General features: G+C 47.0%; 1 protein-coding gene and 1 non-coding gene across 2 annotated transcripts; both read right to left on the bottom strand.

The window, feature by feature from the left end:
* Positions 1-7,205: 7,205 nt before the first annotated feature.
* Trnat-agu (transfer RNA threonine (anticodon AGU)) lies at positions 7,206-7,278 on the bottom strand. The gene has a single exon. It is a non-coding gene; the product is annotated as a tRNA-Thr (tRNA).
* Positions 7,279-15,892: 8,614 nt separating this feature from the next.
* LOC144149360 (uncharacterized) lies at positions 15,893-48,624 on the bottom strand. The gene is made up of 3 exons (XM_077680929.1): positions 48,111-48,624; positions 17,919-18,181; positions 15,893-16,894 (listed from the first exon to the last, which is right to left on the bottom strand). Exons 1-3 carry the CDS (start codon positions 48,307-48,309, stop codon positions 16,544-16,546), a joined length of 813 nt encoding a protein of 270 aa, XP_077537055.1. The 5' UTR covers positions 48,310-48,624; the 3' UTR covers positions 15,893-16,543.
* Positions 48,625-72,089: the final 23,465 nt, after the last annotated feature.

The following is a 72,089-nucleotide window of genomic DNA, read 5'->3' as shown; positions in this document are numbered from 1 at the left end:
AAAGGTCCATCCAGAAGTAATTCAAAATTTTAGCAGTCCCAGCTGCGAGAGCAAAAGTGAAAAAGCGAAAAGAAACAAGAAAGCGAAACTAAGATAAAATGGCGAAAAAAACAAAAAGTTTCACCGCTCCGTTCGAAAGCAATCAGCAGTTCCAGTCCTATGGCAAGAGTTCAAAGGAAGAAAAACAGAGCACTAAAACTTCCGAAAAAAAGCGATTACTGTCCAACGTTAATATAACGTGTTGCGCCAGTTTGAAGCAACAGATCAAAAATCTGAACGTGTCAAAAAACAGGAACACTCAAAACAACTGCAGCAAACGCCGCGAGTCAGCACAACAAAAAACCTATTTGTTAGCACAGCAGCAAGACAAGGTCAGTGCGGCCCCTCAAGTATGCACAAGAGCACCAACGGGTCAAAAACGTCAACTGAAGCTTCCAACTTCCGAAACAAAAGTCGCGGACCACCCATAACGCAGAAAAATGCAACTAAGAAAGGGATGTAATAGCCCCCCAAATCAGTGATCGCGGAACAGAAAAGCCGATGTGAACGTTGCGCTACTGCAAAAAAAGTCCATCGGCTGCTCCGAAATCACAAAAAATAAAACATATACATACAAGGTCCCACCAAAAAGTGAACTTGTTATGCATTTGACCAGGATTAGCATGAAGGCAATAGCAGCATTGGTTAAAAAAGAAACCTCCAGCGCGCGAGCCCGAAGCTCACGAACAAATAAAGAACGGCTGTGGAAGCAGCGTCATCAGACGGGCGGCAAGCAACAGAAAAAGGCTAACAGGTTTCGTAAGTACAACATAGAGGCCTAACACAGTTTAACCAACAAAAAACACAAGAAAGAACAGGATAAGGGCGCGAAACTAACACGGAAAACTGAAACGAGCGCGCAAAAAGAACAAAGTTTCATTCGGGTCTGAACCCCATAAGCTGCGCGTCAAAGCGGTGCAAAAAACATCAAAAATGGCCTCACAACTGACTGTAGTTAAGAACGAAGCAGCGTAATAAGCTTAAAACAATATGCAATCAACAAAAATTTAGAATACCTTCAAAGAAAACAAACAACACTTCAAAAAAAGAGCGTCAAGGTGCTCGGGGCAACAGAAGGAGATTAGTGGTCTAGAAGCACGAACAGCGCATGGAACAAAACCAAGAAGGTACAATGGGCTTTAACTGGAAAAATTGCGCGAGCTTAAACGGTATCTATCAACAATTAAAAATAGCCACAACAAGCTTCAAATATAAAACAATTCCATGGAAATAAAGGAGAAGTGTTCAACTGTTCTACAAAAACACAAAGCAACGGTAAAACTGATATGAACAGAACTAGCGCGACGGGTAAAAGATGTATGGCTGACCAGTAAAAAACCAAAAAACCGCTAAAACTGGTTTGAAACAACAATGTCCTGCTGCTGCAAACAGGGTTCAAGTATTCTAACATAACACAAAGTAACGACAAAACAGGCTAGAACAAATGTAGCTAGTATCGTTGCGAAAAACATTGGGGTGGGTCGCGAAAGCCACAGCAGTTTTATAATAACTCAACAAAATATCATGGCAGAAAGCACTGTACAACTATTTTACAACACAAATTAACGGTGAAATGAATTCCAACAACAACAAAAACAACAAACCACGGCTATAAAAAATGGTGAAAAATTGGGTCAGGTCTCGAAAAACCGTTCCTAACACGACAAATGCGAAATAAGTCAACAGGATCTAGTGGCAGCAAAACGAACAGTGTTCCGCTATTTTACAGTAACACAAAGTAACGGCAAAACTGGTACTAAGGAAAAAAGCAGGACTATCGCGAAGGGTAAAAATATTTGGTGCAGGTCACGAAAAACACAACTTCCACAACAGGTTTGAAATACGCCAAGAGAATTCCGTGGCAAAAACCAATGTTCAACGATTCTACAACACATCAGGTCAACGATAAGATTTGGCTAAAAAAAAGAACCGTGTGCTAGTTAACAATTTAGGGTTACATCGTAAAAAAAACGCAACTGTCAGAACCAGTGACACGCAACGAATGAGGCAATATCAAGCTCACGCGCGCGCGCACACACACACAAAAACAGCCCCAACCGGATTGAAATAATGTTGTGGCAGAAAAACTTCAAATATTCCACAACACAAGTCAATGGTAAAAGTGTTCGAACAAAAAGGACTCACACCTCAGATATTTTGGGGAGCGGCTCACCAAAAATACAACTGCCAGAACCAGTAAAACAATGAATGAGGCAACAGCAAGCTGCTCCCACACACCCAAGACAAGAGGAACGTTTGAAAGAAGCCGCGATAACGCATGCTAACATGCATTCAACAAAATAAAAAAGAAAACTCCAGTGGTCGTGAGCTATTTGAAGCGTTAAGATTTAAAACTGGTTCAATGGTTCCGGGAAAAAAAAACATAAAAAAAAGAGTATCTCACGGAGTTTGCGAGCCGCCGGTGAGGTGCGAGCTGCTCTGGTCGACTTTTCTAAAAGCAGCCCGTCAAGATTTCCATCTCTGCCACCGTCCATGCCGCAGAATCTTCTTAGCAGGTCATCCCGGTGCCTTCTGCGATCGCTGCTCCAAGGCACTTGAGGCTGAGGAGGCTTCAGATGCGCTGTTTTGAGCCGACCCGGACATAGGGCGCGTGCTAAGCCTTTCTGGAGCTTTCCGAAGGAATCTTCCTTGGGACGGGCCCAGTTGTACGTCGCTCTGCGCTGCCATTGAAGTGAGGTCCTCTTCCGGTTGAACGCAAGGCAGCTTAACGGCAGAGTTGGGTGAGCACGCAGTGAAGCCATCCTTGGGCGATATGGCCTTTGTCTTCCAGGACCTCGGAGCCCGCGGGCAGGGAACGCGCATCTTAGATCCAGCCAGCTCGTGCTCAGAACGGCGCGAGCCTAGCTCGCAGTGGCAAAAGATGACGTGTGAAACGGAGCTGATGATGATGACGATAAAAAGGTTGAAAATGCGATCCATGAGCAATTATTACCCACACATAGATCAACGAAGGAGACTTCTTGATAATCCCTTGTGACGCCTGTGACTGCCACTAACTCTTCCTGTGCCACTAACCCTTATGGAGGCACAGAGCTGGGCCACTGCCCTAATGATGTACGCCACTTGTTTATTTTCGAGACGGTTCACATGCCGTGTTGGTGGGTTGGTTGGTTGATTGCCTCACAGCATGAACATACCCATGCGGAGGATTAGCCAAGGCGTTGTTTACCTAATCAGGATGCGAGATGTTCAGTTTAAGATGCCAGGATTAGAAAAGTAAACAGAGAACAGAAAATTTTCAGAATGTAAAAGTAGAGTCAGGAAGAAAGAAAAAATTGGGCCCATCTCGCCGCGAGAGGGACTCGAGTAAATGCGTCGCATAGGGGGTGGGTGTATTGCGTTAACGTTTAGTGTTTGGGGAGTTGGTGGTAGTGAATGCGTTGTATCAGCAGCTTCTTGACGTAGTTTGAATGAGTCAAGGATATAAGGCGCGTTCGTAGCCTCCCATTCTGTGTCGGTTTTGTGGCGCAGTGGGTAGAGCACCATGTACATTGCGTTCTGCCCGCAGGGTCGAGGGATCGAAACCAGGCGCCGGATAGTATTTTTTTATATAGTGTAGGGGGAGGGGTGCGGACTACGACTACGGACGTCAACGCGGGTGACATCGTGAGTTACTGAAATGCTCTGCATTTAAAAAAAAGCAAAATCTTGTAACCCGCCATCTTACGACGACGTGGTCGAAAGCGAAGCTTTCTCGGGATGGATTTTTTGGTTGCCTACTCCCACAGTGCGAGTATGGGCTGCTCTGGAAGTACGCAAACACTTTTCCACAACACCCACAGCAACACGTAGGCACTCCGTGGGCCTAACGTTCGGGTTCGGGGCGTACGGCGCGAATCGGTACCTCCTGCTTGGCATTCGCCAATCCTTTCGCACTCCTCTTTCATAAAGTTCTAGATCACCTCTGCACTAAATTTAAACCTCTTAGCACAATCAATTTTACAGTTAGAAACGTTTCCTTTTTTCGGTGCGGGGAACGCTCTCGCGCGTTGAGTCACGCACAAGCAAAACACTCATGACTATATGCCTCCCGCGAAAAGGTGACACATTAAAGGCCATACTCGCGTTATCGCATGCAGTTCCGATTGTTTGACAAGTTAAATCAGCTCGCTCGGCTTATTTTCGGTAAAGTTATAGCCCAAAGCCGAAATGTAAACAAACTGCCACCGTATATCTATAGCTTTGAGAAGCTTCCATTCCTGGAGGACGCGCTTGAACGGAGATGTGCGAATTTTCACATTTTCGTCAGGATCTGACATGTAAGCTTTAATACCTTCGCTTTCCTCTATCATATAGTTGTAGAGCACCTCTGTACCAAATTTAAAGATCCTAGCGCCAATAGTTTACAGATATAAACGTTTTCTTTTTTTTTTCGGCGTGGGGGTGAACGCGTTGCGACACACCATGGTGTCACGGTAGGTAAAACAAACCTAACTGACTTCTGAGACAGAGTGGCCTTTTAAGGCCGTACTCGCGTTATGGCGGTACTGTTTCGGTAGTTTGACAAGTTAAATCAGCTCGCTAGGCGCACTTTTAGGAAAGTTACCGCCAAAATACCAAGTGTAAAGAAAACTAACCGTAGCCCTATATTTCTCGAAGCAGCCTGTGCAAAATCACATAATAACCAAGTAATCCACCTGGCGTTGCTTTTAAACAGTTGAAATAGGTTAAAAAACCCTCCCACTGCATAAGACAGGCACTTAGAAACTACGAACGGCCGAAATAACAACAGCGCTCGTCGATACGCTGTGTATACAAACCGTAGTAGCCGCAAGCCTAATTTATTTATTTATTTATTTATTTATTTGTGTTACCCTCAGGGCCCAAGGGCGTTACAGAGGGGAGTGGGAAATACACAATAATACAGACAAAAGCAGCAACAACAATAAACATTACAAATAACAGCTTGTTATGAAAACAGGTTGGTGATGGCTGAGCGAAAAGCAATCTCATTGCCGATTTCAGCTACGGACCGAGGAAGGCGATTCCAACTTGCACAAGTGCTGGGGACAAAGGAATCCTGAAACAGGTTTGTGCGACCCGATGGAACGTGAACTTTGTGCTGGTGGTCGATCCGGGACGACATGTAAGATGGACTGGACAATAGCCTGCTTCTGAGGATGGGATTACAATTATAAAACTTATGGAACAAGCATAAACGAAACACTTTTCTGCGTTTTTCAAGAAGAGGCAAAGAAAGGCTTGCTTTCATAGATGTAACACTGGATGTGCGGTGACAATTTGAAAGTATGAAACGCGAAGCTCGATTTTGAACTCTTTCTAACTCAGAACAGAGGGACGCCGTGTTCGGATCCCAAACAGTGGCCGCATACTCCAGTTTTGGACGAACTAATGTTTTATAGAGAAGCAATTTCAAAGAAGAAGTAGCATTAAAGTTTCTCCGGAGATACCCTAAGGTAAATTTGGCATTGTTAACAACGAAATTGATGTGAGTTTTCCAGGACAGGGTAGATGATATGTGCACGCCTAGGTATTTATAGGACAGGACATAAGTTGGGCCAGCCGCGGGATTGAATTCGGAAATAAGGACACTATTTGTTAGGTGGGGTCAAAAGATTGTTCGGAAAGCTACAGAAGACCTCCCGCAACACCGGACACTCAGCTACGAAGGGGAAAAACACCAAATAGGTTCAGCGCTATGTCGAAAACGCCGTGAGCATACCCAGGAGGCGGGGCGACGCAGGGAAAATCGCTAAAATTTGAATAACTCGACAACCCGTGGGTGCACAAATAATTACAATACATGCTGTGACCGCCCGAGCAAGGGCTAGCGAGATATGTAATCGGATTGTATGAATAAAATTACGGAAATAGAGTTTTTGAACCCCCATTGCGGTCCCAAGGCTTCCAGTCTTATGAGAGCACAGGGTTGCCTAATCTTCGCGCAGCCCTGCGAAAAGGCCACCGTTGTTCCGACATACAGTTTTTCGGGCTAGAATAGTGTTAAAATGGCGAGGAAGAACGCTAATATACCTTAAGCGGCTCTTTTGGTCAGCTGAGCTACAAACTAGCCATTCATCGTAGCTATACACTTGAGCACCGCACCAGCTCGCTTTTCCAACGGTTAGACGTCAGTGGATCTCATCAGTAAGGTAGCGCCCCAGCTTATTCCTTCAGAGCCGCGCGTAAAAAAAGCAAAACAGGACACGCTGGCCCGATATCACTGCCGGCTTGCGCGGTAACGTCGTCCACGGGAAGCTTTTCTCACTTTCTCTCCCTTCTTCGTCTAGCTCTGCGCCGTACCCATGCAGATGTGAAGTGCTGCCTGCTCCTGAAGTAACCATCGTCCCGGATACCTAAGAACGCTACAGGTTCAGCCATGCTAGGAAGGCTCTTAGGGTCACAAACAGCACTACCTCACGAGAGAAGAACCTGATCACATGTGGTGTAGCAAATGGCCGCCACCTCCTATGACCGACCGACTCAACTCTCGGCCCTCAGTCCCCAGTAGCTGTAGAGAACCTGCCCACGCCGGCGGCCAGAACAGCCATACAGCAGAGGGTGCTAACAATCCCTGGGTTCGGACAGGCCGCCTTTGTAAATTGACCCTGGGAACGTTCAAAGCACACACTCTGTCTAGCGAGGAAAGCTTGGCTTTACTACTAGAGGATCTCTCATACATCAAGTGGGATATCATAGGGTTAAGCGAAGTTAGAAGGACAGAAGAAGGCTTCATGGAGCTCACTAGCGGGCATCCATCTATCTATCTATATATATATATATATATATATATAGTCCGGATCCCACCTGGCTGGCATTTTTTCCTTCTTTCAAAATTCTTTATGTTTCAATGACCTACCACATCCTCCCCTTTGCTTTCCTAGGTTTTCTTGACTGCCAACTCTTATTTCTGTCTTATTTCAACGAGCCCCTCATTCCCCATTCTTATTCGCTGTCGCTGTACACACACACACACACACACACACACACACACACACACACACACACACACATATATATATATATATAGCGAATCAGAAATGTTAAATGAGGGGCTCCGTGAAATAAGGCAGAAAATAAAGGGTGGTAGTCAAGAAAACCTCGGAAAGCAAAAGGGAGGTTGTGGTGGGTCATAGAAACAGATGAAGAAATTTTTGAGTCAGAAAGAAAGTGGTGAAAAAATGCCCGCCGGGTGGGATCCGAACCCACGACCTTCAGAATACTGGTCTGGTGCGATAACCACTACGCTACCGGCGGGGTTGTTTCCCCACAACTTTATTTATGTTAAGGTTTTTTTTTTTTATTCATGCACTTGGGGTGGTAGCCAGCGCCACTCGGGCTACTCGGGGTGAATGGGAGTATGGGACCTTCTTTTTAACCGCCGGGCCGGGACTCGAGTGTCTACGACATGTCGAGAGTGGTCGACCAGCGTTGAATTCTCTTAAGCTACCCTTGGCACTAAGACTGCCAAAAGGTTTGCTGTCGGGGTTTGCTTTGGGGGTTTGCTTTCCGAGGTTTTCTTGACTGCCAACCCTTATTTTCTGTCTACCACCCTGGCTACCACCTGGCTACCACCCCCAAGCGCAGGAAACAAAAATGCCTAACATAAATACCCAGAAAGTGGAGGGGAAATATAGCCCCGCCGGTAGCGTAGTGGTTATCACACCAGACCGGTATTCTGGAGGTCGTGGGTTCGGATCCCACCTGGCGGGCATTTTTTCTCCACTTTCTTTTTTTCTTTCCAGATTCTTTATCTGTTTCAATTACCTACCACATCCTCCCCTTTGCTTTCCGAGGTTTTCTTGACTGCCAACCCTTATTTCTGTCTTACTTTCAACGAGCCCCTCATTTCCTATTCTGATTCGCTATATATGCTACAGAGGACCCCAAGAGAAGAAAGAACACAGAATGGGATTTTTAATCCACACAGGAATAGCAGGAAACGTGGAAGAGTTTTTCAGCATTAGCGAGAGTCGCGGCTGTCGTGATCAAGCTAAACAAGCGACACAGGTTAAAGATAGGGCAGACCTATGCGTCAACAACCAGCTGTGATGATTAAGCCGTTAGATAGCTTCTACTAGGATGTGGAATCAGCAATGATGAAGCCCACAACACAGTTCGCGATCGTGATGGGATACTAACGCAACGGTCGGTAGGAAGCTAATGGGAAAAAGGTCATTGGAAAACTTCGGTATAGACAATCGCAATAGTCGAGGAGATACATTTGTTGGATTTTCAGAAAGAAACAAACTGATGTTTCTGAACCCATTCTTCTACAAACGAAAGAATAGGAAATGGACTTGGAAAAGTCCCGATGGTACACCGAAAAACGAAATTGACTTCACTCTATAGGTGACAGGACGTAGAGGTGCTAAGTAAGATTCGGAGTAGCAATCACAGGATGGTTGGATGCAGGATAAGGCCGAATTTTAGAAGAGAAAGAACAAAACTCGTCAAAACTGAGACTGAGAAACCCCGCATGGAATCAGTCATAGAGAGATCGCAGGAGTTTAAAATAACTCTTCAAAACAAATTCTCGCTTTTGAACGAGCAGGAGGAAGTCAGTGAGACAGGCTAAATGACAACCTAACATCGGCGCTCAGGGAATCAGCAGCGGTCTGTGGGAGGAGCAACATGTAGAGAGCAAACTGGAAAACTAACTAAAAAAACGAAGGAACTGATCGCTGAAAGTAAAAACATAAAAAAAAAACATTGAATCGTCAAGTACGGCAGGTTGGATTGAATTGCTGATTGTTGTCGAAACCACAGAGAAAGGTCGAAACTGATCGGCTTGGAATCGTAGCAATCACTGGCCGAGGCGCAGTGGATGAACGCCCTCCGCGTCACCGCAGACGCTCAAATGCCATGCGCTTTTCCCCCATATTTGGAGCTTGCCTCACTCATGCATGTATAGTAAAAAGCGTGTTCGCACCAGGCCAAGAGTCTGTTGATTCTGGTCTGTGCCCACTGAACGCAAGCAGTCGGTACTTATGGCAACAGCACGCCAACGAGAACTCGCTAGCGCGTCAGTGTCAGTCTGCACGTGTTCTGCGAACTCGCTCGTGGAGCAGTGAACGTTGCGGCCCAAAAATGGTGAACTCAGTATAGAAAACAACGGCCGAAAACGAAAAAAATCAGCTTACAAAAAAAAAAAAAGAATGTATCATCGGAGACTTGAACTTGCAACTTCCGAAATAATTTGTCTGGCGCTGCAAACCACTCTGCCACGTGCTAGCGCTGCCGGCGATGGAAATATGAGGTATATAATGTATAACAAGTTTACACTTTCATTTAGTTTTGACATTTCAAGCAGCTTAGGTGACTATTCGTTGTACAGCGCTCGTGCAGTAAGCGCCCCCCAAATTTCCACTATATCTCTCGTCTAGCATTTGCTTTTCTTAGACGGAAACGCGTTCGCAGATGCGCAGTCGTGCTGCTGACCGCTGTGCTTGTTTAGCAAAGAAGTGCTTCCTGCTCTCTAGTTCTACGCTGTACGGTAAAAGTTTCAGTTGATTTTATTTTCTTAGTACCTATATTGACTTCTCTGACTCTTCTCCCGCCTTCAAGTCGCCTTAGATTTTCCTACTAGCGTACCAGTCAGCGAAGCGTCGCATGTGCGCTTGTGCAGCGACCTGGACTTGGAGCTTGGTACACTGTACAAACTAACAAACTAAAGAAAGGCACATTCATCCATTCACAAACGTGCCGGGGCTTATTTTCAAGTGAGCAAACGAACTGCGACGACCCGTCGGCGGCCGGCGGACTAAACGCTGGACCGACTGACTCTGTCGGAAGGTCGGCGAGCCGTGCAGTAGCGCAGTCAAGCGAAGTCATCTCCTTCTGACGTCACACGAAAACGCCACATAAAGGGCGATGATTCAGAGAGGAGGACAGCATTTCCGAATTGATTTTTCTACTAAATAAATTCGCATAAACCCACTCAGAGTGGTCGAAACATGGCCAATGGACTCCGGACGATTTGCGCTATTAATCCCGCAACGTTTACAAATCACTTCAGTGTCCCTTTAAAACATGGCTCAATAGTAAAGGTGTATATGTGTCCTGGTCTGTTAACTGTCGCTTGTGTAACCAGCCTGAGACAATTGATCACTGCTTTGTTTTATGTCGGGATGCTGTGTTTTTTGGAATGTTCTGCAGCGGACTCTTAAAAAGGGCATAGACATGACCCCTTACAGCATACGATTCCTGCCAGTGATGAAGAACTGTTCCGTGCCATATGACCTTCTCGTGCTGATCGGTTTGTTTAGCCTATGGAAGTGTCGCATGATTGACCATAATGCGGAGGAACCTCGTGTAACTAAGGCAATTTTTCGCAAACGATGTGCGCTCCTGTACAGTGCCTATGCGGTGCAATCGCAGCCGGGGGACTGGTTGCATCTTCTTGAGGCGTCTGTGTGCCTACCGGACTTTTAAAATATATGCCAGTGAACGCACTATTAATGTTGTTAGAGTGTTTGTTTGTTTGAAAGTTTATTGCGACAACATGTACAGGAATGACTTGTCGAGGGGGACGGTCAAAAAGGCTACAGGAAAAAAAAAAAAAGCGTGACAAGGTGACGTCTTCCTCCCCCCGTCTCGTTTTGGCACGACTCTGCGGGAAATGGCGCGTCCTTTGTGACAATAAAAATAACAGAAGAATGCACACAATTAACACATAGATAGTCAGCTTTCAGTTTTCAGAAAGACACAATAATTACAATAAAAATTCCACTAGAAAAAAAAAATACATACACATTATCTCTCAGATTTCAGGAAACAATAAGTAGAATTGAAGAATTCGCAGCAAGAAGAAAAAAACAGCCCTCAGTTTTCATAAACAAACAATAATTACAGTACAAGATTTCATATAGCGAAAAAAAAATTACCTCTAAGTTTTCTGAAAGAAACAAAAAGTGGCTTTAAAGATAGTCTTCTATGCAATAAGGAAAAAAAAGACGAGGTGGCCGAGTGGTTAAGGCGATGGACTGCTAATCCATTGGACTCTGCCGGCGTGAATTCGAATCCCACCGTAGTGGTATTTTTGTACGTTTTGAATTTTATAGAAAAAAATTCCCACCTCCCCTCGCGGGAACCCGTCTAGATGCGACGCATAGGGGGTTCAGGAACGGCGCTGGAACGATGGAGCGGAGCGGCGCAGGCACCGCGTTTTATAGCGCGCATAACGGTGAGGGGACGCGCCGGCGCCAGTGCGCCTGCCGCGGCTATGACGCAACACAATCCACTTTAATCCAATCCAATCCAAATCCAATCAGAGCCAAGCCAAGCCAATCCAATCGAATCCAATCCAATGCCATTCGCGAGAGTAGAGTGTACTAGAAGAACTCCTTCTAGTACACTCTAGCGAGAGTGTTCGCTATCGGAGAGGAGAGGGGGTCAGCGGCGGAGAGGAGAATGGGGGAGGGGCGGACGCCAACGACGACGACGCCGACGCCGGATGCTGGGACAAGGCGGGTGATTGAGATGCCTTCGCATCTAATATGAAGTACGTATACCTGTGAATGCCATACCACGCAGACAAATTTCGGCATTTGCCGATACCTAAGAGGCGGAAAATCACTACTGTAGTTGGTGTTAGCCAAGGGTGGCATATTCCCCAGGCTCGAGCCCAACTCACGTTTTTAATGGCCAGCAGCCTAGTGCCGCTACTTACCTTCTTACTGCCACTGAACACGGGTTCATGATGGGCCCTTTGAAAACGGCAGAGCAGAAAGGGGGCACTAGCGCTGTGCTGAAACGACATGGGGCGCATCCTTCGTGCTTAAGGTCAAAAAGGAAAGAGAAGGACAGAGAGACAGAGGCCACGTACAAACGTCTTTAGTTTTTATTGATCCCTCTCATACTCTTCATCGTTTTGCGAGTAGACATTTCTTAGTTGCAACTGAAATTGCGAGACGACAAAAAAAGCACAGAAGAACCAATCGCAACAGTAGTGGTAGTGCAAAGAAGCTCTTCTCAAACATGGGCACTCTCATTTCTCAAGTGAAACCCCGAAGTTTTGAAAGAGTACGATGTAAATAGAAACTGCGTTCTTTTTTCGTTCTTTCTGTTCCACTTTCCTCTGCAGTCCACTTTTGATTCAATAATAACTTACAAGGGAAAAACAGAACAGTCAATCCTTGGTCACATCGTAAGAGAATTTCTCCAGTAAAATATAGGCGCGCACAGTAAAGATGCGCACATGAGCGCGCGTGACGCCTTCACGCGTGGCCATCCTACGAAAAGGCCGTTGCGTATGTTTGAAGAAGAAACTCGTACCATAGTCGCGTTATTTTTGTTCTTTTTTATCGTTTTTGTACAAGAGTCGTCAGGCAGCCGTCGAAGCAGCCTTTTTTTTTTTTTGCAAACTTTCTCGGATGCAGCAATGGTAAGCGTGCATGTTGACGCGCGAAAAAACGAGGCCTCAGTGGGACTCTCGCTCAAGCCGCGAAGATTGTAGGGATGTTTACATATTATGTACAGGGCCAAGGCAGACTGTCGGTCTCCTGGACGCAGCGCTCTGATATATCGCTTGGTAACGTGCCTATACACTGAAACGCATACCCTGACTTCTCGTATACGGCGTTCTGCTTTTAGGGAGACCGATTTCAAAGCCCACCGATGCAGGAAAAAATGACCTAGGTGTACGCGCAAAATTTCGCGTTGTCAGAGTGTATCTGCTGAAGAACTATACGCCTGCAGCATCGGAGTCGAAATACACGGAAATCCTTCATTCGATTTAAAATAACGGCGCTGTATACCAAGTATGTATAAACGACGTAGTATATTTGAGGCCCGGCTATACCTCTGTCGCATTTATAGCAGTAGCTTCACACATTTCTGCTCACCTTTTGGTCATGTGTTCGAGAAACACTGCATAATTGATAAAGGGGGAAGCGATATAGCTCACTAAACAAGATAAACTGAAATAATATATCTCTCCCTGCCCCACTAAGTATAATAGGCTCAACATAATCTGAAAATAAACTAATAAAACATCATATACTCTTGTTCTACCAACTGAAATCAGGCGCATATACAATAAGACTAGACGGGCTCACAAAAACGCCAAACGTGAAAACGCGTGCGCGCTGACTTAGAATTGCTGAATTAAAAAAAGCAGTTTTACGCACGGCATTGATTTTGTTTAGCGTAATTAAAAGCAGGTAACTTCAAAATTAGTACCTTCTGTAAGTACCAAAACGCATCTGCATTTTTATTGTGCCCATTCAACACGCGCTGCAGCTTCCTTTTTTCTGAACAATGCTCCAACTCAAGTTACCTTTTACGCGGCAAGAACACGCTAACATAGATCGCTTGCATTGAACATAATTCTTGCAATAAAAGGTAACCTAAATACACATTGAGTTTATATTGCACACAAGCGAAATTTTTTGGACAGTCAACCGGCACGTCAGCATGGCTTTTTGAAAAACATGTATTGACTTAACGTTACACACTATGTTGCAAAAGATATGTAAAAAAAAATGACGTGGAACTAAAAAAAATGGCTTTACAGAGGAAGTCGCGTACATTTGAATTTTCTATGCGTCTATCGGACATGGTTCCTGGCAAAGCATAACAGTTATGGTGTTGGGAAAAATTGCACGTAACTTGATTGATTGATTGATTGTGGGGTTTAACACGCCGACGCAACGCAGGCGATGAGGCGCGCCGTAGTGGAGGGCTCCGGATTAATTTTGACCACCTGGGGATCTTTAACGTGCGCCGAAATCTCGTACACACGGGCGTTTTTGCTTTTCGCCTCCATGCACGTAACTTGAATTCACGGCGTAAGTGACTTATCGGCGTGCGATGCTGATGGTTTTTTTTTCACAACGATAATACCAAGCTAGTTGTGTTTAAGAAAACACTTTTTTCCTCAACCAAGGTTAGTCGGATAAAACTAGGTTGAAGTCGTTTTAACTTCGAACAACCTAGCGCCCTTCCCGCTATATCTCAAGTCAAGGTCGTAGCGTCGTGCAAGAACGCAGATAATTTTACGCCACAAAATTTTCGTGGCACTTGAAAGGGTGCTGCGGCGACACATGACAAATGCCTTAATAAAAGCTCCCCGTATTCTCACATTTCATTCCTAACTTTTTGATTGATTAGTGGTGTTATTCAAGAGTTCAAAGTACCAGTTCTACACATAACCTTCACTAGACTCTTGGTTTTCTGTATGGGCACATCGCCATTGTGCAAGGGGGGAAAAGTATCCTGGTCCAGTTGTTGACGCCGATTGTAATAAGACAGAACTCTTCACTGCGTAGGTAGTGCACGGCCCCATTGTAAGAACAGTGCCGTGATTACGCGCTTTTAGTCACCTTGACTGATTGAGCCCCACGGTGTTGAGATAAGTTAATGAGCAACCTCTCTCACAGATTGTCGGTTAGACCCAAAAACAGTGGTTGAAGACGTCAACAGCTACCCTTGGGTCTCTGTATGAAACCCTCCGTAGTGCAAAGTGGGATGTCACTTATCTTTGCGAAAGTCAGTTCGAGCAAACAGGCCAGCTATCAGTCGGAAACGAGATCTGGTCAGGGGTATTCGAATAAACACATTTGATCATCAATCCCGCATTGCAACGGCTAATTTAAAACGCGGTGTCGCGATCTAAACGACCTTTTTCGATACACGTGTCGCATAGGTCTTCACCGTCGTTTGCTGGGAAAGCGTTCGACCACAAAGAAAAGTGTCCACAATGAAAGTGTTTAACACTGCAAGGTGTTCTACAACGAAAAGCTCCGCGTTTTGTGCGCTTTGACCAACGCTAATGGCACGCATTTGGAAATGGGCGGAACAAAATTTTCTGTTTAGCGTGCTTGAGAAGCGACAAACTGCGAGATGTGGTGGGGCGGGAAAGACAGAACACAGCCACTCATCTAAAACGAAAAATTAACAGAACGCCCACGCAAGCACGGTCCACAAATGTCGCAATGGTTGCGCGTTTGTATACCTCTTAATTAAGATAGAGGAAGCAATACATTAAGATCCCGATGGCCTTTCCACGTTAACATCATATAAGTGAAACGCAGGATGCATCATATCTCGGAAGTTATCTTGCACAGCGGCTGATATTAGATTAAACCGAAATAATCGCTATTTCCCATGTTGTTTTTTATATATTGTAGTTCCTTGGTCAACCTTATTGGTTTCCTCTTGCCTGCAGTAGTGGCTTCGAGAGCGCCTGCTGCAACAAAGTTACGATTTGTCCACGGCGCCCCCAAACAGTTTGCAGACCCTCGGCGCCCACTTGGAAGCGTTCTATGTTCATTAGACCTGACATAGGCACTGCACGACCTCTGGATGCACACGGGGCAGCTATGCCGATAATACGATTGTCCCTCACTCAGAAAATGTCTGGTTGGATCCCCGCTGCTCGTTTACGTCATGTTAAACCTACTGCCAGCTGTGTACCGTCGCACAGCCATGTCACTCCCTCCGCGTTTCAAAACTAACTCAGGCGAAGTGCCCCTAACCCCTAACAAACCAGAACAAAAACGCTCCATGTCCTTGAGATGTCCTCGGTATGTCCATGAGATGTCCATAAGACGTGAATGGTGCTGCGTCATGTCGCGGGTGCCGCGTGCGAGCAGCGTGGCAGCGGCGAAGAGGCAGAGCGAGCTTGTGGGTGACGGCAGCTGCAGGTGACCGGCAGGTGAAGGCGGCGGAGGCGGCACGGCTTCTTCTTCGTCGTGGTCTCGGCGGTGCGGGCGTCGCCCGCGAGGCGTCGTCCCTGGGACGGCGGTCGTCGTCACGTGTGTCGTCGTCCACCACGAGAACGGCGGCGGCTCTGCGCTTGCGCTCGGACCCTGGGTCCGCACTGCCCGCGCGACTCGACCGAGGTTCTGCCTTGTCTCTGAGGCTGAGGGCAGGTGTACCCAAGCGTAGGGCGGGCTTCTGACTTCACAATCCCATCAAGCTTGGAGCATGCTTTTAATCTCACAAGCTCACCATGATCACAGTGATAGTAGGTGGTGCAATGGATTCGTGAAGGCAACAAGTTCATCTCTTTCGTTACCGGTGTTAGGTAACCCTAAAGAAGCCATTGCGAGCATGTGCACTCGACAACTACTCTGTATACCGTGAGAAAACGACCAGCTACCTCGTTGTCTTGAACTGGTAGCTCTCCCCACCGTCCGTTAAATTTCCGATCTATTCTCTACGGTTCAGCAGTTGCGAACCGTCCAGGTCTCACACCCCTGGTACTTTCATGGGGTCAATGAAGACGAGATTACGCTGAGATAGCTTTTACCTAGTGCTGTGCAACCCGATTTTTCTTTCTAAGCCGCCATTAGTTGCGCTTAGCCCTGCCAAAAAGCTCCAAACAAAGAGAACAGTTTCTCCTCAAGCTTTCCCAAACGCATACGTGTGTGCCCTCCTCCATGGCGGCCCTCGGTCGAGGCGCGCGGCCATTGACTGACCAACTTTCATCGTAGTAACAACAAGATCCCGCGAATCGGTCCGAGTCGCGGATGCGGGCGAGGCGTTGTTCTCAAGCGCAAGCGCAGGGCGGCGGGGCCTAGCTGTGGTAGACGGGGTGCTGGGAGACAGTGGCGGCGCCGGGCGGCGCCCTGAGGGCCGAGAACCCGCGCTGGTACCAGTCCTCCTCGGGCGAGGTGGCGGCCGCCGCCGCGGTCGGCTGGTGTCCGAAGGGCTGCGCGGCGGCGCCGTAGGCCGGGTACCGCGCCGCCGGGTGCGGGTGTGCTGCCGCGGCGGCGTAGGCCGCGTACGAGCTCGTGCGCGGGGGGCCGTACACGCCGCGCATCATGCCGTTGCAGGCCGCGGGCGGCAGCGCCGCCGGCGCGGCCAGGGCCTTCTGCAGCTGCTTCTCCTGCTTGCGGTACTTGGCGCGCCGGTTCTGGAACCACACCTGCGCGGAAGAAGAGCTGTGTTCACACTTGCAGCACGACGCTGCAGACCTGCCGCACGACTTAGCGGCAAAACCAAACACGCACTCCCGGATGTTCTCCGCGGATGAAATAAAACTGGTTGAACTCTTGATTATGACCAAATGAGTTGCGTACACGACGACATGCCTGCCAAGATGACGGGGTGAGAACCACACCTGCTCAGAGTGACCTGGACGATTGGAAGAGAGCTGTGTTCACACTTGCGGTCAAGGCCGTTCTTCGCGATGAAAATTGACCAAACTGTAGATTATCTTCCCGTGACTTATGAATGGAACGACATTTATTGCAATATAACCTGGTGAGCACACCACTCCTAGAAGGCCCTTCGCGTTTCTGTAGATAGTATATCGTGAACTTTTCCTCGCACTTGCTTTGGATGCTCTTTCCGTAACGCGCTATTTCGTAATTCCGTTCAAATGCCTCCGGGGCATACAAATATTCAACGATACAGCACGACACACCGCACGAAGGGAAGACGACACAGGCGCTGACTAACAACTGTTTATTTGATTACAAAGAACGGAATATATAGGCAAAATATTTTCGAAGAGTAGCCGTGCGCATGATCAGTGAACAAAGTTAAGTTATTTACAAACAGAGGGAATGTTGCTATCAACGGACAACCATAGCTCGACAAGTACAAAATTTCTTTTTCGCGGAGTGCTAATGACGAGGTGCTTACACGCGATATTCCCATTTCGTGTATCACAAACGCTTCACAGATTTGGCGCGCGCGTTGGCTCTTGTATCTTCGTAAGATACTGCATTTCTCGAACTGCTTAAGATTCTGCATTTCTCGAAAATATTTTGCCTATATATTCCGTTCTTTGTAATCAAATATACAGTTGTTAGTCAGCGCCCGTGTCGTCTTTTCTTCCCTTCGTCCCGTGTGCAGCGCTGTTCCGTTAACTGACGTACCAACTTGCCCAACTACAAACCCTGCTGCATTCAAACATGTTACAGGCGGACTGTTTCAGCGTGTACCTGAATGCGCGCTTCATTGAGCTTGGTGATGCGTGCCAGCTCCTCGCGGCAGTAGATGTCGGGGTAGTGGCTCTTGGCGAAGGCCGCCTCGAGCTCCTGCAGCTGCTCCTGGGTGAAGGTGGTCCGGTGGCGCCGCCTCGCGGGCGTCGTGGGACTGCACGCGGTGGCCAGGGCGCTGCCCGCGCCACCGCCGCCGCATGACGACAGGCCCAGCTCCGACACGCCGGGCTCGAGCTTGAGCTTCTTGAACGCCCCGACGTCGCCTGGGGGGGTGCGCAGTCGCCAGCGCGCGGGCAATTTATGAGTAACACGCATGACGTCAACATCACATTGCATGGAGAACTGACATGCAAACGCGGAAATACAAACCTAACAAAGCGCAATTTTAAGTGCGAATGCACTTCTTAAGCGAGCCTGAATCGTCCGCCGCCGTTGTCCGCATAGCAACAGCTGCGGGTGCGCGCGCTCCTCGTCTTCCTCCTCGTCTTCCCTAGCAACGGGGGGAGATGGGCGCGCGCTACTCTCCTCCTCCTCTCTCCGCTCAGTGACTGCGGGTGTTGGGCGCCTCCTCTCCACTTCGGGCGGGAGAGCTCTCGCTCGCGTAGCGGGCGCTCCGCATTCCGACGCGTGAGGGCGCTCGTGTAGCCCTCGCCGTAACGGCGGGCGCTACTCTCCTCCTCCTCTCTCCGCTCAGTGACTGCGGGTGTTGGGCGCCTCCTCTGCACTCCAAGATCACGATATCCACCGTAATCGCGCAATCAACAACCGTGTATTCGCACTTACACACTCTCCCCCTCGGGGAAGTGCGAGGGAATTTTTTTTTCTACGGCGAAGATGTTACTGGCTAACTCTCCCGTTTCTTTGCGTACGTAGACCATGAAAAGGCGCTGCGCTCCTTTTTACATCGACACAACCTCTCTTTCAAGCTAATGTTTGCCTTCGGCTCTTCATAATTTGTTATAAGATGGCGTATATTTCCCCCTGAGAAAGACCTTCTCAGCAATGCATTTGCGTTTAAAAGTGAAGCAGACTAAAGGAATATCGGTGTAAGCTTGGTCTTTGCAAGGTGGCTTCCCCGCAGGGAATCCTACTCACTCTTTCTCATTTTGACACCCCCTCTCCCTTCGGCCACTTGCTTGCCTTGGGCGCTTATTTTCATATAAGGTGGCGTGTGCTACCCTTAGAACAATGTTTTCCTTGTAATGCAAACGGTGTAAGCTTGGTTTCATAAGTTGGCTTTCCCGCATTCGGTGTTGCGCAGTGTAGCCTACTCCCAATCCCTCTGAGCGTTTCCCAGGCCAACCCGCAATGCACAAACACCACCACTAGTCATTCACCTTCATGGAGTGGAATGACACTGAATTTCTTTTCTCAAGTAGAAGTATCGCTTGATGAAGTTCCCTCAATGCAATGCGCGAATAGTCATTTACAGTAATCCATTCTCGATATTCACGGCACGAATAGCAATACTTCCTAAATATATCCTAGCCATTATGTTTTGGGTGATTAACTTGCTTTGCCATGACGGTGTATCCCTGGCCAAGCAAGCAAAAAAATTAAGGGCCCCTAATCTTACCATGCGGCAGAGATATAAAGCTGATAGCTGATCGTGGCGAAACATATTCCGCTCGCAGATATGTATTGGTACAAGTTCGGCCCTTCATGTATTCACCTCGAGCCATCAACTAGTTCGCTTTGGGCACACCCGCCATTCTCTCGATCAAATGCTAAAGGAACTCGTGGTTCGGTATGCCATCCATATGATCGGGTTAGTCTTATCACATTTCAGTACAAGAGCTATTGAACTTTTGTCTCCCGTGATGTCATATGGGCTTGTGAATACTTCGGAAGGGGGCCTGGCTTAACACGCATTTTCAAGGGCGGTCCCATGGATCACATTTGCCCACACTCACTTCTGATCTCCCTGCACGCGATGTGCCACCTGTTCAGCTCTGTGAACATTGTATCGTCGTTGTGCGCCTTGGTGGAAGTGTTAGCAGTACATTTAGACCTGAACCGGGTTTTCTCTTATGGGACGAGAACTTGTGCGGTCGTGTGCGGTTAGCGCTGGAGGCTTCACTTTCTACGCTTCCCGTTTGGAGTTATTCAAGCATGAAGTTAGTGTGAATATACAAATTCTTTCTACATGCATTAACAGGGAAATCCGTTGCTTGAAAGCCCACACAATCCACACAAGTTTGCGCAACGCTTGACACGTGTGATGGTGGAATCGCCATTGTAAAGTATCAGCTTGAAATATTCGATGTGGGGCGTTACAGACGCGCCTGTGTACGGTCCCGTAACAGAATGTCTGTGCACGGGGGAATGCCGATACGCTAGTCTTATTACTCATTAAGCGCCGCCACGCTACCATTAAAGAAGTACTGACACCAAATTTTGACGCCTAAAAAATGATGCCTCACAGAAATTTTTGCAGTGATCCGAGGCCGCAATCACATCTAAAATCAAGTTTGATTGTCCCGGCCGCGAGCTTCCACAAATCGGCAGCACTAGCGAAATCGCTTTCGGCGTGACGAAACATCGGCCGACGTGTCTGGCCGGTTCAGGGTGACGTCATATAGTCGTTTTCGGAACTGGAAGAGATATCCTGCGCTGCTGTTGTCGGTGGTATTCGTGGTATTCGTTTGGGCAGGAGACGTGGGTGTAGCTGTGTGAGCAATGCTTGTAAACTTTGCGCACTTTGCGTGTTCGACGTCTTTGCTCTTCAGTTCGTGGCCGGCGCATGGTGTTGCCTTGCACTGGTGCCGAAAACTGCGCGGTGCCGGCACCGCGCGGTGCGCGATGTCGACGCGCACCGCGGCGCGTCGCCGAGCTCGCCCAAGTTGTGCTATGGCAAGCTCGCGGAATTCGAAGTACTGCTCGTGGAAGCCTCTCCGAGCAAATCGACGACGACGCCAAGATGCATTATTTTCCACGCGACGACATGCAGCGCTAAACGTGGACTGAGTTCGTGCGCGGCGGCGGCCGCAAGAACTGTCGCCCCAGCCAGCGGGCTCGGAGTTGCTCTGTTCAGCTTGGGTGTTGAGAACTTTAGGGCTTTAGGCTTGGTATCGTGGCGAATATTTGATCGCCGGTATCTGTAAACTGCGAATGGTCATCCCTTACACAACTTTTCAATCCACTATCATCCCCTTTTTCGCATATAGAGCTTTATTTTGGCGATAATTCCCGTTTCAGCGATCGGTGATCAAGACATCTGCCGTGGCCTATTTTGATTTTAGCGCGCAGGTGGCGCCATCTTTCGGCCGCTTGCCGCACCGCGGTGCCGGCAGTGCTGGGTCAGAGCGCCGAACCTCCGCTGCCGGTCAGCGTAGGCTTACCATCGCGGCATATATCTGAACGCCGCTTTTAAATTCAGCGCTGATAACAACCCCTAGCAGAATTTCTCACCACACTAACAGCTACTTTCTCGCATGTGGAACTTCTTTTTCGCGATCAGATTGATTATAAGAGTGGCGACAAGCTGTTGCTATCACGGTCTGCGCCGGTTCGAGCCGCAGTGATATTAAAAAACGGACGACGGCGAAGACATAGCCGGCCTAATCGCCTGGCCAAATAAAGTTCAGTCTGTCGGGTGGCAGCGACTCATCCGAGTCTGACGATTCAGACGACATGTCGACTCCGCGGGCGAGTGCGGACCATGTGCAATCGTAGCAGACGATGCGGAGAACGTCACTGACGTCACGGGTGAGACCGTGACGTAAGGCTGGCCCGCTTGCAGACTGGCCTTCGAACGGCCATTTTCCCGCGCGGCGACCGAATTTGAAACTGGTTGCAATAAACGTGCTATAATTAATTCTATGCTGGCGGCTGACGGCTTTCGGTTTGATTTTCGTAATTACTGGGCCAATAGGTATTCTTTACAGCATAAAACCTGAAAGCGAGAAATTTCGTGTCAGTACTCCTTTAAGATCATCCCCAATGTAAATTCAAATGCGACCAAAAGCGACCAGAAGCGTAGCTGTTATATCACCATTTGGGAACTATTATTTAGCATTACCCAACGGTGGCTGTGATTCCATTGAAAGCGACCTTTTTTGGAGCGTTTTTTGTCCCTTGACAGACTCTTACTGTCCCCCTGTAAGTGGCCCTATTACTTTAGCTGAGACAGGGCCCGAGGTCGACCAGCTCTGACTGAGTGGCTAAGGTGTTGTGCTGCTGAGCACGAGGTCGCGGGTTCGATACCCGGCCGCGGCGGCCGCTTTTCTGATGGAGGCGAAAAGCAAAAACGCCCGTGTGTACGAGATTTCGGCGTACGTTAAAGATCCCCAGGTGGTCTAAATTAATCCGGAGCCCTCCACAATGGTGCGCCTCATCGCCTGCGTTGCGTCGGTGCGTTAAACCCCACAATCAATCAATCAATCAATCAATCAATCAATCAATCAATCAATCAATCAATCAATCAATCAATCAATCAATCAATCAATCAATAGCATCTGATGGGCTGTAAGGAGAATTTCACATCATCTCCACGTCCCTTTTGTGCCCAACACGGCTTGAGGAGCCTGCTTGTTGTCTGAATAATAAATCCCACATTTCAATAATTCACAAATTGCCACATAGTACGTGTCCTCAAAAGCAGAAAGAACAAAAAATAACGACCTATTGATTGCTAAGGACTCATCAGTTTAACGAATGTTGACTACAAAATATTCGCGGAGATACTAACTAACCGTCTGCAGTTTTCCATGTCCTTGAATATTGGTCAGGATCAAGCGTGTGCACTTGGTGGCCAGTTAAAACACGAATTTGCACATCGCTCGCACAGCCTTTCGGTTCTCTTAAAATTTTTATGAGCAGCTCGAGTTAGTGAACGTTGACCTTTCGAAGGCGTTCTAATGTGTTTGCCGCAGCTTTCCCAATTGTTTTTCATCTTTACACTTTATTGTGTTAGATAAATATTTTATGCATTTGTGTCGTCCACGCTGCCACTTCGAGCGCCCTGGCCTCTTCAAGCTGCGCCTAACAGCGTTTCGTCCACGGTGGGGTTCAACATTGTCATTTTGAAAATAAAGTCGACTTTGACTTTTCGTTGTTGTTGGAGCGTGCTACCATTGGTTCAGAAGTTTTGCAGAGAGTACGTCTCTCTCTCCATTGTGGCTATTCGAGCAGGCTAATAATCAATGGCCAGCTTTCGAAGCCTGTGTCCAAGAATTCGTCTGCAACGAAGGTAAGCTTCCCGCAATAGGTTTTAATTTTTACACTCTGCTTAGAGCTTTTATATCGCAATATTCTTCAGCGCAGCAGCTACGCCATTTTTAGGTGATAGGTGCAAAGTAAAAACACTTGCGTATGTTGACGACTTGGCCTGTTTCTGTCAAGACAAACCGAGTATCGAGGAAGTTATTTCATTCAAAAGGGAATTCGGGTTAGTTTCTGGCGCAAGCTTCATCCTTTTGCAGAGTTCCGGTCCTTATTTCGTCTCATGGGCATTCCCACCAACTAAGTATTCAGGCATCCAACGGCCTCGTTAAGCCCCAAATATTGCTAAATATTGCGGCTTTTAAAGGCGTAGCTGTAGCTGGCACTGAGCCGCACTTCAAGTTTGCGAGGGCCAGTCAGAGAGATGAGATGCTGAGGCATTTTTGAACAAATATCAAGAGATATTTCATTGATGTTTATTTTCCCACAGCCCCTTGCATAGCTAATAGAAGAGATGTGTGTTGGACGTTCCCGCTGAGCCGACAGGTGCTTCAAAACCCCACAATTTATCTCCGCAAACTTCTTGATCTCATCTGCCCATCTAACTTTCTGCCGCCCCCTGCAACGCTTGCCTTCTCTAGGGATCCACTCTGTTACCCTTAATGACCAGCGCTTATGTTGCCTTCGCATTACATGCCCTGCCCACGTCCATTTTTTCTTAATTTCTACTAATATGTCTTTAACACCAGTTTGCTCACTGACCCACTCCGCTCTTTTCTTGTCCCTTAATGTTAGACCCATCATCGTCCGCTCCATTGCCCGCTGAGTCGTTCTCAATTTAAGTTGAACCCTCTTAGTGAGCCTCCAAGTTTCTGCCCCGCAGGTGAGTACCGGTAAGATGCAGCTGTCATACACTTTCTTCTTCAGGGACAATGGTAGGCTGCCATTCATTATCTGAGAATGTCTACCGTATGCACTCCACCCCATTGTTATCCTTCGAATTACTTCTGCCTCATGGTTGGGATCCGGGGTCACAACTTGGACTAGGTAGATATATTCGCTTACCACTTCCACTGCTTCGCCACCTATCTCAAACCACTGTGCTGTCCCGAGGTTATTGATCATTACTTTAGTTTTCTGCATATTAATTTTCAGGCCCACGGTTCTGCTCTCTTTTTCCAGTGCGGAAAGCATGCTTTGCAATTCGTCCCCCGAGTTACTTAGCAAGGCAACGTCATCAGCAAATCTGAGGTTACTGAGGTATTCTCCATTAACCCTTACTCCCACCTGTTCCCAATCGAATGTTCGGAATACTTCTCGTACACATGCCGTGAATAACATTGGAGAGATTGTGTCTCCTTGTCTGACGCATAGCCAAAATGACTCCCGCCAAGATTGGCAGTTCCGCTTCATGGCTGCCCCGTTTTAGACAACATGATTTCAGTGTTCATTTATATTCGTTTATATGTGTCCTTTTTTATGAATATATAACCCACCCGAATGTGTAGATATCACTGCCTACACTATACTGCAGTGTATTAAATACCATATCTGAAAAAAAAAAACGTTTGCACGGCCAGTAGGCACAATCACCTGTTTTGTCGTTAGCTGCTTGTGTTCGAGCCCCACCTCTTCCCCAGCCCGTGACAACAGCTCTTTATAACGTAATAATAATAATTTTTATTTTCTCAAGGCACCGGGTACATGTGCGGGCTAGCCCAAGCCACAAAAAGCTTTGGGGGCCGTGCCCAGCAGTTGCTGCACATCACGGTGCAGCAACTGCCGAATATTGCACTCCTCTGTGTGACGACGACGATGGCTGAACGCGAAGCTTTCTCGTGATGGATTCTCTGGTTGGCCAATCCCGCACTGCGGGTATGTTCTACTCTGAAGGTATACGCACCACTTTTCCAGAATACCCACAGCAACTCTCGAGTATGCACTCCGCAGGCGTAACGTTTGGTTTGGGGTGTACGGCGCGAATCGGTGCCGGCTGCTTGGCGTTCGCTTCGACCATGTCGAAAGGACTTTAAAGAAAGACCTGCCCGTTTCACCAGACAGCATAAGATTTCTATCTGTACAATGTGATAGTTGTGTGCCGTACGATCTTATCATGGCTCTAGGCCTGCATGCCATTTGGAGGTCGAGGATGGCGGTGCGCCATGCAGATCCTGAAGCGCTCACTACTTTGCAGAAAGTATAACCATGCTGTAGGAGATCCACAAGACCCTGACCACGAATGGCTGCCAGTTTTTGAAGAGCTGTGTACTTTTGATGTTCATTGTAAGTTTTTTCGTCAGCCAAAGCATGGCAGACGGTTTTTGATCTATCCTTAACTTGACGTGTGTTTTTGAAAAACGGTAAAAAAAAAGTCGAAATGGAGTGATCGGTAGACGCCGGTTTCAAAATGCGAGAGACCCAGGTTCGATTCCGACCACGGGAAGCGTTTTTTTTTTACTTTAACTTCACCCAGGATCATTCACCCTCGTCGCCAGATAAATTTGGCTTTCCTGCAGGGCACATTAGCGTACAACGTCATTAGTGAGGGCACTAAAGCTTGTCTTTAATAACCAAGTTGGCACTTCGGTGAGTACAACCCTAAGTAGAATTGGCATGATGTTCCCCCGTGTGCTTCGCGTAAGCCCCGTTACACAAGCACGGAAATGTTAAAAGGTAAAAGGTCCGCAGTCCCAGGACAGCGGCAGCCTATAGTGCTGAGCTACAACTAGTGCAGCCGTGTTATAAAGGAGTGCTCAGATGCGATTAAACAGCGTTTACAAAGTCATTCAAAGACAAACAGCAAACGCCACTTGGACATCCTCTCATTTCCCCACACCCGAAAAAGGCTCACCAATGGACACGTGCCACCCTTTGAGCGAAAATAAGGGGCACACGACCGATAAGCCGCCATATCACGTCGCCGCCAAAGTGGCATAACGTCGTGTCAACACACGCGCGCGCGCGGAGAGCACTCGGCAGCGACTACGCCACCAAACGGAGCCTCGGAAAGTTTGCGCAGGGTTCGTCGGCGCACGCGCGTGGAAATACAACACCCCTCGACACGCGGCCTATTCACGCGATGATCACCGCTGACGCCGCGTCCCGGATGACGCAAGTACCGACCGACACCGGCAGTAGCAGCGGCCGCAATTGAGAAAGGAAAGAAACAAAACGTCCGCAGAGTTTGACAGCACGTCCTTGTTCACTCCCTATTCAAAGAGTCCTACCCAGGAGCCGTCGCGAGGGGGAGCTGCTCTCAGCAGGGGGAAAAGCTGGGGAGGCGGGCTTTTTAGCAACATCACCCCTGTTACGACCCCCTCTACTCATTTCAGCGACCACGGGTCCCTTAATAGAGACACGCTCTTCATCGACAATACCAAGGCCCTTAGTACATATTTTCTTTTTCCACTCAGCGCATCGTGACGGAGCATCCGCCTCCCTCTTCATGTTTCACGCCACCGGACCCTCGGGGGTGTAAATTTGTCGCGGGCGCGGGCGAGGCATCCCGCAGGTTGTGACAATGACCGACAACGAGGCGAGGCGCGCGCGTCGAATGAATTTCGAGGACTCACGCAGCGCGCGGCGCCGCTTTCAACGCCGCGCAGAGGCACCGGCTGAGGTACCGGCATTGGCGGGACGACAGACTGCGTCGGAGGAACAGATGCACCTTGCGTGCTGCTGTTTTTGTGCCTTTTCACTCGCTGTGACGTGGAGCTTAGTGCATTGAAGAACATTGCCTGGAATTTCTTTTTTTGTTTTTCTTCAGTTATTTTAATTAAAGGAGTGTAGTGGACTTCGTGACGTATAAGGTCGGCTACTGTTGCTGGTTCCATCCTGGCGGTTGCTGCTCAAATGTCAGGTAAAGCGATAGAACTATTATATCGGCAGATAGCAGCCATGGTCCGCAAAAATCGTTCACTAGAAGAAGCGGGGAAATTTGAGATTTAAAGGGGTCATGCAGACAAAACACAGTTCATTCAAAAATTTCCTCGTTAGAATTACACTGACACCAATTTTAGCTCACACTTCGCTCAAATAAGCTATATAATTAAGAAATAAGAGGATGACCATGCATCCCACTAGCTCATTTCCCGCAACAGAGCCTATGATATCTATGCCCAGCTGTGCGATTGGCTGAGGCCGGCAAAAGCAAACGCAAATTAGGCAGGGCTTATAAGCTTGTCGAACGAGCTATTTGCGCTTAAATGTAATGCATATTCGTTTTACAGCAGTATGAATTGTGGAGTAAAGAATGAAAGTTACGAAAATACCCGTAAACATAGAAGTACCAAATGCGCACTGCTGTTGGCACGGGGCGCGCTATACTTGTTTTAGCTGCACACCAGTCCACCGCTTTGGAGTTGTCTTACACAACAATGTCCCATTGGCGTAAGCGACGTTGTCTTACGTGACACTGTCCATTTTCATAAAAACATGTCATGGGATCGACCTAACAATCAGATTATTTCCCGTATTGCAAGGTCTGTTGGAATTTAGCAAAGTTTCGTCTCTTTTTACCGCATCAGATCAAACTAAAAATTTACAATGCCCTTTTCCTCTCTCATATTAATTACTGTGTCCTTGTTTGGCGGAAAACCACGATAACGAACTTAAATCGCCTACTCGCACTCTAAAAGAAAGCTCTTCGACATATAGCCAATGAAGATTACGACGCGCACACAAAACCGTTTTGCCATCGTTTTAATTTGTTTTCTACTCGCAGTCTTTACTCATATCATCTAGCGATGAGATACAAACAAAGATTCAAAACCCTGAAAATTTATTAGCGTCCCTTGCAGATCTGACAAACCGGATGCCCGTATACAAAACCCGCAACACAGAACCTTGCCTAATACCTTTTTCGAGAACTTCCTATAAAGAACAAATGCTTCGCTGTTCTCTCCCTACGCTCATAAATTACCTGCACAAACAGACAATAACAACAGAAAATGCTAGTAGACAAAAATGCGCACATTTTTGTACATGCTAAATGATATCTTGAGATAAATTTTGAATTTATTCATATGTTGATGAAATGTTTTCTTGTCATTTGTATGGCAGTGTTATCGTGAATAAGTTATCATTCTGCTCTGTGAAATTGATTCCGCTGTTGTGCCTGCTATCTTTCTCTGCGCACTTGATTCTGCTGTATGTTTGCTTGTTGATTTTTTATGTCTGTAACATGATTTAACATGTATAACATGTTAAACATGCCTTGTAAAGGGGGACCCGAACCCTTGTCAAGTGGACAAGCCTGCACTTATTGTTCGGGCCTCTTTCCAATTGTTCTTTAGAAAAATAAAGGTGATATGATTTGATTTGATTGTTTGTCGAGCATACCCCGTGTATCATGAAACGATTACTTTCTACCTGAACAAAAAGAAGCCAGGTGCAAATACGGTCAAAAACAAAGCAACGGCGAAGAACGGTTCGCGGCTGCGTATTGTAGCGCCAACTGGGAGGACTGACGGAAAGCAAGGCTGCGCCTAATGACGCACTGGAAGTTCGTTTGAATACCCGCCATTGTGACTTCATGGCAGACATCCCGAAAACACGCGGTTTGGCGGGAGAATCAAAGTTTCAACATAACTTGATTAATTTCTTGGCCGGCATCGTTTTCTGCCGGTGAAGCGCTGGGGGCCCTACAGAACACGAAATCCTTCTAATGAAACGAACTTGTATTTTGTCTGTATGGCCTCTTTAAATTAAGGAGCTAGAACGATTTCTAGGGTAGGAGGGCAACTGCGTTCGCGTTCCGAGCCAGTTCAGGTCACCTGGACAACCGAAATAATAGAAAATCGTAAGTCATTCCAGTCTGTGAAAGTGGGTGGCCGCTGAAGCTGATCGGCACACAACACGGAGGTGACAGAGAATTTCGAACAAAGGAACGCACCCATTTATTGTGAACTAACCAATTATGACAAGCAAATAAAAATCGGCGTAAATATGGAGTCGGCTTCGCGGCCAATTTTTCAATATTTTGTGTTAAAGTTTCGATGAAACCAGAGTTACAGCTGTATTCTGTAACCATATTTCTCCAACAAATGCCTATGTGTTGGCAGCAAACGGGATTTTTGTAACGTTTACAAGTTCACCGTGGGCAAACTTACGACGAGAAGTAAGCGAAACTTGGAGTAATTATGGAGTCGCCTCAGGGGCCAATCGTATTATGTTTCTTGTTGGGAATTTTTTGACGGATTAGGAGTTACAGCCGCTTTCCGCTGAGCATCACCGATAAAGTTGGCTTTGCCGTAAGGCTTTACTGCTCGCGCACATAAAAAAAAATGCACGGAACCGTAGCCATATAAACATTTGCTTTAAAAGTATGCGGCAGCTTTAGAAACTTTGGATACCGGAAGTGGGCTAGCAATGTCTTTGTGTATAACAGTGAAGTAGGCTATATAATAATTCGAGAGAGAGAGAGAGAGAGAGAGAGAGAGAGAGAGAGAGAGAGAGAGAGAGAGAGAGAGAGAGAGAGAGAGAGAGAGAGAGAGAGAGAGAGAGAGAGAGAGAGAATAAAAATTTCATTTGTCGAGCAGACAACTGTTTGTATACCGTTCTCTAGGGATACAAAAGGCGTGTACTTCGATATGACTGTATACAAAAGGCGTGTACTTCGATATGACTGTTTTGATTTCCCCCTGATGTGATGCTTTCCTAGCATTGCATTGGCGCATAGTCTTGAAGCCAGGTTTGTAGAGTGGAGTGGATAAACTTTATGTAAACGAGCTTCAGGCGCTGATGGCTGGACGGCCACACCTGTTTTGCTGTAAACGCTCCTATAGGACTACTTACATTCTTCAAAAAATTTATTCAGAAATGAAAAAAAATTGATTTGATTCATTATAATTAAAATTAACGAAATTAAGCATTGATAAATTAAGAAAAGTTCGAGGTGAATGAGGTGTGAGTTTTGGGTGGTTAGTGTTTTGTATACCTAATCGTAACGTCCAGCGCGAAGGAAATGCGGGCTAAACGGCGCCAGGGCTCCCAGAGCGTCGAATTCCTATAAAAAATTCCTACCGTTTGTTCGTTTAGTTCGTGGGCATATGCGGACGGAAATGGCTCTAAAACCAACGGCGAAGATTTTGCGTGTCTGCTAGGTTCCGTAGCATTATTGTTTTGGTTTTTCCACTAAACGCCGGATATATGTCAAAGCTTATAATTCTCCGCAAATTTTTGGTGCCCCGGGATTCACAAGTTCGGTTTACATTTTTTTGTAAACAGCACACACACAGCAGGCATACATGTATTCTCGTTCGATCCCTGCAGGAGTGTATGGCTTATGGGGCTATCGGCGTAGGACGCGTTTATTGCAATTACACTAGATGACAGTGAAATCGAGGCTTCGACGGGCGCCCGTATAGTCGGGAATGACATTGAAATACATAATAACGAAGGCGCCGACCACAAGAGAAAAACAAAACAATGACGTTTCGGCCCCCCGAACGGGAGCCTTGTTCACACTCACAAGGCTCGCGTTCGGAACAAGGATGTGAACAAGGCTCCCGTTCGGGGGGCCGAAACGTCATTGTTTTGTTTTTCTCTTGTGGTCGGTGTCTTCGTTATTATGTATTTCACAAGATGACAGTCTAAGGCTATGTAGGAATCACCTGAACTTCCGAACTTTCCTGCTTAAGTTCAGGCAAATTGTGACAACCACAGCGAATTGCTTTTAGACCTACTAGATCTAACAGCAGCCTATCAAGGATGTGTGCGAAAATCCGCCCCTTTACTTACACGATAGTCAAATGGTTATGGTCCAGTAGCGGTGACTGACGCTTGGGAACAATGGGCCTTAGTTCGGCCTCGAACTGTGTCAAATGTGCCTAGGCATGCATTTTATGTATGCCTGACATTTTATGGATGACATTTTATGCCTATAAACTGGCACCGACACGAGTTTACGGTATACCGCAAACACACGGCTTGAAAATTCGGTCCTGGCATGGGACCAAAAATGCACTAGGGAACCTAATAATTGCAGTTCTTGCTTATAACAGCAAGTGGTAATTTTTCGCGACCGCAGTTAGAAGCACCAAGACAGTGTCGAGCGCGCGCTCGTGAGCGCGGGCATATAGCGGCGGCCGCCCGGCAGTTAACAAAACCAAGGAAATGACTATTGATTGATTGTAGCGTTTAACGCGCCGACGCAACGCAGGCGATGAGGCGCGCCGTAGTGGAGGGCTCCGGATTAATTGGGACCACCTGGGGATCTTTAACGTGCGCCGAAATCTCGAACACACGGGCGTTTTTGCTTTTCGCCTCCCTCAGAAAAGCGGCCGCCGCGGCCGGGCATCGAACCCGCGACCTCGTGCTCAACACCGCAACGCCTTAGCCACTGAGCCACCGCGGCAAGTTCAAGGAAATGCCTAGCGCTCGTATGTGCGTGCCTTGCGACGACCGCCTAGAGTCTTCGGCGCAGGATTGTCAAGCCAAGCATACGCACTTTAGAGATTGGCCACGATTGAGCGAAAATAACTCTAGCGTTCGCCGTAACCATGGCAACACTTGCTCGGAACGAGAAAGACACGCGTACGCCCCTCCACTGTGATGTCCGCTGATTATCACTTACAAAAAAAAAATGAAAGAAGCTCACCCTTTTAGCAACAATGATGGAGAAAACGTCGTTGCGGCAGCGAAGAAGCAAATCGGCTGCAATCGCGGACTTAAGCCTTCGTGATGGTCGTGAAGGTTGTGTACAGCTTCGCAACCTTCAAGTCTTATGCGTTGGTGCGAGCTTCCTTGATTTTTGTATTTATTTCTCTCACACACAGCTCGCGCGGGGTATATAACCGCTCTCGCGACTCCCTATACACTTTTATGTAGACGATCAATACCTACGGAGATATTTCCTAAAGTACTGAGACGCAATCAAGCACTACTCGTCGCAGGAGGTGCCAGAAGCAACGCGTGCTATGTTAAACCGGGCTACAAGAGCGTGCGACGACGTTATGCAGATACACTCCACACGGCACCCAGCGAATCTGCACCGCGCTCGAAGTGCACCCGGAGGGTGTAAGTGCATCAGCTCCGGTGTAGTGCGCGCGAACCCGCCCCGACAGAAGGTGCTCCCCGATCGCGTCTCAGCGGGGCCACCGGACGTCCCGCGGCGCGCCGTCCAGGGAGGCCAAGCCAGAGTCCGCTTAGTGCAGAGTAGGCACGACGGAGAATCGCCCGCCGCGTCTCGGCGTTACCCTCGCCCCGCATTGGAGTAACGTACTCTACTGAATTCATGGTGCAGTGCGTTCTACGGCGGGCATGTGTGTATGCACGCCTGCGTGGGCCGCTTCGTGAGGCGTGCTTAATTGCCGATGGGGGGCGCCACAGCACGAGTTCTGGGAGATAATGCCCGCTCTTGTGTGCCGGAAAATGCTAAGCAAGCCACCTGCGCACTGAACTAACGCGTCTCGCGAAGCGTGAGCTATGAGCCTTTGATTGGGTTGCGCGCTGTTGATCGCCCTCTCTGTGAAAAAGGATGAGAACAAAATAAAATATATACTGGTAGTACGAGCATTTGGCTGCGTTAGTAGATCACTACCGCTGTTTTTTTTTCTTTTGTTTTAGTTGTTGGAGTTCATGAATAACTTATGTACGGACGATAAGGATCGCCGCTTGTGAAGCCCAAGCAGCGCCTAGAAAGGCTAGATTACTCCGGCTGACTTTTCTGTACTCACGGTGGCTTGTACTTCGACTTTTGGCGAACATTTAAACGAGAACAAGTGCACGTGCATCCTTTATTCGAGTATTTTTTTTATACTCTCGCCACTGGCGCCGAGTTATGGTCTTATCAAACAAACATATACTTGTACTTTGTGTATGTAGTGTTGAATCTTTAAATTGCATTTTTTAAATATTTTATAATTAAAATAGTCGTGAACTCGGCCTTAGCGTATGTGTATTAAGTGTAAATTGCTTTTGTGCAAACAGCGAAGTTGATGTTACTCTGTTTTTTATGTATGCATTGTAATGTGTTAAGCGTTCCTTGTGTCTGTGAACTGGGCCCACCTGCTATGGTCCCGGTGGAGGCTGGCAGTGTTGTAAATAAATGAGTTAAATGTTCGTAAGGAGCAGCCACATGATGTCAACCACACGTTAACCACATAAAAATTGCTCCTTGGTTCTCTTAAAGTGGAGATTTCACGCCAACTCAAAGTTAGGTGTGCCATCTGAAGTTTAGGCAATACCGCAGCCGCCACGGCGTTGCGCCAAGAGCCCATTGTAGAAATCGGTGGCACGGTCCATGCTCAGTCCCGGCGCCATGCGCCTTGTAGGTGGAAGCATCTGGTGGAAAGTTTCATTTATTTCGTTTATTGACCCTTAAAGGTCTGATGGTATTACATAAGCTTCAAATGAAAACCCAAAACGCCGCATTTCTAAGCAGCCTGTCACAATTTCATTCCTTTTTTGACGGTGCATTTTGTACGAAATTGTATTTAACAAATATTTTGAAGCAAGAAAAACTATCGCCGCGAGTTGAAAAGTCTCCGAATTTCGGTAATAACAAGTGACATAATGTACCTATCAATTTGCAAATATTCATCAAACGGTAAATATTTCTAGTGTGTGATATATTGCAGCTTCCAGTGGGAACGATGCTTCCAGGATCTATTTTCTCTCGCTGTAATTCGGAGTTACCATTCGGTGCTACAATTCGGAGTTAACCATGATATTAGCAGAGACAAGTTGCAAAGCTATACCTGGCCGACATGGTCCCGGTACTTTAAAACGGAAGCTTATTGCAAGTGCACAAGCAGAAGTTCGCGCAGTTTAAGAATATTTTAATGAAATATAATGAAAATAATTGTAGCTTTGTAGCGTAGTGAACGACGAGAAAAAGAAAGTTCTCAATATGTTGTAATGTAAGCTCTCTTTATCGGTCCATTTAATGATTGGAGTGAATGAGCTCTAAAAAACAATGGCTGCAAAGAGGCCGGTTTGCTCACCATACTTCTGTTTTACTCTGAAGATGTAATGCATTGCATGACTCGAGGGCCTGTCAATACAAGTGCTTGCGAATGAAGTATGTATCAGAAAAAAAAACTCAATAGTGCTCTTAAGTTCGGCTTTGCCTCACAAAGAGTGTTATTGCAGTGAAGCTAGCGATGCCAGCATAGTTAAGCGATAATTTATTTTCATGACATAGTTCGTAGTACAGGGAAATGCCATTATAACGTTGACACTACGGACTGAAAGTTCTAACCTTGTCTCGTTTTGCATACCTTTTATTCATCCATTCATTAGTCCATTATTGCGATCTACACATGCCCTAATATAAAGGAGCAACGTGCCTCGCATTCGCGTCCAAGTTATTGCAGTGCCTGCATGCTCTCTTCATATCGCCATTTATGTCTCGAACGACGTTAGAAAGAAGAGGAAGACATTTTTAAATATCGAACGCCTTATTTTTGTTTGTTTAAAATTGCGCAACAACACAAATAACTGACTACTTGTGCGTTTAGTTTGCACGAGTGTGGTTCCAAATAACGCACCTGGAACACAAATTAGCAAGCCTTTGCCGCAAAAGTACTGCGATGAAAACCCATAGGGAGCCGACAACGGGTGCCCAAAGCGTGGCAAAATTCGCTGGCGATTACGATACTCCCTAATGCGATATTCAGGCGCAGCAGCAGTGCGTTGAGGCAGCATTCACTCGTGGGTTCTCTCGACGGCAGCCATGGTGAGCCTCTACGGTGGTGGTGCGGAGTGCGTCTCAGGAAGGGACCGCGAATTGCGTCTTAAGCGAACGCACATCCTAGTCACGCGCACGCCCACCTCACGTTTTCGCCCCAGCCTCGCGCCTTCGAGCGCCTCGTGCGTGTATACAGCATACTGCCCCCTCCCCCACCACCCACCGCATACTTTCGGAGAGCGCTGGCTCGCGCCGCCACGGCGAACTGCCCTCCCCTCCCAATTTCGCGACACTCTCCTCCTTTGCTTTCTTTCATCGTTCGCTTTTAGATGCAAAGTTAGATGCAAAGCATCTCTTGCTCTCGGCTCCGTCGTCCGTCGTCCGTCCATCCACCGGCCCAGGAAGACACCGGCAACCCTGCCGCTCCAGGAGCTCTTTAAGGGGAAGCGTGCTCGTCTCGTGCCGGCCCAGGAAAACACCGGCAACACTGTCGCTCCAGCATCTCATGGTCGGGGCTATGTCCCTCCCTTGTGGCGCCGTCCACACACCCACTGCGCATGCTCGGCTCATCTCGGGCCGGCCCAGGAAGACACCGGTAACACTGTCGCTCCAGGAGCCATTAAAGGGTAAGACACCACCGGGCGTTCAGCAAGCCGAGCATGCGCAGTGGGGGTGTGGACGGCGCAACAACGACAAGGGAGGGGGGGGGGGGGACATAGCCCCGTCGCATCTAATAAAATTACACCATCTTCCCGTAGGGGAAGAACCCTGAGTAGTATGCGAAATAGCCATGGGCTCAACGCAATTTTCCATTTCGTAGTTCCGGTAAGTGAAAAGTGTGGTAGTTACCATGGAAAGCAAACTGTAAATATAACGGTAGCTACGTACATCAACTTAACGGAAACGACGAACTGAAAACTAATGGGCACTTGAATCGACCCCATGGCTGCTTTGCATACTACTCAGGGTTCCCCTGGTGTAATTTTTCTTTCATCGTTCGCTTTTTCTTTCACTCCTCGGTCCAGGCCATGATTCCCAAGGTTACGCCGACAACCGACTCAGCCCAGAGACGGCCGCCAAAGGGCTGCGCCCTAAAATAGGCACCTGTAAAAGGAGCTCACCCCCTCCCTCTCCTGCAAGGGCAGACCCGTAGTTGTATATGCCGCACATTTACTCTTTTGGATCTGCACTGTAACCAATGTTACCTAACCCCGGAGTTATGGACATGAAACACGAGGACCTCTTCACCGCCTTTCAACCACTCCATTCGAAAAATGGAGGGGAGCATTGGGCCCGCATCATGTCAAAAGGGATATGCCACGTTGGCTGTGAATTGCGCTACGGCGATCATGGCGTATGTTCCATTCACCCGTTCTTTCCTTATAATTCATTCTTTTTTAGCTGTTTTTTAATTTTTTTGTCTCACTGTATTCGCCTTGAGGTAGCAAACTCTGCCGTTAGTGGGGCTAACCTCTTCAGCATTGAATAGAGCTTTCTCTCTTGGTCTGGATGGTGCACATATCAGCCAGACGCGCCACTGTGTAAAGTACCGTTTGAGGGAGAGAGAGAGAGAGAGAATAAACTTCATTTAAGAGGCGAACTCCATTGCGAACTCCACACCGGGCGGAGGTGGCGCCCTCTTCACGGGCATCCATATGCGGCTGTCGCCGCCCAGCCGTAGCTGATCCTCCAGGGCGGGGCTGGTCAGCAAGATCCTCCATCTCTCGTTAAAAGGTAAGCTGGAGTTCGGGGGCATCGAGGCTCAGGTAAGGGGGCGGATTCTTCGGGCTAAACCTACACTCTGCTATCATGCGCTGGAGAGTGCCTAATTTTTGACAGATTCAGACCTTTACGCGAACACAGCTCAGAATTCCAACTGCGCTTCGTTTTCTCCGAACGGTTGCTGTCCCCTCAAACGGGGGGAATAGTTCCCGTTTGAGGGAACATCAACCATTTGGAGAAAACGAAGGATTCTGGATCCGAAGGCTATCTGGATTCATAAAAAAAAAAAACTGCACTGTCCAGGATTGCCTTTCCTTGCCTCGCACCTCTGGCCACGGCAGCGCTGTATGAGCATTGCTAACTTTTTGGTCAATGCACGTGTATAGATCTTGTGTTTTGTATGTACTGTTGGATGCACTTCCTTTTTGTCATGATTCCTTCTCGCCTTCCTTTCTTGGGTATATTTCGCAAGCCGTGGAATAAACCAACCATTTGCTAGTCAGCGCCGTGTGTCGGCGTTTCTTTTCCCGTCTTGTTGCACTGTTTTGAATTTCAGTTAGAAAACGAAGCGCAGGTGGAATTCTGAGCTGTGTTCATGTAAAGGTCTGCTTCGAGCGGGCCCTGATTGGCTGAGGGCGGGCGGCATGAATGCGGCGAGAAAGAAGCAAGATGGCGCTTGGGTCCCTGGACCCACGCCAGCGACCCGGTCAACCAAAACCACGTCACGACTTAAAAGAGGCGCAAAGGATGCTTTCGGAACAGATGCAACTCGAAATTCCAGCCAGGTTCCCTCCTTCCGCAGTGTACACCATTGGGCGCGCACACAGGACATGAGAGCCATGCTTTACCGAAACAGAAGTGTTCAAAAGAATGCACAGCCCGAAAACGACGAAACAAAAGAAAGAGAAAGGGCAGACATATCGTTTGAAGAAGTGCGCAGGCAGATTGCATTTATTTTGAATTCGAATTGTATTTCGAATTCGATACTACCTGCACTATATCCGCGAATGCTCGAATATATTAACGTGTGGTTAATTGAGAAAGGCATTTTCTTTCCGAATTAACGGGCCCCAAGCTGGCAGGATCCCCTATTCGCCACACGGCGATCGGACCTCCTTTGTGGACATACAGTTACTTGAAGGTAAATGGCTAGTGTTGTGTGTGCGTGTCACGGCGCGTGAGTGTCTGTGTTGCTTCCCTTAAAGAAATACTCAATATTACGCAGTTTATAGCCTTGAATTTTATTCTATTGTTTACTGCCTTCTGCTTTTAGTAAAAAGAAAACTCCCACCTCCCCTCGCGGGAACCCCTGTGTAGATGCGACGCATAGGCGGAGCGGCGAAGGGACCTCGTTTTATAGCGCGCATAACGCTGAGGGGACTGCGTAAGCCGGTCCCAGTCGATGACGACGTTGGCGTACTTGTAAAGCGGCGTGGACTCTAGGTGTTTGAGCCAAGCGTGCATGTTGCTTCGCCGGAGAACGGCACACCGGTTATATGCGCAGCGCTCCCGAAGGAGAGGAAACCGCGGAAGAGAGAGTACTGCACATGCGCCGGCCCCAGCGCGTCTGCCGCGGTTATGACGCAACGTGCCGCGGCTATGACGCAACACAATCCAACACAATCCACTTTAATCCAATCCAATCCAATTCAAGCCAATCCAATCCAATGCCCCTCGCGAGAGAGTGTTCGCTATTGGAGAGGAGAGGGGGTGAGCGGCGGAGAGCGCAGCTGGCGCGGCGAGGAGAATGGGGGAGGGGTGGACAACGCCGACGACGACGACGACGACAACGACGACGACGCCGGAGGGACAAGGCGAGTGAATCAGATGCTCTGCATCTAAAACACCAACACGAAACTCTATTTTCGACCTTATATTTGTTTTCAAAGCTATCTCCAGATACAATACCACCACAGAAACTGAACCGGAAATTTCCCATCATGAACTGGCGTTGTTCCACAGCAACATGCTATGCACCTTTTCGGCTCCTGCAATTCAGAATTATCTTGAATTCAGAATTATCTTGACGCCAACGAAACCACTTGAGATTGGCTTGAGCAAGAGTACAATAAATTTCACTGCGAGTACAAACACGAAGGCCCCAGTGTTAATGCGTTTGTTCTAGATTTAAAAATGTCGTGCGCGAGTGCGTTACTTGTTACGTTTCGAAAAAAAAAAAAAAACTCAACCAGATTCCCTGGATTACACGTGAAATTCTTTGCCTCAGGCTCCAAATAAAGCGCCTCTCTCACACTTCCAAAGGAGCCGGCCTCAGCCCTCTAACAATCCTCGGCACTGAACTGCGGAAAGAAATTAAAAAGACAAAGCTTCATTTATTTTATGTAAAGAGGCATAACTTCGCATGCATTAACCCCGAAAAGTCTGGATGCACCGAACTAATAAAAAGGAGAAAATAAAATAAATAAAGGTGAATACTATTGAAGTCACTTATCCACGCACATTGGCAACAGCCTTTAATGATTAATTTTTCTCTGTGCTCGTACGTATACGATCGATTTGCCACCAGATTATACTGTATCTAATCTAGAAATGCTCGATTCTGGTTTTTTCGGAGGAAGTCATTTTCTTGCTATGCTTCATCTCGGCAGACAAAAAAATCTGTTGGACAGGACGATATGCCAATCGCTTTATTTTGAGGCATGCTGATCGGTGCTCAAAAATTGTGTTTATAATTTTTAAAGAATGCATCCTACAGGGTGAAATCGTAGAAGACTGCAAAACAGCTATAATCGTTCCCGTTCCCAAGGCCGGTGACAAACCTCGCACCAATCAGTAACTGCGCTTAGATAGTCGCTCAAGGTAGCCCGATCTTCTCTTGATCAAACAGGAATGCACGCAACGCCACCATCGGCAAATAGCCGACAACCCACCGAAGACGAAAAAAACTGCATGCCCATTTTTTGTTATGCAAAGCGGGTAAAGTGTTGGCACACTTGCTGTTTTAACATATTAGCTCATTTTTGAAGCATACCCAATTTTCCCCTTGAAATCAACACGGCTTTAGGCGTGGCCTTTCAACCGTAACGCAGTTAGTGCATACTACAAATGATTTCTTTAAAATACTATACGAAGGTGGAAAAATTGACGCAGCTTTATAGGTTGCGAGAAAGCCTTCGACAAAGCCTCCCATTCGCACTTCTTCAAAATTAAACAATGTTAGCTAAACACAAAATTCTTCCGTGGCTTGATTCGAATTTATCGGAAAGATATCAGTACGCCCACATATCCAATCATGCGTCAAGTTTAACCTCCGTTTACGCGACCGTTCCTCAAGATTCGGTCTTGGGGCCACTCCTGTTTTTTATTTTTTGAAACGATTTGTACTCTTCATCATCGGTGCGCTGTCGGCTTTTTGCTGATGATAGCGGAAAATGCTCGTTAATGTAAAAATCAAAGCCCCTTTCGTAAAGGGGCCCTAAACAGAATACAAGGCTTGCAGTTTTACTTGCGCAATAACTGGAATACTATGTAAGGAACTCCCTCCTGCAAACGCCGCGCGTGTAGCGGCGTTCCCGCCTGCACAGGCGCTCCGTGTTTTTCAGCGTTATTCGTATCTTGTAAACGACGCGCTACATCTACAAACTCAGCTAAGCTCATGCGAAAGATGGCGACAATCGACATTCGTCCCTACAAGAATACGCCGTTCCGGAGTGTCACTTCCATTAACGGCCGCCCAAAACTGGGCGGCTTCCCCAGAGCTGAAAACGCTGATTGGCAGCAGCATAGATGCTGCTGAGTGAAAGATGAGTCATAGATGCTACGTCATCCCCGTAAAGCTACGTTCTAAGCGCTATTGAATGGCGTCGAGAATTCACATGCGAACACTAAACAAAGGACGACCTTTTTTGCTTGTTTGTAAGGCCCCTCCACCACGCAGAGGTGTAATGACTGGTATCTGTTGTCGTGAACACGTAATCTAGCGATTGTGCGCTTGAAACCGACCTTCAAGAGAAAATGGTTAAAACGCGAAGCTTTCTCCCACGCAAGCTCAGGGAAACTCATGGTTCAAAAAACACAAACTGCTTCGACAATGTCTGGATGGCACAATCGGGTAGACATCGAATTCATAACGCGGGGAACGCAAGTTCGATTCCTACCACGGGAAGAGTTTTTTTCTTTATTTTGAGGCGCTTCATGTGCCTTTTTGAAAGCCCATCATCGTCATCAGCCCTCCCATTGTATTGAGTTGGCTTTCCTGCAGCAGACAACAGTGCAACCAACCGTTATCAGGGAGTGGATCCGCCCGCCAAATGTACGAACTACGACAGTTCGCCATCCCATCGATAGACCGCTCTGCATGTATTGAGCGACACGCGCTCCCGTGTTTACTGTCATAAAGCTTTCGACTCTTTCGTAAACACTCTTTCAAATGGCGTCTTTTAACACGAAAGTGTTTTACGCCTGGATACACGAAGATTTCGCTGACGTCATATCCATCATGGAAATGACGCCAGTACAACGAAGCAAGCGGCCTGTAAAGGGTGCGCCCCAGCACACAGGGTCTTCTTGCAGGGAAGCAACCTTAAGTAAAAAAGAGTACGTTATACTCAGGGTTGTTCGTTTTCGGGTTTTATATTCTAACACGAAAGTGTTTTATGCCGGGATACACTAATATTTCACTGACGTCTCGGAAGTGACGTCAGTGAAATATTAGTGTATATGCAGGCCTCACAGGCAGCCCTCGACTCAGGCCAAGAACGCCTGCTTTCCTGATTGATGACGACAGTACTGACGATTAAAACCGAAACTTTATGATAAACTGAATAAGAATACACATGGTGGTTAAAGGGACAGACAACCGATTTTTGTCGCGTATATGTTCTCTAGCTCATATGAAAGCCAGCGTTTTATATAGCCCGGTAACAACAAGCAATTTTTAAACAAACTGGCGGAAATAATTTTAATTTGGCAGCAAACTTCCTGAAATCGGAAGGGTGGCGGTTCGTAGTGTCGAAACTTGACACTACAATATGTGTCCCTGTCACGTGACCTGCAAACCTAGCAGCTACTGTAACTGCTGAAACGTTTATTTACGTATTGAAAACCTTTTAACACAAGTATTTATACAAGCTTAAATAGTATATGTATTTCTAAACATTACTTTGAAAATTCTAAAGACACGCCGCCCGCCGCCGCTGGGTTGCTCTCAGTGTGGCTAACTGAGCCACCATGCCCAGAATCAACGGCAGCGCTCAGTAAACAGACCCAGCGAAGGAGCTTTGACGATTCTGTCTGAGTCAGGGGCGTTTGTTCTGCCAAAATATTTGATTTCAGTCTCCAAATACGCCAACGGCAGCTTAAAAAAAAAAAAAAAGTCGCGCCCGGGGAGAATCGAACTTCCCGCCTCCACAACGTGAAGCCAGATTCTACCTATCGTCTACCCCAACAGATGGCGCATTCGTGCAAAATAGACCCAAGCAATTAAAAAACACATAAATGAACAGGAAAGCCTGCGATTCACACTTTTTTAGCTGGGAAAAAGTTTTTAAATATCGGTTTTTTATTTCGCATACAGACAAAAGTATGTTGCCGAGCTACTCTACATCATGGTTGCCAGCATCAGTTTTGGGAGGGACACATACGACTCGTAGATCAGAAAATTCGATTTACAAAGTTCTAGAGCGTTATCAGCAAGCCCGTTTCTCGTCAAGGTGCTTTAAGTGATGCCCTTTCATTTGGGATAGAGAATATATACTCGACAAAAATCGGTTGTCTGTCCCTTTAAAATCAACAGTTCATGCCGTAAAAAGACATGCAGTGGTGTGTGACCAGCTGCCACACCTTTGCTCATTGTCTCTGTTGAGGGCTGCCACACCCGGGTTCATAGTCGAAGCAGGGCGAGGGTTTGCCCCAGTGTTGTGTGCCAGTGGGGGGAACACGCCAGATGGCGGCAGACAGTCGGAAGGTGGTTTCGGTTTCGTTTGTAGGATTCGGGTGCCCTTCGTAGCGATGGGCAGCACAGTGTATCCCGGCCGTCACGGAAGTGACGCCATTACACCTTTGCCAAAGCGACGCGCCAGCAATACATCGCTCGCCAAGCACACCCACAAGACAGCCACCGACCGGCAAATCATGCCCATTTCGCTGCAGATTTCGCTGCACATTTCACTTTCCTGTTGTACCGATTCCTGCGATAGAGGAATCTACCACCTGTGATAGATACCTGTGATAGAGATATCCTGTGATAGAGGATTTTTCAGACATTTTTCATCCTTCAGCATAACTGCGAGCCGGTGTTGGAATTGATGCATGCTGAAAAGTAGCGCACACAAAGAGGGACAAGAGCGCCTGTCCGCATTTTCTTTCGTGCCGCGTTTGTGTACGCTACTTGTCAAAAAATTTCCATCCTTACGTAGCTCTGCAAGTGCACTGTTAGTTCGAGTGATAGGTAGCCAGACAAGGGAAACAGCGTCTCATTTTCCTCCGCCGCTTAACCAGATGTCAGTGTAGTCTGTGAACAGCTCTACCGCATCTTGTTACCTTTTTCGCTCTTGCCTGACCTCCCCCTCCACCTCTTTATTCTCTTTACTCAATCTTTTGTGTACTGCACCCCCAAATATAACGCCTCGATGGATTTCTGCCCCTTGTTTGACGTTGTAATTATCATTCATCTCAGAAGCTAGGAAGTGTGCTTATATCGTTTTTATCGTTTCTATCACGTGTCCACCGCATTTTGTTCAAAGCGTATCCATGTACCTGTCTTGTTAAAAAATTGTGGCATTTGTTACATCTCTGTACAACCCACCCCTTATGTAACACCCCTTGTGGGGTCTTTAAGGAAATAAAGTGAAGTGAAGTGAAGTGTGCGGTGGAGGTGTCCTTGCGAAGCGCCATACTGGAATCTCATTTCGCGTTTCATTCTTTAATTGGGCAATATTGTGCGTGTTGATGCAATTTACGGCTCACCAGGAGGTCCTAATGTTGCTTGTTTTATTCTCTTTGGCTTTAGTAGTGGAACTCGTATTTTTTCTTTGTTTTTCATCAAGGGAAAAAGCGCCGCTCTAGGGAGTTCTCTTGCGGGAAATTAAAAATCAAATGTCAATTTCATTTTCCATTACTAACTGCTAACCCATCGGCTGTTTTAGTTCGACCAATGCGGATGGGACTGGGAATTCACTGAAAACAAATCTTGTGGTCAGTACGCAGAGAAAGTGTGAGGGTTCGTGCTATTTCGTATGTGACGGATATCTCTAGCACACCAAAGCAAAACTTAAGCATTGATTCAAGAGCTGAATTGAAGTTAGATAAATGCCTTCAATGCAAAGAAGTTAACCGCTTTCATAATGCGATGAACTTGAACTGATGTAGATTACGTTACGTGAGGCAAGAACTAGCTATGGGGATTATTGGAAGGTCGCTGTGGAACATATGACTTACGGAACACTCATATGTGAAAAATGATGCGAAGTCGTGGTTAAGGTGATGCATTGTGGGGAGGACCAAGCATTTAGCCTCTAGTGGATGTATTTACGACTATCGTCTATGCCTGCAATTTCTAGTCTCACAGGAGGGGGGTTCAACTTCCACAGAGGATAGTCCAGGTCTGGTCGCAGAAAGCAATCCGCCAGAACGATCACATGTGTCTATGCTCGGACGAAGAGACACCCTGTGGAACCTGCGAAGTAACTCGTTACGGAGCGGGAGCTGAACACGCTCAGTTGAAAGCGTGCCGTAAGATGTGATTGCAGGTTCCCCGAATTCTTAAAGGAGCCATGAAGAGAAAACACAACTTCGTTTAATTTGAAAGAACTAGGATTCAGTATCTCACTCAGATCCATTACAGCAACAAAAGATGTTTTTTTACCAAAAAAAGCAAGAAGTATTTAAAAACTTTCCAATTTTGCACCACAGTGACGTGTATGAGCAAGAATGACGTCATACGGGCAAACAGTAAAACATAGTTTTCAGTGCGTTAACTCCACGTTAGCATTCAAGTGATGCGGTCAAATGTAACTAGAGGCCCCATCACAGACGTCCAGTCATGTGTCGTCGCGACAGGTCAGTTAGGCGGCCGCCAATCACACAAACAAGGTTCTGTGACGTCATAAAAAAAGTTGCGGGAAATTGGCTAGGGGGTCGCGACTGCTTCACACGTTTTCTTCAATATCTCCGTTATTTGTTGGAAGATTTGCGATGATATTGGTTATCATTGTTATCGGGACTAAGCAGTCTTTCTAATAAACCCAACTTGTATTTTGTCTTCATGGCTCCTTTAAAACCCAATTCTTAAAACCGGAATGGTAGCCTCGTTTACTTCGTCTATTGCAAGGATGGCAAGAGTTGAATCGGAAGCAAACTCAGGCGCATACTCCAAGACTGCGTGCGGCCGAAGTGCGTCGTCTACGCTTGTTTGACGTCGCAAATGAAGCACTGGGGCAATAACAGGCTTCAGAAGAATTGCACACGCAGTTTTAACAAAGATCCGGTCGGACTTCCCCGTTTATTCCCACGTGGTCACCGAAGCAAATTAACTGTGCGATTAACTTTCTCATATCTGTGCGCACGAAGAAAGCGCCAAGTCCAAATGAATGTAAAAAAACCGGTGTACACCTTTTGCATGTACAAAGACGTTATTGAGTTCAAGCCTGAATGACGCAAGCCGCTTACGTGTAAATTTAAGAACTGAAAATGATTCGGCTGATAAGTACACGTCGTTTTCTGCCAAAAAGATGCGGCTATATCAATGTCTTCTTGGAGCGTATGTTGACGCCCTCCCGATCAAAAACCGAACTGCAGATATCCCCTGCATGGACAGAAATGCTTACTGATGACGGCATCAGAGAAGGCACATTTGCCTAAGTACAAAATAATATTGGGCTTAACATGCTCCCTTGGGGAACGCCACGCCCAACGACATGAGTGTGCGCGGTTCGTCAGTTATCATTATGAAAACGTTACGTTTACTCAAGAAATACAAAACTCAACGAATCACTGGGCCATTGATTCTCGAAATTAGAACGCTCACACAAAAGATGCACGTGATTGACTTCGTCAACCACCCTACGTAATGATGATGATGACAATGTGTGCGCATTTTAATCGCGCAAGGCCTACTCAGTGCAAAGAGCGCCAAAAGGAAGTCACTATTCCATGAGATTAAAGTTAAGAGAAAAGCATTTCAGTAAGAACAAACGTGAAGTAAAACACAAGGCAATGAAGACGACTGGTGTAAGGGGCCAGGTTGTCAAGGTTCATTATAGGAAATGAGATATCAAAAATTGACGTCGGAGAGGAACTGAAAAATTATGATTGGTGCTTTATGGAGGAAGGTCAGGTGTGGTCAAAGAGCGCCAAGAAATGAATATTTATAAATACTGCCCCTGCCATTGTTTCCTCAAATGATTCCTGTCCCCTAAATGAGCGAAGGTCAAGTACCGAAATTAATGCACCACGATGACTTAAAAAAAACAAAAACAGACAGTTGTTAAGGAAGCTCATCCCGTGGCTGTAACCACAACTGAAGGCGTACCTGAGCCATGCTTTCCATTATTTTATTGAGGCAGATAATTGAGATCACTTGGCGGGAAGAGGACAGAGAATGGTATGGTTTTCTGGTGCCGAGTACCGGAGCGTCACTGATTGCACCGCCAGGGCGAGACAAACTCTACGCGACATTATCTGCTAACCCGATATTGCAATTTAATGCACCTTCTGACATCGCATAAATGGGCGAATTCTCCTCGCGGACAAGTTTGAAAAAGGTGGACAGTTTTCTCTGAGGCCGCTGAAGTTTCACTGTAATATTGCAACATTTGGAAAGCGGTTATTCGTACCTTGCCCAAGCAGGCAGCCTCATAACGGGATCAGTGGAAACCCGGATATTATTTATTGCACAGCACACAGGACGCTAAAAACACAGAGTGCACAAATCATATGATCGTTACTCAACTAATCTACAGCTTCTACGGCATGATTTCAGAACATGTGCGTCGTCTCTTCCGGTGACCCCTGTGTAGCGGGGAATTTAAATTTAAGCATACGCTGAAATACAACCACTGTAGTGAACACTGCTTCGCCGCTTGTAATGCATGGCAATCGGAGAAGGAAGACACAAATAGGGAGATCTATACCAAATCTTGCGGCACCCCGTCACTATTTCAAATTATCATTTTCCTTCTCGATTTGCGACAATATCGAGCAAGTTTTACGAAAAGCAGTGTTTTTGTTTCACCAGGTTTCAAATTTTCGCAGAAGACCTGACTCGATTCCCAACTCATGGCTGTTGTCATACGTGAGCGATAAAGTTGCACGATATTCAGTTGTGGTTCGTGCGACCAACGCGCTATTTCGCACCACGAAACTTCGGACAGTTTCAATGAACGCCCCAAACACATGGAGCATGCAGTGGGAAACACTCTGCGCAGCTCCGATCACCTAATGTAGCTGCGCCTTGTCCGGATGGCCAAAGAAGCCGCCAGGAACCAAAATCTCCTGGCTGATCAGGCAGAGAGAGAGAGAGAGCTACTTCTAAGCGAATAAAGTTCCTTCTCTCCCCCTCTCTCTCTCCGTTCCTAATACCATCCCCGTTTTAACGCACATTGCTATAAAGTGAAGTCTTCTAACAAGCAACATGCGGTGACTTTAATGCCATTGTGGTGTATTTTGCGCGCCTTTCGCGCGCTTCTATAGAGACGGATTTTGAACACCTTTCACACATTTGTGTCAGAGCCAAAATCAAGATTTCACGGCACCGAACGGTTGAAGGCGGTACTTGCGATAGTTTAAGCCATACCGAACGCCCAACTGCAACATCTGGCTGCGCACGTTCACATCCATTTGTCCTTAATCTTCAACAGCTTCCAGGAACCTACATTATCAGTACTGCAACGTGAACACCGCACATACTTGAATGAAGCGACCACATAATTGCTGCAGCTGAAGGGTGTATAAGGGCCAGGGGTGAGCCGTTCCTTCCTTAATTAAGGCAATCAGTTCACCGTCGCAACTAAGCTACGTCTGAACCCAAAAATCGATTCCGCACACATCTTCAAGTCCCCAAGCACGCCTGTGACGGAAGACGGGAACTGTGCTGTGCAATCCTAGTGAATGTTGCGTAACCAGCTGTCCACGGAGTCGGTGCGTCACCACACGCCACTTCCTACCGCTCGGCTAACGCCTCATTCATGCGCACATCTTGCGTGGCTTTGTATTGAGCCAAGAGCTGGCCCATCGTTGGGTCTAACACACCGTCCGGTGCTTCCGAGGCAAGATTTAGTCCAAGGTTAACCACAATCTTCACTCCAGGGCTTCGTCCGAAGTTCTTGGCCGAAGATTTCTGGAAGGTTCGCTTAACGGTCCGGTAGAAAGCTCGGGGTTTTGGGTCCAGGTTTCATCAAAGGCTTCAGTCCTAGTTTCGATCCAGGGGACTCGGCGATATCCTGCCGCGATCGTCCATATTTGCGGCGATCGAAGGGACGGACATCTCCTCCGCCGTAAATCCGGCGGCATCCATTTTTTTTCCTCCCCGCACCTTTTTCTCCCTTTTTTTCATTTCACCGTCGTCGTCGCCGCCGTTCGTGCGAAGGCGGCGCGCGGGAACCCCGCCCTCGGCGAGCTCGTTAAGGCATTGATGGGGGGCCCTAATGACATTAGGCCTCTACGGCCATCGATCGCCGCGGCGCTCGCGCGAGCCAAAAAGAAGCGACGACACTCACCCTGTGCCTGAAGCTGTCCGTCTCGGTGTCTGGGCTCCTGGAGTCCGTACAGCGGCGATCCCATGTCCGCCGGCTTCCTCTTGTCGCCGCAGTCGGGCTGGCCGCCGTGCGACGACGGCACGCCGCCGCCGAGGCGCTCATCGCCGCCGACCTGGAGCCTCGGGTCTTCGGCGGCCACGGCGGCGGCAGCCGCCGCCATGGCGCTGCTCCACAGCTGGAAGCGGCCGTCCAGCGCTGCGGCAGCCCTGGGGCCTGACTAACGAGCAATGACTAACGAAGTTAGCGCGCCCAATGCGCCCGACCGAGTCTTATAAAAGCGCGCCACCAGACAGCGGGCTTTCGGCGGCCAGCGCCACGCCCTCGGAGGCGCGCCGCGCTCCCATTGGCCGTCGCCAGGGGAGACCGCATCCCGGCGGTGGGGACGCCGCTCTCCCCTTCGCCGCCGATGCGGGAAGCGCCGGGAACGCGGCCGCGCCCAGGCCGCGCGGGGGAGGAGCGCCGGCGGATCCTCGGCTGCTCCGGCCGTGCTCGACGAGGATGCCACTGCGACGGCGGAATGATGCGCTGAGACTTTCGCATAAGCTCCGTGAACCACCTATTTGGTCTTTCAAAACTTCCATGACACTTCTCAATGACTACAACCCTCGCGTTAAAAGGGAACGTGGGGCGCGCTTGGAGATATGCATATTGGAAAGAAAAAAACGGCGACCTAAAAATGACGAACGGAAGATAGATGGTGCTTTAGAATAGTGCAGGCGCCGCCATAAGCAATTCGAACAAGAATTTGGGAATATCACAAAATGTTTGTCTCACTGGCTTTAAAGCAGCCATTACCGGTTTAAAGGAAACTTTTTATATCAGGGAAGACTCCTTTAAACGTACACCAATGCAGCCAGCCAGTTTCCGGAAGACGAAATTCCTGCAAATTTACGAGACCATGTTCCAATTACTTTTGACGGCACTTGTACGCGTTTGTTTTTAAATTGGAGGCTTGTTCAGCGCTGTTTTCCACCAACTCTACGAAATTTTCATTTTTATGTGAGTTACATTTATTAAGTGGTTCATCGAGTGTTTTCCCTTTAATTTTCGGTGCCTGCTGATGTCATTTGTTTGCTTTTATTTTTTTTAATTTGTTTTCGAGCACCCTCCGGCCCCATGTGAGCAATCAAGCTACTTTGGAGCCCCCGAAGTTTCTATGTTCTCTTTAGCCTGAGCTACACAGTGGGTTATATCTCAAGCCATACCATAGTACGGGTACCACGCGACGCTTACTTCACCTGCGACTGTTACACAACATGTTTGCGGAAGTCGGATTTTTCTCAAGGTTGAAGGTGCTGAATGTTTGCGCAGCGAGCACACAGAACTAAGACCCGGAACAATGTCAACACAATCCCTTTACGCTGCACGAAAGGTGTACCACAAATTGGATTAACGCAGATGATTGGTTAAATGGTTAGAACTGCTACTACAAAAAGAACTTACAATGAGTTCGTATAGCAGTGATTTAAGATTAAGAACCCAGTGTTATGAATCAGCCCGCCGCTGGGCTTTGTGCAACACTCCTCGGCTGTGTGGCGAAGCCTCTACTACGTGCGCCTTTCGAGCAGGCCTTCCTGTCGGTGACTCAAGCTTGCAGCCGACGGATTCAAACAAGCTGCTACATGTCTGGATCGGTGGCGCCTCGCTATCGGCGTGATCAAACTTCGGTGGCGGCCGACGCAGCATGCTTCAACTTCTCCGAAGGGCGCGGAAGCCGCTGCGGGGACCTCCTCTCTCCCCTCTCTCGGTCTCAGCGTGCGCCGCTACTACCGACCGCTCACGAACTCTGGAAAGAGTGCTGTGTGTGTCTGTGCCGTTCGTGTCGTGTGCACAATCTAGAGGGAACGCTTGTTTGACCGTTAGCGCTTTGGGTATAAATAAGACCCCGCCCCTTCCCCAAACGCTGTAGTTCATTCCTGTTAGAGCAGTGAATTAATGCTGTCACTCTGCTCGAGTCCTGTACTGTAACCTCGCCCGTCAGGGCATTGCTCTTGTCTGGCTTCGGCCCATCTCTCGCCATGAAGTAAACGAGTTAAGTTTGCCTTCGGCTGCTGGTCTTCGTCGAGGCTGCAACACTGGCTGGCCGCTCGCTTCCCCACGCTATCACACGCATGTCGGAGGCGACGGAGCTCGGCTAGGGTCGGCATTCCCGTACGCAGCAACGGGTTGTCGGCGGTAGGATGACAACGTTGCAACACCATTCAGTTAGACGCTTCGCTTCGCATGCAGGCGGCAGTACCAGCTGCGGTGAGCCCCACAAAGATGAATTATTCATTATATTTTGTATCGAGTACATTGTCATGACGAGGATTGAGGGGAGCATTCCAGGAATGTAGAATTCTTACTCATGTAAAAAAATCCTAAGCGCTTCTACTGGCTTCAACTTTGTTTTGGGTCAGGCGAGTCTCGCAAAGAGTGTATCTGGACAATTATAGCCGCGGTTGTGTGAAAAAGGGAACGTTTTCACACTAAATGAGAGGAAGCTAAAGCAACACTTGAGTGCGAAAAGAAGTTAGCCTACGATGGCATATTACGGTGAGAATATAAATACATCACTAGCACTGAGAGCAGCTAAGTTAAAACGTGGAAAATAAAACAAGAGCCCCAGCGGAAGCAGGTATCGCCAGCTCATCCGTTAGCATTATTTGTAGTGTCACGAACGGTAAATGGTAAAATGGGTTTACTGGAGCTTCCTTCGGCGCTTTTCTGAGAAAAGAAAAACAGTGAAGTAAAGGGACGGGATAAGTGAAGGCGTCTGGAAACTTTCCTTGAGCTAAATCTTTTAAAAACAAATCAATCTTGATGGTGATGATGTGGATTGTCTTTTTTTGGTGCCAAGCCGACTACGGGCAAAAAGCGCCACAAAATAAAACAGTTTTGAGCTTCTAAAGGTACACCAAATACGTGTCCGTATGTCATAGTCGGCCTTGTTTCAGTTTGCATTTCGGTCAAACCGAAAATTCACCTTGGTGGACAAGCGCACTCAAAATATTAATGCGGGCAAACTTTAAGGCTTTATTTTTTTCTATACGCAACAGCCATCGGAAAAACTCAGGAGATTATTAGCGCGATCGCAAACGCATTGAGGCCGGCTGCCAACGTTATTGATTACAACTGCAACCAACTGCGCAACTCTTAGCAGCTATTTATCGAAAGCGGGGACAGCTTAAAAGCGTCATGGATATGTGCTTATTCGGTGGTCATTCGGCCCTCGTCAGCAAATCCTGCGGGCTCTAGTTTACGGCCCGAAAATACTGGGATCAAAACATGACCAAAAAATGCCGGCTGTAATGATTTATTTAAAAAAAGTTTCTCATTGGTTAGCAACAGATTGATGTGGGCCAGTTGGTACGACATGACTGAACAGGTTCAAAGGCGCAATAAAACCCGGAAACGAAGAGAAACCGAACAAGACAGACGAAGCGCCACTACCAAGTGAAACTACCAAGCCCACCGCCTCGCCGCCTTCTCTTCCATCTCTTCCATCGGGTTTGTAGTATCACGTGTACACCACGCAGTTATCAAGCCGCTATAACGCCGCTGAGTCGCCAACGTACGCCGCTGACGACGTAGTTTGAATGCGTTAAAGATATAAGGCGCGTTACTAACACTGATATCAGCGTCGCGTCCGTGGCTTAGTCGGTAGAGCGTCGCGCTGCGGCCGCAAAGTCCTCGGATCGAAACCTGGCGCCGGATGCTGTTTTTTTTTATATAGAGAGGAGGACTGCGGACGCCGCCGCCGCCGGCGGTGGAAGGTTTGGGGTCGCTTATAAAGTGCATTCGCACTTAAAACTGCCTATGTATGTTATTCACACATGGCGCCACCCATTGCATTCCGGTCCGCTTTTCAGGAATCCAGTCTATCTTGATGAAAGGGAAATGGCTTGCCGATGCAAACCATGACGTCATGTGTGAATATAACACATAGGCAGATTTTCATTAACAAATTTAACTTGGTAGTGAAGCCTCGTCTGGCTTGTTCGGTTTCTCTTCGTGTCCGGGTTTTATTGCGCCTTTTAACATTTTTAGTTTTCTCATTGAACTCAAGTAAATAGAGCTACGACAGGTGCAATCTTTCAGAGAACAGAAAACACTTATTTAGCGTTTAGTTTTTCTGTACTGGGCTAGTCGAAAGGGTTTCCCGCTGGCTCACGCTTTCACATTTCTTGAAATGTCAGCAGCGAAAATTGAGGGGATCGGTGGGAAACAGAGACCGATATAGTTTGGTCAAAGGGGCTATTCTGTGTGAAGGAGAGCTCAAGCCAAAGAATTACGTTCAAAACGCGATGCCGTTCTCCTTAGGCTATGTTCAGAACAGCCATATCGTGCGCTAGGGACGTGACAAAACGGCGTGTCACGCAGGTACGTCGGCTGAGACGTCAAATGACGTCATTATTTAAAGACATTACAGCAGTTGCGACAACAGCCTGAACCCGGCCTTACACTCCACGTGCACAAACGGCGAACTATCGGTGTCGTGAGGTTGATTGCTTGGTGGGTTATTTGGTGCTGTCCGGGTGTCATAAACACTTTCAAACTTTATCTTAGTCTGTAGTCAGCGTACTATTTTTTTCACAGAATTGAATCACTCAAGACAATGATGCTGATTGATTGATTGTGGAGTTTAACGCGCCGACGCAACGCAGGCGACGAGGCGCGCCGTAGCTACGGCTCCGGATTAACTTTGACCACCTGGAGATCTTTAACGCGCGCCGAAATCTCGTACACACGGGCGTTTTCGCTTTTCGCCTCCATCAGAAAAGCGGCCGCCGCGGCCGTGAATCGAACTCGCGACCTCGTGCTCAGCAGCACAACGCCTTAGCCACTGAGCCACCGCGGTGATCCCTAAACAGTGATGCCCTAAAAAAAAGTTTTTTTTTCGGAGTTACAATTCACCCGAGTGTCGTAGGTGTCGGGAGCGTGCACATGTTACGGCAATGTCCGCAGGCGGTCATGAGTGACCGCACAATTGCTAGCAGTAAGCAGTGGGAGACCGTGCTGCTCAGCTCCCACCCAGGTGGAGTTCGATTCCCGTCCGCGGCGGCCGCGCTTTCCTGATGAAGGCGAAAAGCAAAAACGCCCGTGTTTTCGAGATTTCGGCGCATGTTAAAAATCCCCAGGTGGTCCAAATTAACCCGAAGTTCTCCAAACGGCGCGCCTCATCGGCTAACGTCGGCGCGTTAGACATCACAATCAATCAATCAATCAATCAATCAATCAATCAATCAATCAATCAATCAATCAATCAATCAATCAATCAATCAATCAATCAATCAATCAATCAATCAATCAATCAATCAATCAATCAATCAATCAATCAATCCCGCTCGGAAGATCCACTCTGGGCCGTCCAGCTGCACAGCCGAAGGGCTCACGGCCTACGACTATAAGCATCACTGTTGGAAAACGCAATGAAGTCTATTCTCTCCACCTTTCGGACTTGCAGTTTTCTTGCTTCTCCGGAGCTTCGTATCTTGAACTGGTGTTTGTCTCCATTTTAACAATGACGCTATCTTGCGCTAGGTTCTAAACAAAAGTGCGCGCGTGTGTGCCGGGTCGCGTTGCCAGCGAATCGCACTCGCTCTTCCCAGAGCTAGAATGAAACGCTGTGTAGCTCTCAATTCTGAAATAAATATCTTCGAAAAAATCACAATGAAATTGGCCGCTAGGACGACGCGATAATTACGCTTAGCTTCGTTTACTTCTCATAATTTGCTCGGAGTAAAGTTGTAAACTTTACAGATTTCCCGACTGCCGTCAGTGCATGGCCGTCTTCTGAGGAAGTAGGGTCACAAAAAAATCGCTGTGACTTCTGTTTAACCGAAACTATCCCGAAACAAATTATATGACCACAGAGAGGGAGAAAAAACGTAATTTCTATAATTTGTATAATAATTTCTTTCTGCCCACTTGTAATGCCTGTCCTCAGTTTTACAGGGATGCTGATCCGGAGCTGGAAATTTTCAATTTGTGCGCGCGCGCGTGTGTGTGTGTGTGTGTGTGGGGGGGGGGGGGGGTTTGATGTGCCGAAGCTACGCATGGGCTATGATGCGCGACGTAGTGGAGTTAATCCGAATTAATCTGGAGGGCTCCCCAGGATTAATTCGGAATAATTTTGCCCACGTGCGGGTCTTTAATAGCGTGCGCTGAAATATTGACACACGCGCGGGGCGTTTTCGCTTTTCGCGTCCATCGGGAAAGCAGCCACCGCGGCTGGGATCGAACCGGCGTCCTTGGGCAGAGCAGCCCGACGCCTTAGCCAGTGAGCCACCGTGACGGGTATCGGATATGAGCATCGGATATATGAAATTATGTGTGCGCCAGTGGCGCCAGGGTTCGAAGGGAACCGAATAAGACTGCTGTTCTGCGGGCTGGTAGGTAAAGGTCCTGGAATAGCGCCACTTACGTTTTATTTCGTTTCATTTCATTTATTATACCCTTGAAGGCCCGAAGGCATTACATAAGGGGGGTCATGAAACACAGTGTACAAAAATACGAATGAAACGTAGATATTACTGGAAACAAAACAAAAAACTTACAAAAAACACAAAGCACTAAGAACCAAATTCTAGACATTGACTAAGGCAGGAACATCGCAAAATAAGTGCTACATAATTTTACAGAGGTAACAATAGGTCGAAGCAGCACACCCTGAAGAAGTTGAACACATCTTGCCCAAATTATCTGTTACAGCAGTAGAACAACCCTGATAAACGCTTCCATTCTTTTCTTAGCGTCTGGAAGCAGTGCGAAAGCTATAGTTACCGCCAGCACGGAGCGGCACTGCGTGATTTGCTCATACGCTTTTCGTTTATGCCTTTCGTTTCTCCTATGTTTTTGTGGCCTTATTTTTAAAGTTGCTATCGGAAAAGCGTTCATTGCTGCAACTGAAGGAAAACAGGTCAACAGCCGCTACATGGCCTTAATGACGTAATTCGAGCCGTCGAATAACATCAAGACCGGGAAAGAGAAAAAAAAAAATGTTTTGCGCGAGTTTAGAAGTTATCTTATGGGCATAGAGCAGTAATATTTGGCTGAGGTACTTCGCGACCCCATAATCTACCTACTGTGTGTGTTGGGTGACTACACTCTGCAAGCATATAAGATTTCAAAAAACGCTTCAAAAAACTGTTGCAGGGTACTTTTATTCTCGAGTGAGAATAATTTTTCTATTTTGTCTCTAAAACGTTTATTATCAGTGCGTGATGCGATGTCGTCGGGCAACGCGTTTCATAGTGTCACAGCGTTAGGAAAAAAAGATGAGCTAAATGCTGACGTACTGCCGGTAATGGGGGCTATTGGATGACAGTGATTAAAACGGAATGAAATTATGTAAGGTGGCCTCAGTAAAGCATGCCTAGATTGTGGCCAGTATAAGTAAAAAAAAAGTGCCCCTTTCCATAGGGGCGCTTTCTCGTGCCAGCCGGGTGAACTTGCCAAGCGTTGTAGTCCCACACAAGGGCCGAGCGCCAGGCCGGGGAGTCGCTTGTACCTATTTTACCGGTAGGTGCCCGGCGCCACCAAGGCACACGAATGCACATGGTGACTTCCGCAGCCACGGTGGACGCTCAACTCGCAACCGCCTGTGGCAGGACATGCCGCCAGACTTTTTCACCCCCGGCAATGGCGCAACGCGGCATGATGGCCGGGGGCCCCGCCAGATGGTCAAGGGTAAGGGGCCCCTCGCAAGGGTAAAGGCAGCTTTCCTGCCGTAAATGCTCCTTTCAAGCGTCCGCACTCGACCGGGAACGCCTGTACGTAATAAAGAAACCGGTGGGCGCCCGGCGGTACACGGATTCGAACGCGGTACCTCCCGCATACGAGGCGAGTGCTGTACCTCTGAGCCATCGCTGCGAGAATTTGTGGATGAGGCATAGGCGGGCGATGGCGCAGCGTGAGTGAAGAGTCGGGAGGGAGAGGGATAGCTTGAGCGTGGTGACATTGATATGGTTGGAATACTGCAAGGTGATAAAACGTGCGGAGCGGTTTTCAATGGCTTCAATCTGAAGGGTTAGATATGTTTGTGATGGATGCCAGATGGCTGAGTACTATTCCAGTTTCGGTCGTACGAAGGTTAGGTAAGCGAGTTTTTCAATTTCAGGAGAAACAAGTTTTAAATAGTGGTGAAGGTACCCGAGCGGGCGAGAGGCTTCGGAACAAATGGTACGGATGTGCGTTGACCATGCTAGCGATGAGGTCAAGTGCAAGCCGAGGTATTTATATCAAGGGACTGAGCTGATTGGAACAGAGTTGATGTGATAGGTGTGCTGAGATATGAGATGTTTCTGTGTAAATTACAGTGATTTGTACTTTGTTTAGGTTAATGGCAAGGGTCATTTGTTACACCAGAGGGAGATGTTGTCTAAATCGGTTTGCAGGGTATTATGATCGTTAGTGGCGACAATAGTTGTGTACAAAACGCAATCGTCTGCAAAAAGTCGGAGTTTCGATGTGATGTTTAAGGGCAACTAATTTATATAAATTAGAAAAAGTAGTGGCGAAAGACTTGCCCCTTGCGGCACACCGGATCGTATACGTTGGTTAGATCAGACTCGTGATGATTAGCAGAGGTAAATTGTGTGCGTCCCTTCAGAAAGTGTTTGATCCATGAGAGTAATTAAAAAGAATGTTTAAGGTAGATAGTTCAAGTTTTAGTGTTGGAGACAAGAATGTGGTCAGGCTTGCAAATAATTATTTTTGCTATAAAATTATTACCGTGACATGTATCCCGCTCACCTTGTCAGATCTAGAACTTCTTGCACGATCCGGAGTGGAGGAAACGGGAATGTTAAGCTGAACACGCAAAACAGAAAATGCAAGTCTCGGCAAATAAACTGATGCTGTGGCTCAGGTACGTCTCGTGGTCATGCGCATTTATAAAAGATGGGGGAATTCTTACGAAAATAGGGACCCAAGTTAAAGCGCGCGAGGCCTTGTTAAGCCTCTCGTTACGAGGATGTGCTTCGTTGGACCTTCCGTCGTCTGGCGGTCCACCTCAAACGAAGAACATAAAAAAATGGGGGATCTTTTTCTTTCCTCCATGGGTGGAGCGGACGACGTGCTCTTTGATCTTGAGACCGTAGTGTAGCTCCTCCTCCCTTCCTCCTTCCACCACGCATCCTGCCCACCTTAGCTTTCGCCTCAAAGGATCCGGATCCCTCCCTAGTCTCCGGGGGGACGTCTGCAGGATCGCTCTCGGATACGCTCCTCCGCGCGTGAGTATCCTCAGGAGCCCTTGGGGACGGCTCCGACGAAAGGAAAGGCCAAACGATAAAAGCGTAACGCGAAACATGCAAATGTACCTTACAAAAAAAGACTCTAAGTGGGAACAAAGTAAAAATCGGCGAGCTATGAAACAGAGCAGAATCCCCTCAAGGAACGTAGCAGCGACGCCGCATGGCAGACTAAGAAATTTACGAGGCACGCGGCGCCGTGGTCAACGACAACCGCCGTGCTTTACCTCTCAAACAAAAAAAGAAAAGAAAGGACAGAGCGCGCAGACTCTCTCGGGGTTCTCACCTTGTTTTTTCTGTTTTCCTCCTCTCATTCCTATCGGTTGCGGCAAGAAGTCCTGAGACCCCGTCTTCTCCCGAGACCCCGTCTTCTTGGGAGCTCTCGCCGCCATTTTGGAGTCCTGTCCATGTTTTTAGCACCTACTCCTCCGAATTACTTTTCTCTCTTTTTAAATCTCTCCGTTATCTTGACCTTTCGTCCTTTATCAAATTTAGCGGCTTTTATTATTTGCTCGCTGTCGACACGGGTATACGGTAGAGCTGAAGCTATAGAGTGCGCGGACTTTCCTTCATCTCTTCCTCCTCTCTTCTCTTTCCGAGAGCAAAATCGTTACGACAAGGGACAGAGACCGGTTGCCTTGGCAACGCGGAAACGAAGTTTACCAGCTTCTCCCATCCTCTGCTCCTCATCCTCCTTCTCCTCCTGTCAGTCCGTACACGCGGAGCGCTGTGTTCGTTCTCCGCCCAAGCTCTGCCTCCTCCAAGCGGCTGATTTGAAACTCGTTCTAAGAGATCTTTATCCATTTGTATTTTTTTATTTCTTTTCATCGGCAGGTCATTCAACTTGACCGTGAATTTGGAGGCTGCTCAGACGGCGCCGAGTTTAGCCTTAATTGCCTCGACGGAGATTAACACCGAAGGCGTAATTGACTTCTCTAGGCGAGAGCTTTTCGAAGCCCCGTAGAGTGGAGGCGAGCGTGTTTCTCGTGAGTGTGAAAGCCGCTAGCTAATTGAGGTGGTAGCGAGGAATAAAAGCAAATTAGATGCCGTTGAAATTCGAGTTAATGCTTAAAGGCCAATTGCAGGATGCTTTAAATCGTTCTCCTTCAGTGCAACTGCGTTTGTGAGAACACGATGTTCAAAGTGTATACGCTACAAAAAGACGTTAAGGTAGCTTTTGCGAGTACGCTTATCGCATATGCGAGTGGTCTGCCCCTTCCACTGAATGTTACAATAACGTAATTTCTTTTTGCTTGTCTGACTTAAAATGACCCTGTTTTACTCGCTCTTGAACCATATTCCTCAAAACTGATATCCACAGCAAAAAACAAAACAAAAAACAAAAAAAGAACATATGACCTAATATTTGCTACATTACTGCCTTGCGCGGGCGGAAGCGAATTATTCTTGATGCGTTCTTTTAAAGGGTCATACAGAAAAGCGCAAGTTTGGTTCATTCGAGAGATTGCCTCGTTAGAATTATAGTGACGCTAAGTTTAACCTAAACTTCGCTCATAGAAGTTATATAATTAGGAAAAAAGAGGAGGACCATGCGACTCTCGATCATTTCCCGCTCTAGAACCTGTGGTGTGATATGCCCAGCGAGCTAGACAGGGATTATAAGCTAGCTGAAAGAGCGATTTTTCCTTAAATTTAGTGCATATTCATGTTATAGCAGTAAGAATGGTGGGGTAAACAATGGCAGTTACGAAAGTCCACGAAAACATAGAAGTACCAGTGCGTACTGCTGTTGGTGCATGCGCGCACTATGGCTGTTTTATCTGCACAGCAGTCGGGCGTTTTGGGATTGTCTCACATGAAACTGGCCGATTGTCGTAAGCAACATTGTCTTACGGGGCCCTGTTTGTCGAACATATCCCATGTGTCACGAAACATTACTACCTACCGTAACAAAAACAAGCCAGACACAAATATGTTCAAAAACTAAGCGAAGGCCGACAGCAGTCCGGCGCAGTATGGTGGCGCCATCTAGAAAGACTGACGGTAAACAAGGCCCTCCTATGTTCGCTGCAGACCGCGCACTAACGATAGCTTGAAGTCCTGTCCCGGTGACCTCATCGCAGACGTCACAAAACACAATTTTAGCGGGAGATCCAAAATATCACTTAAAGTGACTCATTTCATAGTGAATAAAGTATCGTTTGCTTCCAGGCAAGCCTTGGGACACTTTAAAAGATCAAATCTTTCGAATAAAAGAAATTTGTATATTGTATGCCCGGCCTTTTTAATGGCCAAATTCCGTTTTATGTAAGATGCTCAAGCGAGCGAATTTAGAGCACGTAACCAATGTACTTGGCGACGCATATTGCGATAGCTGGTTTAAATAGGACGCAGTAACTGATTGCAATCAGTGATGCCAATTTAGCGGATTTTCCGCTAAATCTGGCGGATTTGATTTTGTTCTGACGGGGAAAAAATTAGTCTAGCGGCTAGTGGATTTTTTGGCGGGCCATTTTCATACATAGCGGATTTCTGGCGGATACCTCACGCAGTGCACCAATTCAAAATCGCCCGGCAAGAAAGACCTTATGACTTTGCTTTCAAGCTTGGTTAAAAAAGTCGTAATTCCGACAGAGCAGATTGACGTTCTGACGTGCAGACTTGATGACCACTTGAACCCCAAGCCATATCTGGGCTACGTGTATGAGGCGTACGTTAACAACGTGAAAGCACAGAAGACCGACGGGTTCTCTCTCGCAGATGAAGCTGTGATGCGAGAAAGCTGCATAAGGTTTATTACCACGCTAGTAGATCAAATCAGACAGCGACTTCCCTTTAAGATCGCAGTTCTCCAGGAAACAGAACTCTTATCGATCGAAAACGCTTTGTGCGTCGTGAAGGAGCCATTGATTCCTCTGCTGGAAGCAATGGCAGTGCCCCCTGAGACAATAGAAAAAATTTAAAACCAGTGGAGCAAAATCACCCTCCTGAATGGAGGCAAATATCATCCACGCAGTCGTTCTGGTGTGAAGTTCACTCCTGTAAGGACGCCTGCGACGAAAACCTGTTCGCCGAGCTGGCCAGATTTGCCATGTCGATGCTCGTGCTGCCGTATTCAAAAGCCGAAGTAGAGAGGACGTTTAGTCAGCTTAAAATACTAAAATCCAAGCTGCGGAACAAGATGAAGCCTGAAACTAGAAACGCCATCTTCGTCGTAAGAGCGTGGCTGAAGCGACACCAGAAACGTTGTTTTGATTACGAACTTCCCGCGGCAGTTCTTAGTGCCATCGGGACATCTGCAACGTATGTGCAACCAAGTCTCCTTTCTGGTCCCTGAACAAGTACCTGAACAAGTTCCTGTAGAGATGATATCAGACGACGACAGTGGCGACGAAGACCTCGATGTGTTTTTTGTTGACCTGTGAGTTCTTTTTTTCATCAGTGTGAACATTTATAACTTTTAGCCTCATCTGTGATGAGGTTGACGAATGACGACCACCGCCGCACTGAAGCTTCAAGTGTTCTAGTTAGACTCCTTGGAAGACTCTTTTATATGTTATTTCAGCTTTCGCAGTTTTGGGGAGATTCTAAGAATGATAAAGGTATTTATCATACAAAATTGCACTGTTTTTTCTAATAAAATAGGCCCTAGCGGAAAATTTAGCGGATATGTTTTAGAATCTAGCGGAATCTGGCGGATTTCTTATGGCTTTTTAGTGGACATCTGACGCCCAGCGGTGGCAACACTGATTGCAATACCTTATCGCAAATAAAATGACGACTGTGTTTGAATCATGTAATAGCGCGGGCCGCGCAATGCGTATTAAGGGGGACAATGAACACGGCCACAACTTTGCCTGTCGTCAAATACCGACCACCGAAAATTGTTTTTCTCACAGAAGCTACGAAGCAGTCTTACTTGCTCTCCAGGTCTGCTCTCACCCCAACACGCAACCGTACTGTGATACGCTTGGGGAAAAACAACAATGATTACAACAATCGGAAGGACACTTAAAGTACGCCTACAGCACCACAAAAATTTTTTTTGTAATCTTGGTTGCTCTTCTTTTTGTTTTAGTTTACTATGTTTCCTACTGTCATTTCTTTCGCTATTTTTTGTCCGCGTCCGCCAACATGACATGAAATCCTGCGTAGCCACTGCCACCAGGGTTCGTAAGGGGTACTGAAAAAACCTGCACAAGGTTGTGGGTTCGATTCCCGGCCGCCGCGGCAGCTTTTCTGGTGGAGGCAAAAAGCAAAAACGCCCGTGTGTGCGAGATTTCGGCGCACGTTAAAGATCCCCAGGTGGTCAAAATTAATTCAGAGCCCTCCACTACGGCGCGCCTCATCACCTGCGTTGCGTCGGCGCGTTAAACCCTACAATCAATCAATACTGAAAAAACCTGCTCAGGGGGGCATGAACTGTATTTTGATGCGTGACGCATGTTCCAGATGTTTAATTTTGGAATCAATAATTCAGTTGGGCTTGCTAACATTGCATTACTGCGTTCGAGTTTTTATAGCGAAAGCTTTCTGAGTTGTGGAGCGATGGCGTCTTGTTAAAAAACCAAGGCATTTCCACATAGACCACTTGGTCGACCGAAAAGCTGTGACAAGGTTTCTGGAAACACGACGCGTGCGTGCAACCTGGCTTTCATTGTATCGAAATGGTTACTTGGAAATGAATCTTAAAGAAAATACTTGAAAATAAAAACTTAAAGATGGCGAAGGTTGTTCCAGTATTTAAGAAAGGTAACAAGGAGTTAATTAACAACTATAGACCAATTTCAATCCTTTCGAGTTTGAGCAAGATCATCGAACAGTTACTTGTAAAACGCTTAACTAACTATCTAAAAAAATTTAACGTAATAGATAATTCACAATTCGGTTTTCCTGCGGGAAGCTCCACTAGCTTGGCTTTACTAACCTTAACCGATTTTATTAAAAAATCTATTGATTGTGGTAAATATGTTGGCTCAGTATTCTTAGACTTCACAAAAGCTTTCGATACCATCAATCACAAAATTTTATTCGTGAAACTGGAAGCATATGGTATAACCGGTCCAGCACTTACTCTATTAAAAAATTACTTGGTTGATAGGCAATACGTGGTAGCCGCAGCTGGCTCGTTCTCCGACTGTCAAACTATTAACCAAGGTGTCCCGCAGGGTTCCATTCTCGGTCCCTTATTGTTTAATATTTATACCAATGACTTACCCAGCTTTTTACACCGATACAACTGTCTTTTATATGCTGACGATACCACAATAACATTATCAGACACATCTATAGTATCTCTAACTGATAAATTAAACGCTGCTTTAACCGATGTAACTGAGTGGTGCTGCAGAAATAATTTAATTATTAATCCTACTAAGACTAAATTTATGATCTTTAGAAGATACCAGAAAGTGTTAGGTATGTTGCCAGAATTAAGACTTGGCTCTAATCGGATCGTATCATGCGACTGCGTCCAATTTCTTAGTATAATTCTTGACACTAACCTTAAGTTCACATCTCACGTTGATCATATCAGAAAAAAAAAATGGCATTTGGCATCCGGGCATTGCTCAAGGCACGACCGTTCTTTCCAACCAAAGCTTTGTTATCACTTTACTTTGCTTTCATGCACAGTCATACCAACTATGGAATCACTGCTTGGGGTAACACATATCACACCCACCTATCATCCATTCAGCACATTCAAAATCAAGCTATCCGTATCATTACTAGCAGCCCTCGCCATTCAAGTGCATCACCTCTACTCCGCGAAAATTCAGTTTTATCGGTCACAGCATTGTTTGATTATAACTTAGGTATTTCTTTTTTCAAACTACTCAACAACAAATTATGTTTTGAACTTCTTGACGTAGGTACTTTAGTGAATCATAACACTACTAGATTTGCCTTGAATAATAACTTGTTGTTACCTAAGGTAAAAACTAATTATGGCCAGCAAACATTTCATTTTGCCGCCATTAATCTAAGGAACCGCCTACCACTTAATAATAAATTATCACATTCTATCACAGCCTTTAAGAAATCTCTATAAAATCTTCTTCTAAGCTGATATGTTTCCTAATTTCTTTGTTTTGCTGGTTTGACTTTCTTCATTTGTTTGCACAGTAGTTTTTTGTGTACTTTTGTAAACCGTTAGTATTTAATTGTGTATAATGATAATTTGTTTTTTGAATGCCGTGTTTATGTACATAGCTTTATATTTTAGTAAATTCCATATGAAAACCATGCACTACATGTTCTTTCTTATTTGTTTTCTTCACAAATGTTTTATTGCACTTGTTTTCGCTTCCACTGCTGCTTCTGTAACGTTTTTTGTGTACTTGATCATCGAGGGTCCCAGTGCAGTCGCTGACTTCGGGACCCTTGTCTGTAAACTTCCTTTGTAACCGTTTACTTTTTATGAATAAACTTCAACTTTAACTTCAGAATCTTAATTCCAAGCCCCTTATCTGCGCATGCGCTTGGATGCGCCGCCATTACTTTTGGGGGCTGGGTGTGATCTGAGTCGTCGCTGATGAATTATACGGTTCGCACGCAGGGTCAAACTCCAGACAGATTGCGGCTGATATTCCAAGGCCGTTGCAATATTGCTAAGTGATTAGACGGCCTGTCACTGGCGTTTGCAAACGTATAAAAATGTGCCGGCAGCACACGGAAAGAGCGAGCTTCACGCATGATGTTAGAAAGTAAAGTGTGATACGCATTCCAACGAAACCTCGCAGGTTATCACCGCGGGCACGCTTCGTGATTAGCCATACGCTGCAACGGCACCACCAGCAACCGCGCTCGAAAGAGCCCCAAGTTGTGCTTCTCGGAATCTCCGCTCCTGTGCTCTAATCTTGGCGCGGAAAAGGTCAATTTCGAAAAGGGAACCGTTCTAGATGAGATAGTACAGGCATCTATCATAAAAAAAGAGTACAATAGTAAAACCTTTATCTCATAAACCCAATATCGGTATCCATTTAGATCGTTCGTAGATGCGCTTACTTAGTGGAGGAAAATCGCCGCATGGGTTCGTTTTTCGTTAGCGCTTTCGGTGTCTGAAGGTTTGACGATCCATTGGACGAACTTTTAGCGAAGGTTGTACGCACTTTTAGCTTTCGCGCTTCGGTCACCTTTCTTGAGGAAGTGATGGCACATTTTTTCCGCATATCTCTCCAACTCCCGCTCCCCTTTGACACCTAGAAGTTTATGTAGAATCGGAATAAATGAAATACGGCCACGGGAATGGGAAGCCGAGAACACACAATACAAGACGCGAGTCTTCGCAGGTAAACTTAAGGTGAGGCTTGGAAAAGTTTCCCGACTGCGGATACCGTACATTATTAACTAAAATTAACATGTATTCCCTCGGAACCTATTAACAAAATTTCGAATTTGGTGTTTTGTGGTTCCGAGTTGACAGTTTTTTCTTTTTGCAGGTACCTTCCCATCAAAAACTGGCGTACGGGCACTTCAATCTTCTCTTGCCGTTCTCACGTGGCACGTTTTCAGAGCCCTCACCAGAACGAGTAGGCGTGAAAGACTAAGCCTAACTAGTACTACTGTTCTGTTTCCAGTACACCTCTGCAAATAACTTACCTGCGCGTACTCTTCCCAGTAGACTATAAGTTACTACGGGATTTTATTTTGAGCGTAAACTTTTGTTAGATAACTTATAGACCTTTTCAAACTAGTACAAAAAAAATGACACAATAGGATGCATTCATAAGTAACTTGCAATTGATTATGACAGCTTGAAAACATATTCACAACCTCTCCCCAAACGATGAATTGAGCAAATGTGTAGAAAGTTGCGTATAATACGTAGAAAAATTCGACAGCCACCTGAAATGCGGCCGTATGGCTACAAATGAAAGTTCTACAGCTTTCTGGGAATCTTCTCAGTTAAAAAAAAATCGTCATGATACTGTGAAAATTTCGTACGCAGCAACTTACCCCACCTTAGGGATTTCCCTTAAATCTGATTGATTAGCTGCGTACAATCTTCTAAACATGCTTCTCCCCAAGCAAATGCTTCAAAACTTCCGGAGGTTTGTAGTTCGATACAACTTGAACAGATATTCTTGTCTTTTTCGTTCACTTCGTTAATCGTTAGAATCCCTGCACGTTTGCTGGCAAACCACATTACACTCGAGCGCGAGTGCCTCTGACATTCGTAAGTTGGCTTCTTCCTAACAAGGTAATTTGTGTGGAAAAGCCAGCTTGCCGTAGCGTAAAGTTAAAAAAAAAAAAAGGCTGTGGCTTGCGTTTCGTCCAGACGGAACGATATAGAAGTGCTAAAGTTCCGCCCAGACGGAATAAAACTGAGAGCTTAGCGTTCCGTCCAGACGGAGCCGGCGTGAAATTTGTACAGTTCCGTCCATACGAAAAGCAAAACCGGCTGATTAGACGCCATGTTCAGTCTTCAGATTTAGTGTAGAGGTTGCGCCTCGGATAATTGCGCTAATGCACTGGCCACGTTCGATTCCCCCCGGACATGCTTTTTTTTGCGTGGTTTGCCAGCGTTTTGTAACAGCTTACTTCGCGCCCACTTTACTATTGACGCGGTTAGAGCAGTCGGTCTTGATTTTGCACTCAACCGGCCGCTCCGCTACCGCTCACTAGAGCCAGGGCCGACGAATTCATCGCCAGAGTTCCGATAATCTGTAGTTGGTAATGGTGGTTACTAATTAACGGTTATTCTGGCTAGTCAATGAGCGGAAGCGGTTCGTTCCACTGGGTAAATATAAAAAAATACTGCTCTCGATGCTTGTTGTGAAGCGGGCGTGGTCGAGCTTGGCGGTTCGTTTGACGGCCGATCATCTCATTGAGAGTGATTATTAATCCAATGTGACTCTGGCTAGTCAATGAGCGGAAGCGGTTTGACCGGTTGGGTAAAAATCAAGAAAATACAAGAAAGGCGCCGTCGGACTACCTCGATCGGACTCCGTCAGACGGAACTCCATGCCACTACCTCGACCACGCCCGCTTCACAACAAGCATCGAGAGCAGTATTTTTTTATATTTACCCAGCCGAACGAACCGCTTCCGCTCATTGACTAGCCAGAATAACCGTTAATTAGTAATCACCATTGCCAACTACAGATTATCGGAACTCTGGCGATGAATACGTCGGCCCTGGCTCTAGTGAGCGGTAGCGGAGCGGCCGGTCGAGTGCAAAATCAAGGCCGACTGCTCTCACCGCGTCAATTGTAAAGTGGGCACGAAGTTAGCTGTTACAAAACGCTGGCCCAACTACGCAAAAAAGGCATGTCCGGAAGGAATAAAACGTGGTACAACAGTGCCATTATCCGAGGCGCACCCTCTACACCAAATCTGAAGACTGAGCATGGCGTCTAATCAGCCGGTTTTGCTTTCGTCTGGACGGAACTTTACAAATTTCACGCCGGCTTCGTCTGAATGGAACGCTAAGCTCTCAGTTGTATTCCGTCTGGACGGAAGGATAACCCGTAGCGTTCCGTTCCGTCTGGACGGAACTTTAGCACTTGTATATCGTAGTACGCCTTATGAAGCGTTCTAGCGCGAGACGTAAACGAGTGCCGCGGTGTTTTTTTAGTACGTGTTACGTTCTAGCGTGAGGCGCAAACGAGGGTCCCGGTGTTTTAGCACCGTGACTACATGAGACGACGGTTACGAGGACGAAAACATGAGACGCCGACAGCCCGAGCCTCTTTGGGGCTCCGCCCCTAAAACAAAACGGCCTTGTTTAAATAGGAATGCTTCTAACATGCATGTATCTTCACTTAAGCAAACAAACAAAAACTGAAAGAGGCAGGGTGGAGTAGATTACTGAAGAGGGGGGAGGGGGTGGGGGAGGGGTACCACTAGGCTATCCTTAAAGTGAGAAGTGCAGGCTAACCCTATTTCCTCTTTGTAAGCCTGCGAGAAGTTACGAAAGGCATAATTACCTCTCTCCAAAGGACTATTTTGGCAAAAATATTGAGAAGCCAAGATACGTTATGCTCCCCGGTCGAATAGTAAATTATACCTTATAAGCACGAAGTAATACTACGTTCTTTGACAGCGAAGCAGTTGAAGAAATCTTTATTTTTCGTGACCGCAGTTACAAATATTAAGAAATCGCCGAGCGCGCCCACGTTAGCGCGGGACTCGCGGCGACCGCACAGCGTCCTCTGCGGACGTTTGTCAATGCAAGCATACCCACTTTGGGAGGTTGGCCAAGATTGGCCAAAAAAACTCCAGTGTTCGCCGTAATCGTGGAAACACTTGCTCGGAACGAGACAGACACGTTATAGCGTACGCCCCTACAGGGTGATGTCCAGTGATTATCACTTCCAAAAAAATGAAGGGAAGCTCACACTTATAGCAACACTGATGGAGTAAAGGTCGTTGCTGTAGCAAAGAAGTAAATTCTCTGCAACCGTGGACTTAAACTGTCGTATTGGTCGTGAAGGTTCGTATAGCTTCACTCCCTTCAAGTTGAAAGTTGAAAGTTGAAGTTTATTTCCATAAACGTACACCGTTATGGCGGAAAATAGGGTAAAAAGCCGCACTCAGCAACTTGACGAAGCCCTACATCCTTCATGGTCAACATAAACAACAGAAACAACATAAACAACAACAGCGGTGGGGAAAACAAAACAAAAAAGCAGTACATAGACACTGCTTGTGGGTGACAAACAAAACTAGCACGGAAAATACAATATGTTCAAAACTACAATAGATAGCGCATCAATAAGAGGATATAAGGACGTGAAGGCAGTATAGTCTTACGCGTTAGTGTGAGCTTCCTTCTTTTTTTATTTCATGGGCGTTCTGTGGGAGCAATATAAAGCGACGGTGATTCTCGTTCTATAATAGGCATCTCGAAACAGATTTTGCGGTGTTAGTCTGCTCCGATGACTGTGTAGCTATTCCCTGTTTCACATGTTTCCTAAGATTAGTAATTCAATGCAATTCAATGCAATTGCCTTGAGTGTATTCCAATGAAATGCAATGCTTCAATGCCATTGCCTTGAAGGTATTCCAAAAAAATAAATAAATTCATTCTCGTTTGGAGTTCAATACAGTTTTGCTAGTTAAAAAAAATGCAGCGAGGCTTGCGCTCACACGCAAGACTTGAATGTCGAAGCTGTTGCAGGTGACAGACACTGACAGACACAAAGTTGAGTTTTAGTATCGTCGCGGTGCCGTGGTTGACGTCGGCGGCATGGCATTTCATTGACCTTATGTTGAGCAAGGCCAGCGTGAGATCGTCGTGTTCGTCGATGTTTTCGTTCGCCACTCGGCAAGCGCGACTTATCGTCCCTGGCGGATGCTTTGGTCGCAGAGCCTCTCGAAGCGTGGCCTCTTCCTCGGCCGCGCGAACAATCCGGGGCGGGGCCACGTGGAGTAAATGATCACCTACAGCAGCTTGGACATTCAAGTCGCGGCTCTTCTACGGCACAGAGCGCATGCGCACGACGAAACGAGGACGAACGAACGAGGAACGTACGGTCCTTCTCGTTAACTCCGAGCAAGTGTTGCCACCATACGGCGAACGCTGGAGTTTCCTTGGGGCAAATGTTTGCAAATCTCCCTAAGTGGGTGTGCTTTGCTTGAGCAACGTTCGCTGGAGGCACGCGTGCACGAGCGCTCGGCATTGTCTCGGTATTTCTAACTGCGGACACCGTACACAAACGACTTTCGCACCAGCTTCGCCGTTAAAATCTGCGCATGATACTTAGTGACGCCATGACCACATCACTGCCACGCCGGTTAACCTCGCAGCCGGTCGAAGCCGCTCGCCGCGCTCCACGGCTCATCTTCCCTCAGCGTGAACATGAGTGAAGCATCTATGCATACTTGGAATGAGACAACAATGTGGATAAGTTCTTGAGTGATTGGCTTTCATTTCCTTCCTTTCTTCTCTTACCACGCTCGGACCTCTGGTCTTCCTGTCTTAATAAAGGTTTTTCAATCAATCAATGTTCGTTCTCGTCGATCGTCGAGACTTACTTTCTATTTATCGGTGCCGCGAACTCAAACGTCTGAAATTTTGAAAAAAGACAGCGGCATAAACTAGCAGGAATCATAAAGCGTAGATAACGGAAACACAAATAGGCTTTCTATGTTGGCAATTGTTTATTGCGAACAAGGTACCTGTGGGAGTATCGAAATGACAAATCTGTTTTCTTGTTTGGTTTGGTCAGAACTTTTTGGTTGCTAACAATCTTACCTGACCAGACGGCATTCCGTGAAAAACCGGATTAAATAAATTATATTTCCTAACGTTTAGAAACACGCACGCTATTGTCATTTTCGATTCTTTAACAAGTTTTGCCATCTCCTTACATTAGAAATGGTAGAGGGAGACAAAAATCTGTACAAATCTGTACAACCTTACTATAGCAATGCGTTCTAGTAAGCGAATAATGTAGACAGCCATTGCAGCTTTTGCGGCAACCCATTCCAACTTCTCTATTCTCCGAGGAGATCTGTAGTACACCAAGTTCTCGTTATATCGAGGTCCCTCGTGCAGTAAACTGTCTCCGTTATAAGCAATACTTAGTTAAAACGAGTTGGATTTGCTCTAGATGCCGTCTGAATGGGGGCATAAGAAGCTTCGAGCAAAGTGAGTATTCTAATAAATCGCTTTTGTTGTAACGACCTTTCTCGATATAGAAAATTGTTACACGCCCTGGATACTTTGCTGCATTGGCAAGCCAGAGCACTGGCACGGTGTAAATTCGCTGGCGCAGGCACACTAGAAAAGCGAGCATGGTATTACTCAGAAATGCTTGTGAAGTAACCGCTGTTGTTTACGGCTTTCACCATAAAAATTGAGGCTCCTGGAAACAACCATGCATCCTTCCGTCTAACGACGACGATGGTTGAACGCTAAGCTTTCACGTGAAGGATTCATTGGCTATCGTCTGAGTTCTGCCTTTGACTCGCAGACGGTTTGCATTTTGACATTTACTCGCATACATTTTGGACTTTTGATCGCAGCGGCTTTGACTATTCGATTTCGCGTGAAGAAAGATTCGCGTTCAACCATCGTCGTGGTTAGATTGGGGGGTGCATGGCTTTGAATACGGAACACTTTTGTGCCTCCGGGCGTCGTCCGTCCAATGTGGTTGCGTAACGCACCCAGGCTGATACCAAAACTAATCAAGAGAGGGCGCGACGGCCCCTTGAAGTAGAGCCTGTGAACCTGTCTTTCCCGACGACGCCGGGGAGCCAATTCGCGTGTGCGAAAACGTGACGCAGAAGCCACGCGTCAATGGACAGAGAAAAATGCCCAGCTTTGTATGGCAGCAGTCAAGGCTTAACAGCAGCTAAGGAAAGCGAATCCTGCTGTTACCGTTCGGGAGGCTCAAGAGAAACGGCAGAAAAAGTAAATTAATCCTAATTTGGCTAAAGGTCAAACGTAGTCAAGCAAATCCCCAACTTCAAGTTCGAGACACACAAGCGAAGCGTCAGAGGTTAGCAGCTAGTTTCCAGGAGCGGCGTCGCGAAACGGAGGTGAGACTGCAGCAGCGGCGGATAAGCGAGACCGGCAGAGCGGATGCCCGATTCAAGCGGGACTTAGATAGATCCTCTGGCCACACTTGTAAGGTGTGTGATAGGCTCTGCTTCCACAACGCGTTGATCGAGCACGGATTTTAGTGAGTACCAAAGTTGCTGAGCTTGTAAAGACTCCCTAATAGTCGGGCGATTGTCACCGATGAGTGTGACATACGGCTACACTTGCGTACCCGATGTCAGTACTAAATGTACTTAAACTGCAAGAAAGATCAAATATAAAGTCGACGTAAAGTAAGAAAGAAAAAAAGAAACAATGGATAAACATAAAAAAGAACATATTAACAAATGCAAAACAAAGAAAAAGAAAAGCAACACACATAAAAAGTAAAGTAAAACACACACACAAAAAGAAAGCATAGAGAAACAAAAGGAAAATATGAATAAACAGAGTATAAACACAAGGTACCCGCAACATAACACAACGGACACAGTGGCGAATCACTGCTTCGCACTTCCGAGAGCTTGAATGGAGCTGCATGCATTTTTCCATCATATTTTCCATGTCCATGCACCCCTCTCCACATCCAAGCTGCCTAGACCGTGTCTGAATGGCGCAATTGGATATACGTCGGCTTAATAACGCCAGGACTCAGGTTCGATTCGAAGCAGGCAATAAAAAAAAAAAAAAAAGAACCACGGGAAGCGTTTTGATTTTTGTAGTGTGATCTGCACTGGCCGAGGTTGAGCAGTTTCGCGTGGCTCCTGGATAGCTGTGCTGCGTATGCGCGAGGAGCAGTGCCGTCTCACGGCGCACAGCTGGCGCGCCGGAGCCGCCGCTAGGGTGGCACTATGGTCCCTAGAAATATTTGCAAATCTTTCTAGAGACCATAGTGGCACCCTACCGCCGCCGCCGCCGCGACTGGATTGTATTGGATGGGACTGGATTGGAAATCGTTTTCGCAGCAGTAAGCATCATAATCTGCTAATCCTAGACAACTGGAAAGCTAAGAATAACCAGCTGAACCTTAGCTCACGCTACGTATATCCTAGGATAGCCAAGTTAAGCCACTGCTAATTTATTACACTTCAACAAGGTCATCATCATCGTCGGAGAGAGTTGGCTGTTCTGCAGTGCGTTTTCTTCTCTCACAGACGTATCAGTAAAACATATAAAGCTCCTGAAATCGAGGGTTGGAAGAAAACCCGTCTTTTAAGGAAAACGCATGACAACAATAAAAACTGGCACCGACCA

The sequence above is a fragment of the Haemaphysalis longicornis genome, unplaced genomic scaffold, assembly GCF_048455015.1.
Source record: "Haemaphysalis longicornis isolate Haplotype H1 unplaced genomic scaffold, Haemaphysalis longicornis Haplotype H1 scaffold_8, whole genome shotgun sequence".
Lineage (NCBI taxonomy): Eukaryota > Metazoa > Arthropoda > Arachnida > Ixodida > Ixodidae > Haemaphysalis > Haemaphysalis longicornis.
The sequence above is the reverse complement of the archived record's forward strand: the minus strand, read 5'-3'. Positions and strand labels throughout refer to the sequence as shown.

What these genes read in the sequence shown, in the direction of transcription:
- LOC144149360 (XM_077680929.1), bottom strand. Translation starts at nt 48,309, where the DNA reads ATGGCGGCGGCTGCCGCCGCCGTGGCCGCCGAAGACCCGAGGCTCCAG. An exon ending in CGGACAGCTTCAGGCACAGG is followed by an intron (nt 18,182 to 48,110) that starts GTGAGTGTCGTC and finishes GCACCCCCCCAG; the next exon opens with GCGACGTCGGGGCGTTCAAG. An exon ending in TCAATGAAGCGCGCATTCAG is followed by an intron (nt 16,895 to 17,918) that starts GTACACGCTGAA and finishes TCTTCCGCGCAG; the next exon opens with GTGTGGTTCCAGAACCGGCG.